A 72,089-nucleotide genomic window follows, 5' to 3' on the forward strand; every position below is an offset into this window, starting at 1 on the left:
ATCATTCACACTATTAATAAGCCATTGTAAATTATTTCTAAGCTCGTTTTTATTGTAATTGTATATGCTTCCTGATAGGGGGCGAAAAACAATAAAAGATGGTTGACTCCTTCGGGAGCCAACCACTTGGCTTTGCAACTGCGGCCATACAAGTAAAAAAAAAGAGAGAATTGGAAATTCTCTCCCTTTATCACCTGGCCCGGCTGAGTAATGGCCTGACTCAAATCACGGCCAAAACAATGGACACCTATGGCAAAATAAAAGCTACCCTGGAGGCAAACAAATTTGCCTTTTTTACTCACCAGCCCAGATGGGAACGAGGTGCTAGATTTGCCATCTTGAATCTACACCACTCCACTGAATGCGAAGCTATCCGTCGTGACCTGAAAAAGCTAGGATTTGAGACAAAATACATCAAAAGACTAACAAACTACAGAACTAAGAGGCCAATGAATGTCTTTTTAATTGAAATTAACAAACATAATGACAATAAACATGATGAAATACTTAAAATTAAGGTCCTAGGCAGCCAGGAGGTACGCGTCGAGAGGCAAAGGGGCCAAAGGGAGATTCCCCAATGCAAAAACTGCCTCCTCTTTGGCCATACAGCCAGGTACTGCTGCCTTCCCCCGCTCTGCTCCGTCTGTGCTGGCCAGCACAAATCCGACAAATGCGCCTCTCCTGATGGCCAATCTCCAAAGTGTGGCAACTGCGGAGATGGCCATAGAGCCACCTATAGGATCTGTGCCTTTTATAAGGCTGAACTGGCAAAATTTGTCGTTGACCAGCGCCCAGAGCGGCAAGAAAGGCAAATGAATCATGAAAAGGAAAGAAAATTTGGGCATGACACAATGAATATGCAATCTAACGCTAACAAAAACTTACCTGAAGTCCACCAGCAACCGTCTGCACCACCTCGCCAGTCGACCTGTCCAGATTTCCGCTCATCTAATGCACCAGTACCTGAAAATAAAACAAATCTTAAAATAAAATGAACTAAAATCTACAAATGCTCACCTGAAAATACACTACAGCAAACAGCAGCTCCTTGTCCAACGTCGTATGCATCGTCTCATCTACGTCGTCCAGCATCTTGTCAAGCTAGTCCGTCTGCAGCTCGTCCATCTGAAAATAAAATAAAATCATTATCTAAATCTCCGAAAAATCACAAAAACTCACCCGTTAATCCATGTCAGCCAGCAGCAGCACCGCCTGCGAGTCCTCGTGCAGCATCTTGGCAATCATCTAGTCCATCTCGTCCTCTGCTAGCGCCTGCACCTGGAAAAAAACACAAATCGTTAGAAAAATCACCTAAAATTCACACAAACTTACCTGCAAATTATAGTCATCAGCAGCAGCAGGTCCTGGTCCTCCTGGTCCTCAAGCAGCGGCTACACCTGAAAGCCAAAAAATATCAACAAAAAATCGCTCTAAAAAAACCATAAACTTATCTGAAAGCCAGCTGCAGTCTTTAGCAGCACCTTTTGCAGCCCCTCCTACACTTTCTGGTGCTAAATCTCGTCTGGCAGCCGCCCCATTGGGTGCAACTAATGCGCCTGCACCTGAAAGAAAGCAAAAATTGTTACAAAAATATACCAAATCAACAAAATGCTCACCTGTAAATTACTCGCATACAGCAGGGGTTTTATACACTAGACGTACCTGAAAACGGCGAAACAACTAAAATTAAAACAACTATAATTATCGACAAAGCTAAAAGTCAGCGGTACTCACCAAATACCAACATGCGGCCAACAAAACTGGCCAAAGCCAAATCACCAGTACCTGAAAACAAACAAAAAATTAAATTAATCAACAAATACTTACCTGCAAGCAAACCCGGTCGGGCAGCAACACCAACAAAAATGCAAAACGGATCGTTTCGCAAAACCTTGCAGCAACAAAATCTGCCAAAGGTCGCCAGCTGTTTTCGACCCAACAGCTTTACTCTGTCGTCGCCAGAATACTCCACCGTTCATGAACTCGCCATGTTCCTGCAAGGCATCTGAAATTAATTTTTAAAATGTTCTATGTTAATTATTACTATTGTCAATTTTATATTTTTTTTACTTACCTATATTTTCCTATTGTTTACAAATAAATGTCGCTCTCTTTCCAGCTCACATGCGGAAACTTCGCCATCAGACCCATATCGATGACTTATCGATAGGTCATCAACATTTCAGAGCATTATCGATATGCCAGCCAATTCTGGCTAAACCAAAGCCAAAGACTCTGAATCTCAGCCTTATAAAGCTAACTTCTGGCCTTGCTCTCAAATGATGCCTTACGACTCTAGCCAATATTGGCTTATTTTACTTAAATATTTGGTCTCTTTATGTTTTTCCCCACTAAAAGCTAATTGCTCTAAAACTTCTAGCCTATAAAGCTAACTCAACTAAAAGCTAACTGCTCTAAAACTTTTAGCCTTTAAAGCCAAGCCTTGCTCGCAATTGATGCGCCAACGGCCAAGCTAAAAAACTAGTGTTACTCAGACCCAAAATATGGGTCTCCCTACTTTTTTCTCCAGTGTGGGGGAAAACCAGTTTTTTCCCCGACATTAATCGCCACGTTTTTGTAGCCACCTTAGCACCAAATTCTTATTCGCCAAGTTTATTTATTATTAAAAAATTGCTACCTACTTGACTACTTATGCTAAAAGTAACATAATCTTAAATCTATCATACTACAAACTATCTTACCTAAATCGCTAAAAACTAAATGTTAATCTAATGTCTTATTGTATATTTTTTATTTAGTATTAATCTAGTTTTAAGATAATTTTAATCCCCAAGGTTTTTTAATTCAAGGTCATGTAAACGCGGCAGAACTCTCCTTGAAGTGATCCAGGCTGACAAGAAACTGGACATCCTGGCGACGGGTGGTAATACTCATTTCCCACACGACCGGCGAAAAAATCCCTCAGCCATTGACTTTGGAGTTTATTCTGGAATAAACCACAACAGATAAACTACTCAAGCTATATGCGAACTATCCTCTGACCACTTACCTGTTTTTGTACACATCACGATGGACCAGCACCCAAACTTACTTCCTGACAATCGAAGACTTTTGCCTGTAGGATCTAACATTAAACTGTTCCAAAACACCCTCAGCGACTCCCTCCACCTAAATATGGAAATCGAATCTGGATTAGACATTGAGGACGCGATTAATATCTTCACAAACAATAGTCACCATGCTGCAGCCCTGGCCACTAAGCCTCTACGAAGGGACCTGCCAAATACGAATCGTACCGAATCGGAGGAGCCATACCTATAAATAAAATGAAGTAAGTAAGTCGTCTCGCCGACTTTGGTATACCATACACCAGTAAAGCAAATATTTCAAGCATTTTCACATGCTTCTTACAAGCATATCTTAGTATCTCGCTCACTCAATCATACGAGCACCCTAGCGCCCCCACCAGCCAACGGCCAACTCCGGCCTTATGGAAAAACGTTTATATGCATAACTCGACTGTTTTTTATCCGATTTTGATCAAATTTGGTATTGATATAGATATTAGTATTAAATTTAAGTGTGCCAAATTGCATGAGGTAAAAAAATACGGGAGATAATCAAGTTTTTCAAATTACGGGGGCGGAAAAGGGCGTGGCAAAATTTTTATACATACAAAATGTGTGCATTTACTAAGCGAATATACATACCAAATATGGTGTCTCTAGCTAGAATAGTTTTTAAGATAAACGCTTTTTTTAAATTACGCGGGCGGAAAGGGGCGTGGCAAAAATTTGAAATAAACTTGATCACTCTACATACTACACGAGTCTACATAAAAAATTTGGTGGCTCTAGCTCTTATAGTCTCCGAGATCTAGGTGTTCATACGGACAGACGGACAGACGGACGGACGGACGGACAGACGGACATGGCTAGATCGACTCGGTTGTTGATCCTGATCAAGAATATATATACTTTGTGGGGTCGGAGATGCTTCCTTCTGCCTGTTACATACATTTTGGCGACTTTAATATACCATTTCACCCTATGGGTGTATGGTATAAAAATGCACAAATTATTAAAACAAAAAAATAAAATAAAATTGATATAATGCCTCTCACGAAACTTTGAACGTAAAAAAACATTAAAATATACTAAACAAAGAAATAAGCCTATCAAAAAACATACACTTAAATAAAAAACTATGTAAAATAGACTCCTCTGATCGGTACAGACCCCACAAGCTGTGGCAATTAACCAACAAACTAAAACGGCAGCCCCTTCCTAACTGGCCTCTTAGGATCCCTAGCGGAGTAGACAAGAAGCATGCATGGACAAGATCACCTGAAGGTAAAATGGAGCTGTTTACTGACCAGTTAGAGAAGCGTTTCTCTCCCAACTTGACAAATAGCTCCCTTGACAGGGCCAAAATCAACGAGGAAACAAATGCCATCCTTGCCCAAAAAATGCTCATGGAGTATGCATGTAAAACCCACCACTCCATCGCTAGCTCCTCCGCCAACTTTGACTCCAGCAACTCACCTTTTGTCAAGCCCATCACTCTCTCTGAACTAAAAAAAGAGATTGATAGCTTAATCAACAAAAAAGCACCAGGATATGATAGGATCAACAATGCCCTAATCAAAGTTCTCCCACTCAAAGCTATCATCTTCTTACTCAAAATATACAACAGCATCCTACGTTTTGGCCACTTCCCCCTAGTGTGGAAAAAAGCCATAGTTGTCATGGTAAAAAAACCAATTTCTGAAGCTAGCTCGTATCGCCCCATAAGCTTGCTTCCTGCTTTCTCAAAAATACTTGAATCCTTGCTTGCCAAGAGGCTCCTTAAATGTAACCGTCTTTCACAATCCATACCTAACCACCAATTTGGATTCCGCAAATTTCATGGGGCCGAGCATCAACTAGCTCGCGTTACACAATTCCTCCAGAGAGCTTTTGAGGACAAACTGTATGGATCGCCTATATTCATCGATATTACAGAAGCGTTTGACAAAGTTTGGCACTGCGGTCTGCGTAACAAGTTGATAAAGCTACTACCTATTACCCTATACAAAGTTCTGGACAGTTACCTTAAGGATCGCACGTTCTCCGTTCGCGGTAACCATGGTATTATGTCCCGTGATGGGAAAATTTTAGCAGGAATCCCTCAGGGTAGTGTTTTGGGACCCCTGCTATACAACATATACTCGTCAGACATGCCAATTCCAAAGTTCATAATTGAGCATGAAACCCTGATCGAATATTACCCGACCTATAAACACGGTGACACTCTGCTCTCTACATATGCTGACGATACTATTTTCATCTCGACCGATAAAAACGCCCTTGTAGCCATGAATAAAACGGAAAATTACCTACACAAGTTCTCTACCTGGTCCAACAAATGGTGTTTCACAGTCAACGTGAGTAAAACAGTTCATGTTCTCTTCTCCAGACGATCTACCTCACCTGCTGTTAAAGCTGCCACTGTTAAGTTTAATAACAAACCTATTAAAAATACGTCCTCGTGCCGATACTTGGGAGTCCTTGTTGATAGCAAACTCCTGTTTAAAACCCATATTGCCAAACTTTGTGCTCAAGCCAAGTCCACCTATACTCGCTACAAATGGCTCGGGGGAGCTAAAAGCCATCTTAGCACCCGCTGCAAGGTCACTATCTACAAGCAAATCTTAGTCTCTATTTGGACATACGCTATTCCCATATGGGGTAGCCTAATATCTAACACCCTATTCAAAAAGCTCACTTGAACTCACAATAAACTGCTCAGAAAGCTAACAAATGCGAACATCTATTGCCCAAACTCTGAAATTCAAGAAAAAAATAACGCCAAACCTCTAGAAACTATATACAATGACGCTTGCCTAAGATTCTTTAACTCCATGTCTGACCATGAGAACAAAGAAATTGAAAAACTTTATCTTTAGCCATTTATCCCTAAACGTTTGCCATGGCCTAGGTACTCAAAGCAAATAGATAAACTTGTCGCCTCACGAACGATAAAAAAAGCCCAAACACCACCACTGATGCCACCTCAGCTCAACCCTAGCGTAACAGTAACTAACATAAAACTTCTCATTGAATCCAAGCTTATGAAGTTCTTCTCCAAGGCGCCAGCTCTTATTGCTGACAACTGTCACCAGACCTACAACAGGATCACTGAAAAGCAAGATGTTCTCAGAGCTAAGGAAGCGTCTATAGCTAAAAAAAAACCCACCGGAAAGCCTGCCCGCCCTTGGGCCAAACGAACAAATTCAATGCACGGAAAATGAACTACTCGCTCTAAACATGGCGAGTCTGGAATCTGAGTTGCTCAAATTAATTGATAACAGCACGAATAGCACTGATGCTCTAAAAAAAAAGGAAAACTGATACTGCACCCATGATGGTCCTAACTAACAATCACTCTAACACCAATACTAATACTTCTGCAAACATTCACTTACCTAATCATAACGAAATATGATTTCAGGCGGCCCCTGCAAAGCCAGAATCCTGCCCACTATTCAGCTGCCGTCCTGGCCTGGCCAGAGGGCCAGTCCTCGACAGCTGTGCCTCCAGTAGACGCGCCTCCTGCACTCTCTGCCTCGTTCTCAGCGTCTGCACCATCTCGTCCATCGTCCTGTCCAGATTTCCGCTGGCCTGATGCACCAATACCTGAAAATAAAACAAATCTAAAAATAAAACCAACTAAAAAGTACAAATACTCACCTGAAAATACACAACAGCAAACAGCAGCTCCTTGTCCAGCGTCGTATGCATCGTCTCATCTGCGTCGTTCAGAATCTCGTCAAGCTAGTCCGTCTGCAGCTCCTGTATCTGAAAATATATTAAAATTATTATCTAAATCAGCAATAAAACACAAAAACTCACCTGAAAATCTACGTCAGACAGCAGCAGCATCGTCTGCGAATCCTCGTCCAGCATCTGGCCAATCATCTGGTCCATCTCGTCCTTCACTAGCGCCTGAAAAAAAACAAATCGTCAGAAAAATCTCTCAATAATCACGTAAACATACCTGCAAATTCTCTTCAGTCACCTGCAGCAACACCAGCTGGTCCTTCTGGCCCTCTACCTAAGGCTGCATCTGAAAAAAAAAAACAAAATATTAACAAAGAATCAAGCTAATTTAACTAAATACATATCTAAAATCCAGCCGCAGCCGCTAGCAGTTCCAACTGGAGCTCCTCCTGCATCTTCTGCTGCACCACGTGGCCCGTCATCTGGTCCTAAACGCCATAAAGCTGCTACTGCACCTGGAAAAAATATAAAAATGCTAAACTATGCTACTAAATCAACAAATTACTCACCTGCCATGCAAATGCCGCCAGTAGCTTCGCGTGCAAATCTTCGTGCTAAATCTGGCCAATATCCTGGTCCATCTCGTCCTTCACTAGCGCCTGCACCTGGAAAAAAACACAAATCGTCAGAAAAATCTCTCAATAATCACGTGAGATTACCTGCAAATCCTCTTCAGTCACCTGCAGCAACACCAGCTGGTCCTTCTGGCCCTCTACCCAAGGCTGCGCCTGAAAATAACAAAAAATCAACAAAGAAACAAGTTAAAATAACTAAATACATATCTAAAATCGAGCCCCAGCCGCTTGCGGATCCAACTGGAGCTCCTCCTGCTTCTTGTGCTGCATCACTTGGCCGGTCACCTGGTCCTAAACGTCATAAAGCTGCACCTGTACCTGAAAAAAATATAAAAATGTTAAAAATACTACTAAACCAACCAATTATTCACCTGCCATACAAATGCCGCCAGCCGCAACACATTCTTCTATTCCAGACGCACCTGAAAACGGAGAAAAAACAAAGTTAAATTTAACTACAAATATTGGAAAAACTAAAAGCCAACAATACTCACCTAAAAACTCAACGCGGCCACCTGCATCCCATGGAGTCTAGGTAAGTACCTCGACCTGAAAATAAATATAAGCATAAACATCAACCTAAAAAATACTTACCTGCAAGCAGCTGTTCCCGTCCTAACAGCTTTACTCTGTCGTCGGTGGAGGTCTCCAGTGATGATTCAGCAGCCATGTTCCTGTAAAATAATAATAATTAATTTATAATTTCCAATATTTGTTAATCTTATTGTCAATTTTTATACTTATGTCACATTTTTCTAATTGTTTGTTTACATTTTGGAAATATATCGCCTTCTCTTTTCAGCCACATGCGCCGCCACCTGTTGCTGTATCGATTTCTTATCGAATAAGTATTGAGCAGCAACAGTGAGCGCACACGCAATAATGAGCACTCACTCCAGTGTTGCCCTAAAAATACCACAAAAAATGCCAGTTTCCCTACATTTCTCGCTCTGGCGCCCTATGCACTTCTCTACTTACCTCTATTAGTGCCCTCTGCACTCGCCTAATTCCCCCTATTAAGACCCCTTGCACCGGAATATTAAATTTAAAATTCTTATTGCTAAAAACTAATACTTACTTATGCTAAATACTTAAAACTACTTACGCCATAATTATCTCTAAAAAACACTAAATTCTAAATGTCATTGTCTATTTTATTATTATACATTCATTGTTAGTATTTAAGCTAGTTTATAAGATATTTTATATTGTCCCTCCCCTGCTGCTGTAACGGCCCTATTTTTTAATTTCTATTGTTTGTCTCTAGAAGATGAAAGGATAGAAAATAAAGCGGCCTTAATCGAAAGACTGAGGCCAGGCGGATCAAACGCTTATCTTAAAAAAAAACGCCTGATGACACAAATTAATAGAAGATAATTATGCCTAAAAATATCCTAAAATTTTCAATCACGTCCATAAAATATTTCTATTGGACATTTGTATCTCACTGTTAATTAACATTTGGACATCTCTCTGCCTCCAGTTACAGTGCAGTCTGGATTCAAGTTATGTTAATGAACTTAGCCGCAAATATAAATCTGTGAGAAATTTCCAAATTACATGATATATATATTCTAGACCACTTTGGACTAGTCTTAATTCATTTTTCACTTTATTATGTCTTCAGCACTTATTGTAAATTGCTGTATTTAATGACCCTTGTTATAGATTCTAAGGTCTTAGAATGAGAACAATAAAGGAGCCAATGGCCAGTCGGCCATTGGTGCTAGTTTGAGAATTCGCCTCAACACAAAGAAAAAAAACAAAGAAAAAAGCTCCGCTATAAATTGTTAAAAAAATATAGTAAAAGTGGGAATTAATTGCCCAAATAAATCTTAAAAATAGTGTTTCAAGGCTCTTCACTAGTGTGCCACGGAAAATTGCCAATTTCCTAGCTAATTATTTAAATAAATGACAATTTAATATTTTTGTGTTGTTATAACCTAAAATGATTTATGTAAGAGGCTGGCAATCGAAACAATTTTTTCACTTGGGTATGTATTAGTGTATATACACTAAGCTGTTCAGCAGTGTTTTTTGTATATACATACCCCTAAGTTCTCTCTCAGCCCTTTTATACATAACACATATACACACACACACAAGGGAAGGCACACCATCACAGGCGGAGTACCCCAAGGATCAGTGATCGGGCCAACATTGTGGAATGTCATGTATGACACTGTCCTGCGATTGGACATGCCAACTGACACTCGCATAGTGGGATTCGCGGACGACATTGCCATCGTCACTGTGGCCAAGGATATCCAGCAAGCGGAAGAAAACACCAATGCAGCAGTGTTCAGGATTCTGGAATGGATGGAGGCAAACTCACTATCCATAGCCGCACACAAAACCGAGGCCGTGCTCATAACAGCAGGAAAAAAGTGGAAACAGCCAGGATCGAAGTCGCCGGATGCTCAATAACATCAAAGCCTGCCATTAAATACCTTGGAGTCATGATGGACCATAGGCTAACATTCAAAGCCCACCTGCAGTATACCGCAGATAAAGCTGCGAAGGCCACGTCAGCTATAACTCGGCTCATGGCTAACGTCGGCGGCCCCAAGCAACGGAGCAGATGGCTCATCTCGACGGTGGTAAGGTCCATCATCCTATATGCCGCCGCCATATGGGCACCAGCGATGTCATCCCCCACCTACAGCCGGGACTGCAGATCGTCGTACCGAACATGCGCGCTCAGGACCATATGCGCGTTTAGGACAGTCTCCGAAGATGCCGCCTTGGTGCTGTCTGATATGGCCCCACTAGACCTCTTGGCTAACGAGGCTAGAAATAGAGATCCGCCGCCAGTTAGAAGACAGACGACTCTGACTAACTGGCAACGCAGATGGCGTGACTCAAACCATGGGAGCTGGACAAGGCGCCTTCTCCCCGACATTCGGCCATGGCTTAATCGCAAACATGGCCAGACTGACTTCTATCTGACACAGTTACTGACGGACATGGATGCTTTAAATCCTACTTGCATAGGTTTAAACATGAGACGGATCCCTTTTGCACACACTGTGCGGGAATATAGAAGACGCAGAACACGTCCTGTTGTCTGTCCTAGATATTCTGCTGAACGGGAAGAGCTAAGCCTAGGCATTGGGAGCCATTTATAGTCAACGACTTTATGGATATCCTACTTAGCTCGCAAAACAATTGGCTAGCTGTTAGCCACATGGCAGCAGTCATCATGCAATCCTTGCGTCGCGCTGAACGTCAGCGTAACCAAAACTTCAGTTCTAGGTAAACTCTAGACGAGGCATACGTGCCATCTCCCCTCGTGAAGTAGTACTTCAGCGTTGGTTCCGCGAGAGGGATACGGAGCATAGCGTAGGTTTTAGTGCGGTGCGGTGACCACTAACCAAGGTCGATACCAAGTCCACACTTCGGCTTTCAATGCTTCCCACTATTATAAAAAAAAAAAAAAGAAAACACAAAAGCGTGACACAAGTTTTCTTCTCACCAGTACTCGCGTAGTTCAAGTCGTTCCGAAATCTCTCTTCAGTCACCTGCAGCAACACCAGCTGGTCCTTCTGGCCCTCTACCCAAGCTGCGCCTGAAAATAACAAAAAATCAACAAAGAAACAAGTTAAAATAACTAAATACATATCTAAAATCGAGCCCAGCCGCTTGCGGATCCAACTGGAGCTCCTCCTGCTTCTTGTGCTGCATCACTTGGCCGGTCACCTGGTCCTAAACGTCATAAAGCTGCACCTGTACCTGAAAAAATATAAAAATGTTAAAAATACTACTAAACCAACCAATTATTCACCTGCCATACAAATGCCGCCAGCCGAAACACATTCTTCTATTCCAGACGCACCTGAAAACGGAGAAAAAACAAAGTTAAATTTAACTACAAATATTGGAAAAACTAAAAGCCAACAATACTCACCTAAAAACTCAACGCGGCCACCTGCATCCCATGGAGTCTAGGTAAGTACCTCGACCTGAAAATAAATATAAGCATAAACATCAACCTAAAAAATACTTACCTGCAAGCAGCTGTTCCCGTCCTAACAGCTTTACTCTGTCGTCGGTGGAGGTCTCCAGTGATGATTCAGCAGCCATGTTCCTGTAAAATAATAATAATTAATTTATAATTTCCAATATTTGTTAATCTTATTGTCAATTTTTATACTTATGTCACATTTTTCTAATTGTTTGTTTACATTTTGGAAATATATCGCCTTCTCTTTCAGCCACATGCGCCGCCACCTGTTGCTGTATCGATTTCTTATCGAATAAGTATTGAGCAGCAACAGTGAGCGCACACGCAATAATGAGCACTCACTCCAGTGTTGCCCTAAAAATACCACAAAAAAATGCCAGTTTCCCTACATTTCTCGCTCTAGCGCCCTATGCACTTCTCTACTTACCTCTATTAGTGCCCTCTGCACTCGCCTAATTCCCCCTATTAAGACCCCTTGCACCGGAATATTAAATTTAAAATTCTTATTGCTAAAAACTAATACTTACTTATGCTAAATACTTAAAACTACTTACGCCATAATTATCTCTAAAAAACACTAAATTCTAAATGTCATTGTCTATTTTATTATTATACATTCATTGTTAGTATTTAAGCTAGTTTATAAGATATTTTATATTGTCCCTCCCCTGCTGCTGTAACGGCCCTATTTTTTAATTTCTATTGTTTGTCTCTAGAAGATGAAAGGATAGAAAATAAAGCGGCCTTAATCGAAAGACTGAGGCCAGGCGGATCAAACGCCTTATCTTAAAAAAAAAACGCCTGATGACACAAATTAATAGAAGATAATTATGCCTAAAAATATCCTAAAATTTTTAATCACGCCCATAAAATATTTCTATTGGACATTTGTATCTCACTGTTAATTAACATTTGGACATCTCTCTGCCTCCAGTTACAGTGCAGTCTGGATTCAAGTTATGTTAATGAACTTAGCCGCAAATATAAATCTGTGAGAAATTTCCAAATTACATGATATATATATTCTAGACCACTTTGGACTAGTCTTAATTCATTTTTCACTTTATTATGTCTTCAGCACTTATTGTAAATTGCTGTATTTAATGACCCTTGTTATAGATTCTAAGGTCTTAGAATGAGAACAATAAAGGAGCCAATGGCCAGTCGGCCATTGGTGCTAGTTGAGAATTCGCCTCAACACAAAGAAAAAAAAACAAAGAAAAAAGCTCCGCTATAAATTGTTAAAAAAATATAGTAAAAGTGGGAATTAATTGCCCAAATAAATCTTAAAAATAGTGTTTCAAGGCTCTTCACTAGTGTGCCACGGAAAATTGCCAATTTCCTAGCTAATTATTTAAATAAATGACAATTTAATATTTTTGTGTTGTTATAACCTAAAATGATTTATGTAAGAGGCTGGCAATCGAAACAATTTTTTCACTTGGGTATGTATTAGTGTATATACACTAAGCTGTTCAGCAGTGTTTTTTGTATATACATACCCCTAAGTTCTCTCTCAGCCCTTTTATACATAACACATATACACACACACACAAGGGAAGGCACACCATCACAGGCGGAGTACCCCAAGGATCAGTGATCGGGCCAACATTGTGGAATGTCATGTATGACACTGTCCTGCGATTGGACATGCCAACTGACACTCGCATAGTGGGATTCGCGGACGACATTGCCATCGTCACTGTGGCCAAGGATATCCAGCAAGCGGAAGAAAACACCAATGCAGCAGTGTTCAGGATTCTGGAATGGATGGAGGCAAACTCACTATCCATAGCCGCACACAAAACCGAGGCCGTGCTCATAAGCAGCAGGAAAAAAGTGGAAACAGCCAGGATCGAAGTCGCCGGATGCTCAATAACATCAAAGCCTGCCATTAAATACCTTGGAGTCATGATGGACCATAGGCTAACATTCAAAGCCCACCTGCAGTATACCGCAGATAAAGCTGCGAAGGCCACGTCAGCTATAACTCGGCTCATGGCTAACGTCGGCGGCCCCAAGCAACGGAGCAGATGGCTCATCTCGACGGTGGTAAGGTCCATCATCCTATATGCCGCCGCCATATGGGCACCAGCGATGTCATCCCCCACCTACAGCCGGGACTGCAGATCGTCGTACCGAACATGCGCGCTCAGGACCATATGCGCGTTTAGGACAGTCTCCGAAGATGCCGCCTTGGTGCTGTCTGATATGGCCCCACTAGACCTCTTGGCTAACGAGGCTAGAAATAGAGATCCGCCGCCAGTTAGAAGACAGACGACTCTGACTAACTGGCAACGCAGATGGCGTGACTCAAACCATGGGAGCTGGACAAGGCGCCTTCTCCCCGACATTCGGCCATGGCTTAATCGCAAAACATGGCCAGACTGACTTCTATCTGACACAGTTACTGACGGGACATGGATGCTTTAAATCCTACTTGCATAGGTTTAAACATGAGACGGATCCCTTTTGCACACACTGTGCGGGGAATATAGAAGACGCAGAACACGTCCTGTTTGTCTGTCCTAGATATTCTGCTGAACGGGAAGAGCTAAGCCTAGGCATTGGGAGGCCATTTATAGTCAACGACTTTATGGATATCCTACTTAGCTCGCAAAACAATTGGCTAGCTGTTAGCCACATGGCAGCAGTCATCATGCAATCCTTGCGTCGCGCTGAACGTCAGCGTAACCAAAACTTCAGTTCTAGGTAAACTCTAGACGAGGCATACGTGCCATCTCCCCCTCGTGAAGTAGTACTTCAGCGTTGGTTCCGCGAGAGGGATACGGAGCATAGGGTAGGTTTTAGTGCGGTGCGGTGACCACTAACCAAGGTCGATACCAAGTCCCACACTTCGGCTTTCAATGCTTTCCCCACTATTTATAAAAAAAAAAAAAAAAAAGAAAACACAAGGGAAGGCGGTGACACACAGTTTTTCTTCTCACCAAGTACGGTCGCGTAGTTCAAGTCGTTCCGAAATCTCGTCAAATAAAGGAGCTTCCTGAGACCTGAGAATATACACAATTGTTAACCAGAGTCGGTTAGGGGTGGTGCTACGTACCCAAACACCTGCGGGCTCAATCGGGAGCCACTACTCCACCTGGCTTACCTTCATATTTCGTAGTTCGATAGCATCAGCTGTTCAGCAATGTTTTTTTAAAATTTTCTAAATTTCGAATCTACTGAATCTATAGATTGATAACGGCCAGCATTGGCCCCTGCCGCTGTGGCAATGCCGGTCAGTCAAATGGAGTACGAAGAGGATGGGCAAAGGGCTTCTGCCCGGCGGGTTTTAATACCGCCAGATCAGCCGAGCCAATGGTCAACTCCAACCGCTTGGTCGCTCGGCCCCAACGAAGATGCCAACCCACAGCAGCCGAATCAGATGAACGCAATATGCGAACCAGTTGATCCCGAAAACGAAGACCTAGGTATTCTACTCCGGTCAATGGTGAAAAAGTCAGGTGAGCTAGCTAAAGCACTGCGAAACGCCAGATATGTAAATAATGACATGAAGGACCAAGCCCAGGAAGTCTTTGCGTTAAACAAGTCTGCGCTCTCAGCATTCGCAATCCTCAAAAAAATGGAGAATACCACGAATGTGCAGACACAGTGGACACCACAAGAAAGCAGCAGGACAAAATTGGCAGACCGAAAAGCTTCTCACAAAGGTACACGGGCAAATAAGACCCAGAACAATGCACAGCAAGGTCACAAAGCCTCAGCTCCCCAAGTTCAACCAGAATGGAAAACTGTGGAGTCTAAAACAAAAAGAAAGGCTCAGTTAAAGCATAGACCAGATGCTATTATTCTGCATAGCACTGAAGGGGTCTCATATAGCGATATGCTCAAAATGGTAACTAGAAGCCAAGATGAAAAAATTAAAGCCGTTGGAGGAAATGTTACCAAGGTGAGGCGCACAGCGAATGGCGACTTACTCCTCGAGCTAAGTAAGGGAAGAGCAGATAACCTTCATAAGCTAAAAGAAGATATTGGCAATGTGCTGGGCGCCAAGTTCGAAACTCGCGCTCTCACAGATAATATAAGGCTGGAAATACTGGACCTAGACAACGAGACAACCGTAGAAGAGATAGTAGCAGCCTTTTCTACCAAGTTGAAAATTGACCGAGCCAGGCGCTGTCAAAAGTCTCCGCCCATCATACCGTGATACCCAGAAAGCGCTCATATATGTTCCGGCAACAACCGCAGAGACAATCCTCAAGGCCAATAAGATTACGGTGGCATAGTCAGTGTGCCGAATCAGAATTAATAATGCCCCAGTTAGATTCTACAAGTGCCTAAAAACTGGCCATGTCGCTGCCAAATGTAATAGCGACGTTGACAGAAGTGGCTGGTGCTTAAAATGCGGAACCAGCGGTCATAAAATTCGGGACTGCTGTAACGAGGCCAAATGTTTTCTATCTGCAGCAGAAGGACTGACTTCACTCTCACATGTAGCTGGCAGCCAGAGATGCCCGTCCGCAAACGGGCGGTCATCCAACGAGACCCGTAAGCACAATAATGATGATTAAGTTTATCCAGCTTAATCTACATCATTGCTGGGCAGCCCATGAGCTGCTATCACAGACAGTGGGTGAGTCTAGAACAGACATAGCCATTATAAGCGAACCTTTTAAGGCCAGAACTGGAAATAACTGGTCCTGCAGTATTTCTGGGAAGGCAGCGATCTGGGCTTGTGGAACGCCATCACTATTGCATCGTTCCGTGCTAAACAAGGAGCACTATGTCAGGGCAAACATAAGCGGTCACTGGGTCTACAGTTGCTACTTGCCACCAAGTCTGAATATCCAAAGCTTCAGTGATGCCTTAGACGATCTCGAGCAGACGCACGTACCCGCAGCCCAGTTATTATAGCTGGGGACTTCAACGCCTGGGCTGTTGAATGGGGTAGCAGTCTAACCAATGTCAAAGGGAGAGCACTTTTAGAGGCATTTGCAACACTTGATATAGCTTTGCTTAACGTAGGATCCCAAAATACCTTCAATAGAGCGGGACTCGGCTCAGTAATAGACCTGACTTTCGTCAGTGAAAGTCTTTATAGGTCAACTAGCTGAGCAATTGCTAATGTATATACTGCAAGCGACCATGAAGCCATACATTTTTCGGTCGGGGAAGCACAACTTGCACCTGCAAGACTTCCTAGCATCGATAAAGGCTACAAGTCCGAAACATTGAACGTGCAGGTATTTTCAGCATTAATTGAGAGGGCCCAATTCTCGCGGAACTCGGCTGGCGTGATGGCCGAACAGCTCTATAGCAACCTGGACGCAGCCTGCAGTGCAAGCATGACGCAAATAAAGAATTATAGAAGACATCATCAACCTGTATTCGAAGTGGATGCGGGATTGCGTCAATCGGCACCGGAATCGACCGAGAATGAGCGATATTTGCAACAATATCAAGAGGAACTGAGACAGCAGTACCTCCAGGAGGAGGAGAAGCGACAACAGCAAATTGAGCAACATCGCCAGCAGCAAAATGAGCAAATGCAACGACAACGCCGTCAATATCAAGACCGAGAGCTGGATCTACTGGAACAGATGCAACAGCGACCAAACAATCCACTGCAGCAACAGATTCCCGAATGGGCCAGACAGGATGATCAGAATTCGTATAATCCATATAATACACGTCAATTGTACAGTAGCCTCATCCCAGTGGAGGATGAAATTCGTGAAAATCGACAGCGTCTGCAGTGGCAGCAACAGCTTTTCGATGACTATGAGCAGCAACCACCGACTGATTATATTGTTGCCAATTCACATATGAATCAGCGTCCCCAGCAGGAGAATCACCGGGAGCGCCAACATCGCGAACGTCTCCATCAGAAACGTATCCATCAGGAACGTCTCCAATGGGAACGCCGTCAAATGCAGGAGCGTCGTGAGCAGGAGCGTCGTGAGCAGGAGCTTCGTGAGCAGGAGCGTCATGAGCGGGAACGTCTCGATTGGCAACGCCGTCGTGAGCAGGAGCGTCGTGAGCAGGAGCGTCGTGAGCAGGAGCGTCGTGAGCAGGAGCGTCGTAAGCAGGAGCGTCGTGAGCAGGAACGCCGTGAGCAGGAGCGCCGTGAGCAGGAGCGTCGTGAGCAGGAGCGCCTTGAGGAGGAGCGCCGTGAGCAGGAGCGTCGGGAGCATATTTATATAAAAAAAAAATTTTAGGTCTACCACCTTTATATAAAAAAGTATAATTCAGTGCATCATTAATACAGTGGAAATTAAAAAAACAAGTAATAGAGGAAAATTAATCAAAAGCATTACTTTTGCCAGATCGCCCATAGGAAGAAAGGAAGTCAAATGGCTTATGTGTTCCCCTTTGACTTCGACACTCAGTAATCCATGAAGTAATTCCAACGACGTGGATAGACAACAAAATGAAATCCGGACTATTTTATATGATGTGTCTGTTGTGGAGGATCTTGTAATTTTGGTATTGTAAAGATTAAGGAAAAATAATTTATTATATTTAGACGGGAAAATAAAATTTTAAAATCTTATGCTGACGTAAAGAAAACAAATAAGGAATATAAATGTTTTCTGACTGAAACGACTTCATCTTAATGATTCCGAAAAGCGCTCAGTTCATAAGATGCAGGAATATTTTAAAGCGTTTTAAATTTTTAAATGCTTTAAAGGAGAAGGAATAAATTAAAGCGTTTTAAATTTTTAAATGCTTTAAAGGAGAAAGATTAAATTAAAGCGTTTTAAATTTTTAAATGCTTTAAAGGAGAAGGACCAGGGAGAAAGAAGTAAAAAGTTGAACTTGTTCCTTTGACTGCTGCGAAGCAAGTGAAGTCGATTGTGAGCTGAGCCGCCTACTTGACCACAATTAATATTATCCAGTTTTGAAAAATCGTAGAAAGTAGTGTTGGAAAACGTGAAACACACTCGGGTCAAATTTATAGTGTTGCATTTGTTAGAGCTTGGAAACTATCGATAGTGGCGTGATTCGATATTTTCAATGTTTTAGGAGCAAAATTTAATTACAATAAGTATCATTTTCAAAAAAAATGAATACAATTTTGCTTAACCTAATATTAATAACCAAAATTATATAGTTTTAGCCTTTCAAGTTATATAAATATTTACCAATTAATTATCAAAAAAAAATTTACCTGTTTTGATTTTGTTTGAATTAAAATTAAATTAACATATATTAGTTTTCAGACTTTTAAATTTATGGAGATCAACTCTTAAAACCAAAATTAAAAGAAAGCAAAGAAAAACATTTAACATAAATTTAACTCCATCCAAGCGTTTCTTTTCAATTGTTGTGTAACTATTACATATGTATGTTATACTATCGATAGTGGCCAAAAACAATCGATGGTGGTAAATATTCGATACCTCGATAGTGCCATCGATAGTTCCCCAGCTTAAGTATTCGTAAAATATCGATAAAAAAAAAAGTCAATCGAACCACGTGAATTTAACAATAAGACATTCTTTCTTTGTTGTAAAATTATTATCTTATTTGGATTAAAATTCATTCACAATAAGCGCAAAGTAAGTTTTTTAAAGTATTTTTGCTGTACGATTTACGATTACATCACTCAATTTTATGGCGTATCACCTGGGTGGTTCCTTTCGACTAACTAATAAACTTACCACCAGGAGGCACAGGACTCGACTCGGCAAAGGAATCTTCATTTGCAACATTTTCATTGGCATCTTTTGTCGGTTTGTTGCCTGCTGCTGTTGCTCCCCAGTAATAAAATGCTAATGAATTAATTTTAGAAGGAACTTTGCAATATTCTCCTTTTGCTAGAACCTCCGCTCCTTTGACTGCATTAAATTTAATGAACTCTCTTATTAAATTGGTTTGAAATTAAGTAAAACTGAATTATGCATTCCCCTTCCATTCTTCCTTCCATCAAAGTCAACAGTAAATATTTAAATTTTCATCACCTTTTTGTCTAAACACTGAAATTGAAATTGTATTTGAAATAGTTGACAAATATTAGACAAATATTTAACTACATTATAGAGTAGTGAGTGAAGGGCAAGAGCAGAGCATCAAATGAAAGGGCACCAACCGATCCACTACCACCGGCCGGAAGTCGGCAAAGCAATTTCCTAGTCCTAGAATTTGATTTTGTTTACCTAAACTCAAAAGATACAATTTTGCAGCTAATGAAATGCACAGATATTTGGTTAAAAGGAGAAGGAACCAGACCACAACAGGTAGAAGTAAGGCAAAAAATCAACTCTCAGACATAACAATATAGCATAGGATATGGCCATATAAAAAACCAAATAAAATCATATTTAGCCTTTAGATTTCTAAAAAATATATATATAATATATATGTATATTGCAATGATAAACTTGTAAAAGGTAGAGCTAAGCTCACATTTCGAAATATCTTGAAAGGTTAAAAAAGCAAAAAATGAGAATGCAGTTTTTTGGAGCAAGCCAATAAAATTACCGGAAAAAACATACAAAATAATATCGAAAATTTGGAATTTAGAATTTGATTTGTAACAAATTTTTGGTTACGTTTCAAATTTTTTTATATTTTGGAGTTAAGAGATAATAAGGAAGAATAACAAGGTAATAAAGATATTTTGCAATTATTTTTAGAGAAAATGGGCGTGGCATCTCGCCACCACAGCCAAAAAACCGTATTTTGCCCAAAAAAGTATGCTAAGTATCTTATTATCTTATTATCTTATCAGCATAAAAGTATTAAGTATCTATTCAACATAATACTTTTCATACAACCGTTTGTGATTTAAATATTTTTTTTAAATTTAGGGCCAAGATTCAAAGAAAAATCTAGAAAATGTTCTTAAAGTTGATCAATATCACTATCAGCATAAGTAATTTAGACACTTTAAGCAAGCAACTGCTTCTGTCGGTCGTTGAATTAGAGAAATGCTTAAAGCTCTAGGCTTAAAGCGAAAATCAAGGGATCTGAACATTCACTTTTATACGGAAAGTGTTTTTAATTTGCGATTCTGTTGTTCTTCTTGGCGTGACGATTCGCCTTATATATATAGTAACTAGGAACTGTGTATAACTCCTTACCACTTTCGGTAGCTAACCTTATTTTCTGATTCGTTCTCCTCTTTGTGTATGCACAATGAGACATTAAAGACGCGCAAACGTTTTTCGTGTTGTTATTGGAGCTTCCCATTTCGGGCATCTGCCATCTAAAAAACTGGAACTTAAAAACATTCGAATTGGTCCTAAATTTATTTAAGATGAAGGTTGCCCTGTAGTCCTTAAGCCCTTTCAGTTGAGATTAATTGCGTGTTGATCCAAATAAAGATGAGTGATGTTCTTCAATTCCAATTGATTTCAAGTTCTTGAGTTCCATTTATCCAATAGGTAGTCATCTGGGCAAAATCCCAAGTTAATCTAAACAGGAGACTCTAAGATTAGAAGCATTTTTGATCTAAAAGATATTATAAACAGATTAACAAGATCACAGTACTATCAGCTTTTTCTTTCATTTACTTATTCATAATATTTAATTATTAATTCCACTTTTTGTTTGGCACATTGGCATAATAGGCTAATATCAGTTAATTAGAGCTGAGAATAGGTTCTTACATTGGTTGCTTATACTACAATTGTTGCCACATATGACAACATCAGAATAGATCATATGCTCTCGACTATAGGTAAGATTTTTAATATTTACAAATTTCGGTTGACCAACACGTTCGATAATGTGCTTCTTGTCTAAAGCATCGCACAATTTGCCACAGGAACATTTTGGTGCTCGGCAATTAGTTGAATGAGTAAGGCTGGCAGGGAATCGATTGGCAGTTCATATTAGGCCACAGCTTGAAGCCAGAGAGGTTCAGGCGAATGAGTTGAAGCTCCGTCCGCATCGGAAGCAAAGGCCAGGCCCTTGAGACCTTGAATGAATTACGCCAAACATCCAAGATTTCAATACGTAAATCATCTATGGCAGCTGGCAGGGATTTTAATTTGTTTTCCGACACGTAAAGCGAGCGTAATCTTCTCAGGCGACGTATGGCAAAGGGTAGATGAGTCAAATTATTGTAATTGAGATTCAAGTTAACCAATTTGTGGCACTTGACCACAGGCAAAGGCAAACATGTCAAATCGTTGGCGCAGGGAGTCTCGTAATTTGCTGCCATTTAGAAATGACCAATCGTCCATTTCACCCAGATTATTGTCATGGAGGACGAGCTTGCTCAAGTGTAATCTCCCCAGTTAAACAGGTAACTGGAAATTTAAATTTAGTTTTGAAGATGCTAAAAGTTGTCTTTTCATTTATTTCCTTACCTTACGCAACTTATTGTTGGATACATCCAGGTGGGTTAGATTCCGTAAGGAGCATATATGATAGCTCAATTTAACCAATTGCGTATTGTCTATTGTTAGGGATTGTAGATATCGAGGAAAGACCTTGATGGGATAGTCACTGTGACGATTTATAGCCATTTTCGTCTGTAACTTTGATTTTTGTGCCATGGCAGTGACTGTATTTAGTCTCAAATTGATGACATCCTTGCCTTCCATACCCAGTTTAAGCGTCTGCAGGAATCCTTCAGCTGAATGGGATCACATTTAATCAACAGATTCAGTGAGGGCTTCTTGAAAGCAATCGTTGCTTTGCCATCCAAAACGTATTTCGTGTGAATATTTTGGATATTGTCGAAACCAAGAAGCCAATTCCTGATTCTACTGAACACAACGTTCATGGTATCAGGAAACCTATAGATAGATCGTACCTGACATCCTAAAAATGCCTACATGGATACTATAATCAATCAACTGAATACCTAACTATGAATGGCCATCAGGAAAACGCAAAAATACCTAAATGAATTCACCAATGGTCAACTAAATGGTGCTTTACGATAAATAATGATAAGACTATTCGTGTCATATACACAAAACGAAACATCTCCCCTGCTCTAAGATCTTACCTAATAAAAATCGATGAAAAACCTATAAAAACGCTAATCAATATAAATATCTAGGAGTCACCACCAAGCTAAAGCTATCTATCATCGCCTAAAATGGCTTGTTGGCGTAAAGAGCTCCCTCAGCACAAGATGTAAAGTCACAATATTTAAGCAAATTATTGTTCCCATTCTAACGATGCTATTCCTGTATGGGGCAGCCCTATTTCGGAAACTCTATGCAAAAAAATCTGTGGAACGCACAACAAACTGCTGAGAAAAATTACTGACTCGGATATATTCAGCACAAATGCCTATATTCGCGACAAACATAATGTTAAATCCATGGAACTCAAATATGACTTGGCTTGCGTAAGATTTGCTATCTCCACTCTAGAACACCCAAATGTAGAAGGAATATCCTGGAAAAACCCTTTACTCCTACAAGGCTCTCCTCGCCTAGATACTCTATTCAACTAGAGAAAATGGTAGCAGCCCGAAATACACCTCATCTCACTCAACAGCCAAACCAGCAGCAATGTGCAGCACCAACACAGAACTTTCTTACCACAAATAGCACCCAGCAACAGCTAACTACAACCACGTTCCTCTAAGTACTGCAAACACACAACACCTGCAGCATTTAGCGTTGCAGCAGCTGCATCAACCAGCTGGCCAGCAGCACCAGACCGCAGCACAGGCCTCTCAGCTACAGGCGTCATCTCCTGCAAACACACGACAACAGCAGACAGCAAATCCAGTTCATCAAATTGCATCAAGTATACATCATCTACAGCAAATAGCGATGCAGCAGCAGCATCAAGTGGTTGGACAGCAGCGTCAGCCTCCAGCACAGGCCTGTCAGTTTCAGGTGTCAACTCCTATCGACACACAGCAGCAGCAATCCACAAATCTAGCTCCTCCTATGTCAGCAAATATACAATATCTACAGATATTGGCGACGCAGCAGCAGCATCAATCAGATGGCCAGCAGCACCAGCCCACAGCACAGGCCTCTCAGCAACAGGCGTCAACCACTGCTGACAGTCAGCAGCAGCAATCTCAGACTCCAGTTCCTCAAACTGCAGAAGTATACAATGTTCACAGCAAATTATGGCGCAGCAGCAGCATAAACTTATTGGTCAGCAGCAGCAGCCCGCAACACAGGCCTCCCAGCTACGGGCCTCATCTTCAGCTGACACTCAACGGCAGAAAACTATTCCAGTTCCTCAAAATGCAGCTAATATACAACATCTTCAGCTATTGGCGGAGCTGAATCAGCATCAACTGGCTGGCCAGCAGCATCAGCCCGCAGCACAAGTCTCTCAGCTACGGGCTTCATCTTTTGCTGACACTCAGCAGCAGCAATCTGACATTCCAGCTCCACCAATGACAGCAAATATTCAATACTCACCGCAAATGGATACGCAGCAGCATCAAATGGTCGTCCAGCAGCACCACCCAGCAGCACAGGCCTTTCAGCTACGGACTTCATCTTCCGTTGACACACAGCAGCAGCAATCTCCAACTACTCATCTAGATCGGCATGCAATGCGGGAGGCGACGGCCCATTTTGATGGCGCCCCATCTCTCATCAGATTCGATTGCCACCTAAGATACAAAAAAATTATTGAGAGAAACGAACTCAAAAAACAAAAGGAGGAAAAATCGAAACTAAACAAACCTGTTGTGCGCATGGAAGGACACGTGATCAACGGCCTGTTTCGAGATTTTAAAAGAGGCACACGAAATCGCGCGTACATAGAAGAGCGATTGAAGGGCCAGCCAATCCAAATCCAGCGACTTGTCCCGCCTCCATTCAAGCCTGATATGCTGATTACTTAATGCTGACCAACTCTCAAAAAATCTTGAGCGAGTTGAAAACGAGCTCCTGAATGAGATTGAAAGTAGCATAGAAGCTGAAACGAAAAATAATGAGAGATTACCACCCATGAAGGTGCAAAAAACTGCTAATTCTTTACTTACTCACTTTCAGCCAGCTGACCTTGACAAAATCTCCATACAGCGGTTAAAGGGACTTGGCCCTCCCGCTTTCAGCCAGCCTGTACCAGGCCTGGCCAGCAGGCAGTCAATATGGACCTATCATCCAAGCAATGCCTGCTCGAGCACTACATTGCGGTCGAAGGGATTTGGCCCTCCCGCTCCTAGTTATTTTCCTCCAAACGAGCCTGTAGATGGAACAGATGCTTCTCCAGTGCCGCGCAGCAATTGCTAGCCTAATGTGCTGCAACTCCACAGGCAAACAAGCTCTCCTGACGGCCCAAAACCTCCAATACTGGGGCTGAAGGGCACGCATACATTGTTCTGGGGTCTCACATAGTCCAATCCGAGAAGAGAGACAGAAATAAGCCGATTAATGCCGAAATGTTTGCCTATGACAAAAAAAACAACACATGTTACTCACTTCTTGCCTATAAGAGGGAATTTTCCTGACAATAAGAGCGCTGCCTCAATGATTTTGCCAACTGCAATGACGCCATGAATCGATATGATTCGAACTGGTAGCCTGCGGGAAACAATTATACTAATCACTATTAATGAATAATATTTGTAAATACTATATTCTTTATAATTATTGCAGCTTGCAACTTGTTCTTGATCCTCTAGTTGTTTTTATGGTCCTTGGTAAAACCCAGTAAGCATTTATTTACTTGCATGTAAAAAATTTCCCATGTAAATTTCCCACAATTTTTTTTTGTCCTACCAGTAACACCCAACAAACATTATGTCTTATATATTAATCATTCACACTATTAATAAGCCATTGTAAATTATTTCTAAGGTAGGGGGCGAAAAACAATAAAAGATGGTTGACTCCTTCGGGAGCCATGGCCAAAACAATGGACACCTATACGGCCAAAACAATGGACACCTATGGCAAAATAAAAGCTACCCTAGAGGCAAACAAATTTGACTTTTTTACTCACAGCCAGATGGGAACGAGGTGCTAGATTTGCCATCTTGAATCTACACCACTCCACTGAATGCGAAGCTATCCGTCGTGACCTGAAAAAGCTAGGATTTGAGACAAAATACATCAAAAGACTAACAAACTACAGAACTAAGAGGCCAATGAATGTCTTTTTAATTGAAATTAACAAACATAATGACAATAAACATGATGAAATACCTAAAATTAAGGTCCTAGGCAGCCAGGAGGTACGCGTCGAGAGGCAAAGGGCCGAAGGGAGATTCCCAATGCAAAAACTGCCTCCTCTTTGGCCATACAGCCAGGTACTGCTGCCTTCCCCCGCTCTGCTCCGTCTGTGCTGGCCAGCACAAATCCGACAAATGCGCCTCTCCTGATGGCCAATCTCCAAAGTGTGGCAACTGCGGAGATGGCCATAGAGCCACCTATAGGGGCTGTGCATTTTATAAGGCTGAACTGTCAAAATTTGTCGTTGACCAGCGCCCAGAGCGGCAAGAAAGGCAAATGAATCATGAAAAGGAAAGAAAATTTGGGCATGATACAATGAATATGCAATCTAACGCTAACAAAAACTTACCTGAAGTCCACCAGCAACCGTCTGCACCACCTCGCCAGTCGCCACTACAGCAAACAGCAGCTCCTTGTCCAACGTCGTATGCATCGTCTCATCTACGTCGTCCAGCATCTTGTCAAGCTAGTCCGTCTGCAGCTCGTCCATCTGAAAATAAAATAAAATCATTATCTAAATCTCCGAAAAATCACAAAAACTCACCTGTTAATCCATGTCAGCCAGCAGCAGCACCGCCTGCGAGTCCTCGTGCAGCATCTTGGCAATCATCTGGTCCATCTCGTCCTCTGCTAGCGCCTGCACCTGGAAAAAAACACAAATCGTTAGAAAATTCACCTAAAATTCACACAAACTTACCTGCAAATTACAGTCATCAGCAGCAGCAGGTCCTGGTCCTCAAGCAGCGGCTACACCTAAAAGCCAAAAAATATCAACAAAAAATCGCTCTAAAAAAACCATAAACTTATCTGAAAGCCAGCTGCAGTCTTTAGCAGCACCTTTTGCAGCCCCTCCTACTCTTTCTGGTGCTAAATCTCGTCTGGCAGCCGCCCCATTGGGTGCAACTAATGCGCCTGCACCTGAAAGAAAGCAAAAATTGTTACAAAAATATACCAAATCAACAAAATACTCACCTGTAAATTACTCGCCTACAGCAGCAACCCCTATTTATACACTAGACGTACCTGAAAACGGCGAAACAACTAAAATTAAAACAACTATAATTATCGACAAAGCTAAAAGTCAGCGGTACTCACCAAATACGAACATGCGGCCAACAAAACTGGCCAAAGCCAAATCACCAGTACCTGAAAACAAACAAAAAATTAAATTAATCAACAAACACTTACCTGCAAGCAAACCCGGTCGGGCAGCAACACCAACAAAAATGCAAAACGGATCGTTTCGAAAAACCTTGCAGCAACAAAATCTGCCAAAGGTCGCCAGCTGTTTTCGACCCAACAGCTTTACTCTGTCGTCGCCAGAATACTCCACCGTTCATGAACTCGCCATGTTCCTGCAAGGCATCTGAAATTAATTTTTAAAATGTTCTATGTTAATTATTACTATTGTCAATTTTATATTTTTTTTACTTACCTATATTTTCCTATTGTTTACAAATAAATGTCGCTCTCTTTCCAGCTCACATGCGGAAACTTCGCCATCAGACCCATATCGATGACTTATCGATAGGTCATCAACATTTCAGAGCATTATCGATATGCCGGCCAATTCTGGCTAAACCAAAGCCAAAGACTCTGAATCTCAGCCTTATAAAGCTAACTTCTGGCCTTGCTCTCAAATGATGCCTTACGACTCTAGCCAATATTGGCTTATTTTACTTAAATATTTGGTCTCTTTATGTTTTTCCCCACTAAAAGCTAATTGCTCTAAAACTTCTAGCCTATAAAGCTAACTCAACTAAAAGCTAACTGCTCTAAAACTTTTAGCCTTTAAAGCCAAGCCTTGCTCGCAATTGATGCGCCAACGGCCAAGCTAAAAAACTAGTGTTACTCAGACCCAAAATATGGGTCTCCCTACTTTTTTCTCCAGTGTGGGGGAAAACCAGTTTTTTCCCCGACATTAATCGCCACGTTTTTGTAGCCACCTTAGCACCAAATTCTTATTCGCCAAGTTTATTTGTTATTAAAAAATTGCTACCTACTTGACTACTTATGCTAAAAGTAACATAATCTTAAATCTATCATACTACAAACTATCTTACCTAAATCGCTAAAAACTAAATGTTAATCTAATGTCTTATTGTATATTTTTTATTTAGTATTAATCTAGTTTTAAGATAATTTTAATCCCCAAGGTTTTTTAATTCAAGGTCATGTAAACGCGGCAGAACTCTCCTTGAAGTGATCCAGGCTGACAAGAAACTGGACATCCTGGCGACGGGTGGTCCTACTCATTTCCCACACGACCGGCGAAAAAATCCCTCAGCCATTGACTTTGGAGTTTATTCTGGAATAAACCACAACAGATAAACTACTCAAGCTATATGCGAACTATCCTCTGACCACTTACCTGTTTTTGTACACATCACGATGGACCAGCACCCAAACTTACTTCCTGACAATCGAAGACTTTTGCCTGTAGGATCTAACATTAAACTGTTCCAAAACACCCTCAGCGACTCCCTCCACCAAATATACTAAACAAAGAAATAAGCCTATCAAAAAATAAACACTTAAATAAAAAACTATGTAAAATAGACTCCTCTGATCGGTACAGACCCCACAAGCTGTGGCAATTAACCAACAAACTAAAACGGCAGCCCCTTCCTAACTGGCCTTTTAGGATACCTAGCGGAGTAGACAAGAAGCATGCATGGACAAGATCACCTGAAGGTAAAATGGAGCTGTTTACTGACCAGTTAGAGAAGCGTTTCTCTCCCAACTTGACAAATAGCTCCCCCCTTGACAGGGCCAAAATCAACGAGGAAACAAATGCCATCCTTGCCCAAAAAATGCTCATGGAGTATGCATGTAAAACCCACCACTCCATCGCTAGCTCCTCCGCCAACTTTGACTCCAGCAACTCACCTTTTGTCAAGCCCATCACTCTCTCTGAACTAAAAAAAGAGATTGATAGCTTAATCAACAAAAAAGCACCAGGATATGATAGGATCAACAATGCCCTAATCAAAGTTCTCCCACTCAAAGCTATCATCTTCTTACTCAAAATATACAACAGCATCCTACGTTTTGGCCACTTCCCCCTAGTGTGGAAAAAAGCCATAGTTGTCATGGTAAAAAAACCAAAAAAAACAATTTCTGATGCTAGCTCGTATCGCCCCATAAGCTTGCTTCCTGCTTTCTCAAAAATACTTGAATCCTTGCTGCAAGAGGCTCCTTAAATTTAACCGTCTTTCACAATCCATACCTAACCACCAATTTGGATTCCGCAAATTTCATGGGGCCGAGCATCAACTAGCTCGCGTTACACAATTCCTCCAGAGAGCTTTTGAGGACAAACTGTATGGATCGCCTATATTCATCGATATTACAGAAGCGTTTGGCAAAGTTTGGCACTGCGGTCTGCGTAACAAGTTGATAAAGCTACTACCTATTACCCTATACAAAGTTCTGGACAGTTACCTCAAGGATCGCACGTTCTCCGTTCGCGGTAACCATGGTATTATGTCCCGTGATGGGAAAATTTTAGCAGGAATCCCTCAGGGTAGTGTTTTGGGACCCCTGCTATACAACATATACTCGTCAGACATGCCAATTCCAAAGTTCATAATTGAGCATGAAACCCTGATCGAATATTACCCGACCTATAAACACGGTGACACTCTGCTCTCTACATAAGCTGACGATACTATTTTCATCTCGACCGATAAAAACGCCCTTGTAGCCATGAATAAAACGGAAAATTACCTACACAAGTTCTCTACCTGGTCCAACAAATGGTGTTTCACAGTCAACGTGAGTAAAACAGTTCATGTTCTCTTCTCCAGACGATCTACCTCACCTGCTGTTAAAGCTGCCACTGTTAAGTTTAATAACAAACCTATTAAAAATACGTCCTCGTGCCGATACTTGGGAGTCCTTGTTGATAGCAAACTCCTGTTTAAAACCCATATTGCCAAACTTTGTGCTCAAGCCAAGTCCACCTATACTCGCTACAAATGGCTCGGGGGAGCTAAAAGCCATCTTAGCACCCGCTGCAAGGTCACTATCTACAAGCAAATCTTAGTCCCTATTTGGACATACGCTATTCCCATATGGGGTAGCCTAATATCTAACACCCTATTCAAAAAGCTCACCGGAACTCACAATAAACTGCTCAGAAAGCTAACAAATGCGAACATCTATTGCCCAAACTCTGAAATTCAAGAAAAACATTACGCCAAACCTCTAGAAACTATATACAATGACGCTTGCCTAAGATTCTTTAACTCCATGTCTGACCATGAGAACAAAGAAATTGAAAAACTTTATCTAAAGCCATTTATCCCTAAACGTTTGCCATGGCCTAGGTACTCAAAGCAAATAGATAAACTTGTCGTCTCACGAACGATAAAAAAAGCCCAAACACCACCACTGATGCCACCTCAGCTCAACCCTAGCGTAACAGTAACTAACATAAAACTTCTCATTGAATCCAAGCTTATGGAGTTCTTCTCCAAGGCGCCAGCTCTTATTGATGACCATACACCAGGTGAAACAAATATTTAAAATTTCGAAAACCAAATGTATGTTTTAACATGCCTCATACCATATGCTATCTCGCTCACTCTACAAACATATGAGCACTCTAGCGCCGCCACTAGCTAACGGCCAATTCTGCCCTTATTCATACGTATATTTTGCATGTTTCTAGTCCGATTTCAATCAAATTTGGTAGCTTGATAGAAATAGATAAGATTTATTAGTCTGTCAAATTTGATCGCGATGGTCAAAAAATTGCAAGAGCCAATCGGTTTTTTCTAAATTATAGAGGCGAAGGTGGGCGTGGCAACATATTAAAATATATATATTCTGCGCGCATACTAAGCCAGTATACATACTAAATTTGGTGACTTTAGCTTTGTTAGTTTTCAAGAAAATCAGTTTTGTTTAATTTGCGGGGGCGGAAATGGGCGTGGCAAAATTATTAAATAGTCAATGTCTGCGCGTCTGTTAGGCTAGCTTACATACCAAATTTAATGTCGGTAGCTGTCATAGTTTTTAAGAAAATCTGTTTTTTGTAAATTGCGGGGGCGGAAGGGGGTGGCAAAAAGGTGGAACAATTATTTTTTGCGCGCTAACTAAACGAGTATACAAACCAAATTTGATGTTTCTATCTGTTATACTTTTTAAGAAAATCTGTTTTTTGTAAATTCCGGGGGCGGAAGGGGGCGTGGCAAAAATTTGAAACAAACTCGATAAGCGTACATACTACACGAGACTGCATACCAAATTTGGTGGCTCTAGCTCTTATAGTCTCCGAGATCTAGGTGTTCATACGGACGGACGGACGGACGGACAGACGGACATGGCTAGATCGACTCGGCTGTTGATCCTGATCAAGAATATATATACTTTGTGGGGTCGGAGTTGCTTCCTTCTGCCTGTTACATACATTTTGGCGACTTTAATATACCATTTCACCCTATGGGTGTATGGTATAAAAAACCCCCCGGAAAGCCTGCCCCCCTTGGGCCAAACGAACAAATTCAATACACGGAAAATGAACTACTCGCTCTAAACATGGCTAGTCTGGAATCTGAGTTGCTTAAATTAATTGATAACAGCACGAATAGCACTGATGCTCTAAAAAAAAAGGAAAACTGATACTGCACCCATGATGGTCCTAACTAACAATCACTCTAACACCAATACTAATACTTCTGCAAACATTCACTTACCTAATCATAACGAAATATGATTTCAGGCGGCCCCTGCAAAGCCAGAATCCTGCCCACTATTCAGCTGTCGTCCTGGCCTGGCCAGAGGGCCAGTCCTCGACAGCTGTGCCTCCAGTAGACGCGCCTCCTGCACTCTCTGCCTCGTTCTCAGCGTCTGCACCATCTCGTCCATCGTCCTGTCCAGATTTCCGCTGGCCTGATGCACCAATACCTGAAAATAAAACAAATCTAAAAATAAAACCAACTAAAAAGTACAAATACTCATCTGAAAATACACAACAGCAAACAGCAGCTCCTTGTCCAGCGTCGTATGCATCGTCTCATCTGCGTCGTCCAGAATCTCGTCAAGCTAGTCCGTCTGCAGCTCCTGTATCTGAAAATATATTAAAATTATTATCTAAATCAGCAATAAAACACAAAAACTCACCTGAAAATCTACGTCAGACAGCAGCAGCATCATCTGCGAATCCTCGTCCAGCATCTGGCCAATCATCTGGTCCATCTCGTCCTTCACTAGCGCCTGCACCTGAAAAAAAACACAAATCGTCAGAAAAATCTCTCAATAATCACGTAAACATACCTGCAAATTCTCTTCAGTCACCTGCAGCAACACCAGCTGGTCCTTCTGGCCCTCTACCTAAGGCTGCATCTGAAAAAAAAACAAAAAATCAACAAAGAATCAAGCTAATTTAACTAAATACATATCTAAAATCCAGCCGCAGCCGCTAGCAGTGCCAACTGGAGCTCCTCCTGCATCTTCTGCTGCACCACCTGACCCGTAGTCTGGTCCTAAACGCCATAAAGCTGCTCCAGTACCTGGAAAAATATAAAATGTTAAAAAATGCTACTAAATCAACAAATTACTCACCTGCCATGCAAATGCCGTCAGTAGCATCGCGTGCAAATCTTCGTGCTAAATCTGGCCAAACTCCTGGTCCATCTCGTCCTTCACTAGCGCCTGCACCTGGAAAAAAACACAAATCGTCAGAAAAATCTCTCAATAATCACGTGAGCTTACCTGCAAATCCTCTTCAGTCACCTGCAGCAACACCAGCTGGTCCTTCTGGCCCTCTACCCAAGGCTGCGCCTGAAAATAACAAAAAATCAACAAAGAAACAAGTTAAAATAACTAAATACATATCTAAAATCGAGCCCCAGTCGCTTGCGGATCCAACTGGAGCTGCTCCTGCTTCTTGTGCTGCATCACTTGGCCCGTCACCTGGTCCTAAACGTCATAAAGCTGCACCTGTACCTGAAAAAAATATAAAAATGTTAAAAATACTACTAAACCAACCAATTATTCACCTGCCATACAAATGCCGCCAGCCGCAACACATTCTTCTATTCCAGACGCACCTGAAAACGGAGAAAAAACAAAGTTAAATTTAACTACAAATATTGGAAAAACTAAAAGCCAACAATACTCACCTAAAAACTCAACGCGGCCACCTGCATCCCATGGAGTCTAGGTAAGTACCTCGACCTGAAAATAAAAATAAGCAAAAACATCAACCTAAAAAATACTTACCTGCAAGCAGCTGTTCCCGTCCTAACAGCTTTACTCTGTCGTCGGTGGAGGTCTCCAGTGATGATTCAGCAGCCATGTTCCTGTAAAATAATAATAATTAATTTATAATTTCCAATATTTGTTAATCTTATTGTCAATTTTTATACTTATGTCACATTTTTCTAATTGTTTGTTTACATTTTGGAAATATATCGCCTTCTCTTTTCAGCCACATGCGCCGCCACCTGTTGCTGTATCGATTTCTTATCGAATAAGTATTGAGCAGCAACAGTGAGCGCACACGCAATAATGAGCACTCACTCCAGTGTTGCCCTAAAAATACCACAAAAAATGCCAGTTTCCCTACATTTCTCGCTCTAGCGCCCTATGCACTTCTCTACTTACCTCTATTAGTGTCCTCTGCACTCGCCTAATTCCCCCTATTAAGACCCCTTGCACCGGAAAATTAAATTTAAAATTCTTATTGCTAAAAACTAATACTTACTTATGCTAAATACTTAAAACTACTTACGCCATAATTATCTCTAAAAAACACTAAATTCTAAATGTCATTGTCTATTTTATTATTATACATTCATTGTTAGTATTTAAGCTAGTTTATAAGTTATTTTATATTGTCCCTCCCCTGCTGCTGTAACGGCCCTATTTTTTAATTTCTTTTGTTTGTCTCTAGAAGATGAAAGGATAGAAAATAAAGCGGCCTTAATCGAAAGACTTAGGCCAGGCGGATCAAACGCCTTATCTTAAAAAAAAAACGCCTGATGACACAAATTAATAGAAGATAATTATGCCTAAAAATATCCTAAAATTTTCAATCACGTCCATAAAATATTTCTATTGGACATTTATATCTCACTGTTAATTAACATTTGGATATCTCTCTGCCTCCAGTTACAGTGCAGTCTGGATTCAAGTTATGTTAATGAACTTAGCCGCAAATATAAATCTGTGAGAAATTTCCAAATTACATGATATTATATATATTCTAGACCACTTTGGACTAGTCTTAATTCATTTTTCACTTTATTATGTCTTCAGCACTTATTGTAAATTGCTGTATTTAATGACCCTTGTTATAGATTCTAAGGTCTTAAAATGAGAACAATAAAGGAGCCAATGGCATGTCGGCCATTGGTGCTAGTTTGAGAATTCGCTATAAATTGTTAAAAAAATATAGTAAAAGTGGGAATTAATTGCCTAAATAAATCTTAAAAATAGTGTTTCAAGGCTCTTCACTAGTGTGCCACGGAAAATTGCCAATTTCCTAGCTAATTATTTAAATAAATGACAATTTAATATTTTTGTTTTGTTATAACCTAAAATGATTTATGTAAGAGGCTGGCAATCGAAAAAATTTTTTCACTTGGGTATGTATTAGTGTATATACATACCCCTAAGTTCTCTCTCAGCCCTTTTATACATAACACATATACACACACACACTATGGAAGGCGGTGACACACAGTTTTTCTTCTCACCAAGTACGGTCGCGTAGTTCAAGTCGTTCCGAAATCTCGTCAAATAAAGGAGCTTCCTGAGACCTGAGAATATACACAATTGTTAACCAGAGTCGGTTAGGGGTGGTGCTACGTACCCAAACACCTGCGGGCTCAATCGGGAGCCACTACTCCACCTGGCTTACCTTCATATTTCGTAGTTCGATAGCATCAGCTGTTCAGCAGTGTTGGTCAACGTATTCGGACACAGCTGATACGGGTAGCAGACCTGTAAGCTTACAGCCCGTAACAGCGTACATAAGCGGTGCATGCTTTCAGGCTGCACCATTTGGCGATCGTTGGAATTTTTAAAATTTTCTAAATTTCGAGTCTACTGAATCTATAGATTGATAACGGCCAGCATTGGCCCCTGCCGCTGTGGCAATGCCGGTCAGTCAAATGGAGTACGAAGAGGATGGGCAAAGGGCTTCTGCCCGGCGGGTTTTAATACCGCCAGATCAGCCGAGCCAATGGTCAACTCCAACCGCTTGGTCGCTCGGCCCCAACGAAGATGCCGACCCACAGCAGCCGAATCAGATGAACGCAATATGCGAACCAGTTGATCCCGAAAACGAAGACCTAGGTATTCTACTCCGGTCAATGGTGAAAAAGTCAGGTGAGCTAGCTAAAGCACTGCGAAACGCCATGTAAATAATGACATGAAGGGCCAAGCCCAGCAAGTCTGCGTTAAACAAGTCTGCACTCTCAGCATTCGCAATCCTCAAAAAAATGGAGAATACCACGTATGTGCAGACACAGTGGACACCACAAGAAAGCAGCAGGACAAAATTGGCAGACCGAAAAGCTTCTCACAAAGGTACACGGGCAAATAAGACCCAGAACAATGCACAGCAAGGTCACAAAGCCTCAGCTCCCCAAGTTCAACCAGAATGGAAAACTGTGGAGTCTAAAACAAAAAGAAAGGCTCAGTTAAAGCATAGACCAGATGCTATTATTCTGCATAGCACTGAAGGGGTCTCATATAGCGATATGCTCAAAATGGTAACTAGAAGCCAAGATGAAAAAATTAAAGCCGTTGGAGGAAATGTTACCAAGGTGAGGCGCACAGCGAATGGCGACTTACTCCTCGAGCTACTTAGGGAAGAGCAGATAACCTTCATAAGCTAAAAGAAAATATTGGCAATGTTCTGGGCGCCAAGTTCGAAACTCGCGCTCTCACAGATAATATAAGGCTGGAAATACTGGACCTAGACAACGAGACAACCGTAGAAGAGATAGTAGCAGCCTTTTCTACCAAGTTGAAAATTGACCTAGAGCCAGGCGCTGTCAAAAGTCTCTGCCCGTCATACCGTGATACCCAGAAAGCGCTCATATATGTTCCGGCAACAACCGCAGAGACAATCCTCAAGGCCAATAAGATTACGGTGGCATAGTCAGTGTGCCGAATCAGAATTAATAATGCCCCAGTTAGATTCTACAAGTGCCTAAAAACTGGCCATGTCGCTGCCAAATGTAATAGCGACGTTGACAGAAGTGGCTGGTGCTTAAAATGCGGAACCAGCGGTCATAAAATTCGGGACTGCTGTAACGAGGCCAAATGTTTTCTATGTGCAGCAGAAGGACTGACTTCACTCTCACATGTAGCTGGCAGCCACAATAATGATGATTAAGTTTATCCAGCTTAATCTAAATCATTGCTGGGCAGCCCATGAGCTGCTATCACAGACAGTGGGTGAGTCTAGAACAGACATAGCCATTATAAGCGAACCTTTTAAGGCCAGAACTGGAAATAACTGGTCCTGCAGTATTTCTGGGAAGGCAGCGATCTGGGCTTGTGGAACGCCATCACTATTGCAGCGTTCCGTGCTAAACAAGGAGCACTATGTCAGGGCAAACATAAGCGGCCACTGGGTCTACAGCTGCTACTTGCCACCAAGTCTGAATATCCAAAGCTTCAGTGATGCCTTAGACAGCCCAGTTATTATAGCTGGGGACTTCAACGCCTGGGCTGTTGAATGGGGTAGCAGTCTAACCAATGCCAAAGGGAGAGCACTTTTAGAGGCATTTGCAACACTTGATATAGCTTTGCTTAACGTAGGATCCCAAAATACCTTCAATAGAGCGGGACTCGGCTCAGTAATAGACCTGACTTTCGTCAGTGAAAGTCTTTATAGGTCAACTAGCTGGGCAATTGCTAATGTATATACTGCAAGCGACCATGAAGCCATACATTTTTCGGTCGGGGAAGCACAACTTGCACCTGCAAGACTTCCTAGCATCGATAAAGGCTACAAGTCCGAAACATTGAACGTGCAGGTATTTTCAGCATTAATTGAGAGGGCCCAATTCTCGCGGAACTGGGCTGGCGTGGTGGCCGAACAGCTCTATAGCAACCTGGACGCAGCCTGCAGTGCAAGCATGACGCAAATAAAGAATTATAGAAGACATCATCAACATGTATTCGAAGTGGATGCGGGATTGCGTCAATCGGCACCGGAATCGACCGAGAATAAGCGATATTTGCAACAATATCAAGAGGAACTGCGACAGCAGTACCTAAAGGAGGAGGAGAAGAGACAACAGCAAATTGAGCAACATCGCCAGCAGCAAAATGAGCAAATGCTACGACAACGCCGTCAATATCAAGACCGAGAGCTGGATCTACTGGAACAGATGCAACAGCGACCAAACAATCCACTGCAGCAACAGATTCCCGAATGGGCCAGACAGGATGATCAGAATTCGTATAATCCATATAATACACGTCAATTGTACAGTTGCCTTTATATAAAAAAGTATAATTCAGTGCATCATTAATACAGTGGAAATTAAAAAAACAAGTAATAGAGGAAAATTAATCAAAAGCATTACTTTTGCCAGATCGCCCATAGGAAGAAAGGAAGTCAAATGGCTTATGTGTTCCCCTTTGACTTCGACACTCAGTAATCCATGAAGTAATTCCAACGCCGTGGATAGACAACAAAATGAAATCCGGACTACTTTATATGATGTGTCTGTTGTGGAGGATCTTGTAATTTTGGTATTGTAAAGATTAAGGAAAAATAATTTTATTATATTTAGACGGGAAAATAAAATTTTAAAATCTTATGCTGACGTAAAGAAAACAAAGAAGGAATATAAATGTTTTCTGACTGAAACGACTTCATCTTAATGATTCCGAAAAGCGCTCAGTTCATAAGATGCAGATCGCCCATAGGAAGAAAGGAAGTCAAATGGCTTATGTGTTCCCCTTTGACTTCGACACTCAGTAATCCATGAAGTAATTCCAACGCCGTGGATAGACAACAAAATGAAATCCGGACTATATATTTTAAAGCGTTTTAAATTTTTAAATGCTTTAAAGGAGAAGGAATAAATTAAAGCGTTTTAAATTTTTAAATTCTTTAAAGGAGAAGGATTAAATTAAAGCGTTTTAAATTTTTAAATGCTTTAAAGGAGAAAGACCAGGGAGAAAGAAGTAAAAAGTTGAACTTGTTCGTTTGACTGCTGCGAAGCAAGTGAAGTCGATTGTGAGCTGAGGTCGAACGAAAACTTTTAGTGCCAGTGCCGCCTACTTGACCACAATTAATATTATCCAGTTTTGGAAAATCGTAGAAAGTAGTGTTGGAAAACGTGAAACACACTCGGGTCAAATTTTTAGTGTTGCATTTGTTAGAGCTTGGAAACTATCGATAGTGGCGTGATTCGATATTTTCAATGTTTTAGGAGCAAAATTTAATTACAATTAGTATCATTTTCAAAAAAAATGAATACAATTTTGCTTAACCTAATATTAATAACCAAAATTATATAGTTTTAGCCTTTCAAGTTATATAAATATTTACCAATTAATTATCAAAAAAAAATTTACCTGTTTTGATTTTGTTTGAATTAAAATTAAATTAACATAGATTAGTTTTCAGACTTTTAAATTTATGGAGATCAACTCTTAAAACCAAAATTAAAAGAAAGCAAAGAAAAACATTTAACATAAATTTAACTCCATCCAAGCGTTTCTTTTCAATTGTTGTGTAACTATTACATATGTATGTTATACTATCGATAGTGGCCAAAAACAATCGATGGTGGTAAATATTCGATACCTCGATAGTGCCATCGATAGTTCCCCAGCTTAAGTATTCGTAAAATATCGATAAAAAAAAAAGTCAATCGAACCACGTGAATTTAACAATAAGACATTCTTTTCTTTGTTGTAAAATTATTATCTTATTTGGATTAAAATTCATTCACAATAAGCGCAAAGTAAGTTTCTTAAAGTATTTTTGCTGTATATATATTTAGTTCCAGTTTTGACTTTACGATTACATCACTCAATTTTATGGCGTATCACCTGGATGATTCCTTTCGACTAACTAATAAACTTACCAGCAGCAGGCACAGGACTCGACTCGGCAAAGGAATCTTCATTTGCAACATTTTCATTGGCATCTTTTGTCGGTTTGTTGCCTGCTGCTGTTGCTCCCCAGTAATAAAATGCTAATGAATTAATTTTAGAAGGAACTTTGCAATATTCTCCTTTTGCGAGAACCTCCGCTCCTTTGACTGCATTAAATTTAATGAATAAGAGTATTAAATTGGTTCGAAATTAAGTAAAACTGAATTATGCATTCCCCTTCCATTCTTCCTTCCATCAAAGTCAACAGTAAATATTTAAATTTTTATCACCTTTTTGTCTAAACACTGAAATTGAAATTGTATTTGAAATAGTTGACAAATATTAGACAAATATTTAACTACATTATAGAGTAGTGAGTGAAGGGCAAGAGCAGAGCATCAAATGAAAGGGCACCAACCGAACCACTACCACCGGGCCGGAAGTCGGCAAAAGCAATTTCCTAGTCCTAGAATTTGATTTTGTTTACCTAAACTCAAAAGATACAATTTTTGCAGCTAATGAAATGCACAGATATTTGGTTAAAAGGAGAAGGAACCAGACCACAACAGGTAGAAGTAAGGCAAATAATCAACTCTCAGACATAACAATATAGCATAGGATATGGCCATATAAAAAACAAAATAAAATCATATTTAGCCTTTAGATTTCTAAAAATATATATATGATATATATGTATATTGCAATGATAAACTTGTAAAAGGTAGAGCTAAGCTCACATTTCGAAATATCTTGAAAGGTTAAAAAAGCAAAAAATGAAAATGCAGTTTTTTGGAGCAAGCCAATAAAATTTTCGGAAAAAACATACAAAATAATATCGAAAATTTGGAATTTAGAATTTGATTTGTAACAAATTTTTGGTTACGTTTCAAATTTTTTTATATTTTGGAGTTAAGAGATAATAAGGAAGAATAACAAATATATTGTTTTATACCTTTATGGGTATATAAAATATATCAGAAAAACCAGAGGGGAATCAATATATCCCTGGCCTTATCGAAGTCTCTATACCCTGTAAGAAATTCTTAGTAGCTTTAAGCTAATAATTATGAGTAAACAACGAGCAAAGTTCTATTAAGTATCAAAAGTCGCAGAATTATAATGGCATTATTCAATTTACTTATGTATAACATCGAGCTTGTTTCTTTATAATTTCAATATACTTTGTTTTACAGGGTAAAAGATGTTGATTGTTGATTTTTAAGCCTTGGAGTGGGAATAAAAAGTGAAATTTTAAGAGCCAAAATATTTGCTTAAAATCTTTATAGTTAAATAGCTAAATATGGGTACGAAAAAATCAGATTTTAATATACGGAAGACACAACTAAAGACTATTTTAAGTGTGCATGCAAATTGCCTATTGAAAATTTATAACAAATAAAATTAATTCACAAATTCAAATAATAGCTTCAAGTTTAAAGGGCCAACAAGATATCCACTGTGTATCAGTCTTAAAATTACTTCCAAATCTTTTAGGTTTTAAAAAATTAATTGTGGAAATACAAGACGTTTCTTTTCAATGCTAAAGTATTGTTTAAATACATATTCTCGCTTATTCGAAACTTTGAGTTATCCTCTAGCGCCAAATGCCTTGATCTGGAGACGCACACCCATTATTATCAAAGTTTTTTAGCTCCAAAATTTCTAGGGAAAAGTATCAGCGTTTTCACCTAAAAGAATGTTTGCTTTATTTCTTCCGTGTCATCCGAGTTTCTCTTCACAATACCTTGAATGACCGAGGTTCTACTGTAGAATTGTATTTTTAAAACATTCCCTGACAAGGGGAAGTTTAGGTACGCGAATCTGCGACTGCAAGTTGTCAGAAGCTCCTTTAGCCCTAATAAGTATGCTATAGTTTACTGAAAACCTTGTTTTTACTTTCAGATTTCCGTATAGTTTTTTCAAAGCGAATTTCGCGTAATATTTCATTTGAAATGTATCAATACTAAAAGGCCAAAAAAGTAAAGACTTCAAATTGTAAAGCATTTGAGAGGGGTTTTTAATATTAAAGCTCCTTTAAATAAAATGTTACACAAAACAAGTGAATCAAATGCTGAAATGAACGCGAAACTTAAGCCGCAGATCTGCATAGTCAGTTATAGACACTTAAATGCCAGTCAAAATTGGATTTGGGCCCAAGTTGAGATAAACATTTTTTATACTTACGAATCTCCGCTCTCCCTTCTCTTCGTTTCCTCTCAGTCAAAACCAAGCCAATTCCCCAGCTGCACATTAAAGTGGTGAATAAAATCACTGTATAGAGAAAGAGGCAGTAGTGGGGAGGTAGTGAGTATGTGTCATGTGTGTGGTGTGTGTGTTGGATGTTAGTGTGTCATTTTTTTATGCTTATTTAAAAAAGTGTCCAGAAGTTTTGTGATTTTGATAAACAGACAGAGAGAAAAAGTGGAAGTAAAAAGCAAAATGATAGCAAAAAAGGAAAATGTGGAAAAGCTCGTGAGCTCAGATAAAGAAAAACTCACAGAGAACAAAAAAAAACACACACATTTATGCAAGTCACATACGCCACACAGCTTTTAATAATAAAAACAACGAGCTGTGCTCTCTTAACATGAAAAAACATAGAAGCAACCCAAAAGGAAACCAAAAGTAAGCCATATATAGGCAAGAAATACAGAATGATAAGGATAAAAACGATTGCGTAGGGACAGAAGGCGGGGGAGGAAGGTGTAGTCAGGAAGGGATGTAGACGTGTGTGTGAATGTCTTTATATGGTCATATGTGTATGTGTGTGTGTAGGGCAAAAGAATTGCCTTAGTTCCCTTTCTTAAATTTTTGAAATTCACTTAAATTGAAAATTTTCGTAATTATTCGTTGTATCAAAACCTTTCAGGCACCCTCCCTTTCAGGTTTTCCCAATGAATCAACCTTTAAACATTATGTTTAATGGAGAGAGTTCTAATTTAGTAGAGATGAAACAATGAACAAGAGTATTTGAGATAGATTAATTGGCAAATAACTAATCAACTTCCAATATACATGGATTGGATTTGTTATATATCAAAAAATCAATTAAGTGTACTAGATTTGTTTACAATTCGGACCTTTTCGCAGATTATTCCGATTTCCTACAATTTCATGTAGGATTTCATTCCTACAAACATGTATACCTCCTTCAAGAATAATGACAATAAATCTTCGTTTCTATTTATTTAAGATGAAGGTTGCCCTGTAGTCCTTAAGCCCTTTCAGTTGAGATTAATTGCGTGTTGATCCAAATAAAGATGAGTGATGTTCTTCAATTCCAATTGATTTCAAGTTCTTGAGTTCCATTTATCCAATAGGTAGTCATCTGGTCAAAATCCCAAGTTAATCTAAACAGGAGACTCTAAGATTAGAAGCATTTTTGAGCTAAAAGATATTATAAACAGATTAACAAGATCACAGTACTATCAGCTTTTTCTTTCATTTACTTATTCATAATATTTAATTATTAATTCCACTTTTTGTTTGGCACATTGGCATAATAGGCTAATATCAGAGCTGAGAATAGGTTCTTACATTGGTTGCATATACTACAATTGTTGCCACATATGACAACATCAGAATAGATCATATGCTCTCGACTATAGGTAATATTTTTAATATTTACAAATTTCGGTTGACCAACACGTTCGATAATGTGCTTCTTGTCTAAAGCATCGCACAATTTGCCACAGGTACATTTTGGTGCCTCGGCAATTAGTTTAATGAGTAAGGCTGGCAGGGAATCGATTGGCAGTTCATATTAGGCCACAGCTTGAAGCCAGAGAGGTTCAGGCGAATGAGTTGAAGCTCCGTCCGCATCGGAAGCAAAGGCCAGGCCATTGAGACCCTTGAATGAATTACGCCAAACATCCAAGATTTCAATACGTAAATCATCTATGGCAGCTGGCAGGGATTTTAATTTGTTTTCCGACACGTAAAGCGAGCGTAATCTTCTCAGGCGACGTATGGCAAAGGGTAGATGAGTCAAATTATTGTAATTGAGATTCAAGTTAACCAATTTGTGGCACTTGACCACAGGCAAAGGCAAACATGTCAAATCGTTGGCCGATAAATCCAATTCGCGCAGGGAGTCTCGTAATTTGCTGCCATTTAGAAATGACCAATCGTCTATTTCACCCAGATTATTGTCATGGAGGACGAGCTTGCTCAAGTGTAATCTCCCCAGTTCAACAGGTAACTGGAAATTTATATTTAGTTTTGAAGATGCTAAAAGTTGTCTTTTCATTTATTTCCTTACCTTACGCAACTTATTGTTGGATACATCCAGGTGGGTTAGATTCCGTAAGGAGCATATATGATAGCTCAATTTAACCAATTGCGTATTGTCTATTGTTAGGGATTGTAGATATCGAGGAAAGACCTTGATGGGATAGTCACTGTGACGATTTATAGCCATTTTCGTCTGTAACTTTGATTTTTGTGCCATGGCAGTGACTGTATTTAGTCTCAAATTGATGACATCCTTGCCTTCCATACCCAGTTTAAGCGTCTGCAGGAATCCCTTCAGCTGAATGGGATCACATTTAGTCAACAGATTCAGTGAGGGCTTCTTGAAAGCAATCGTTGCTTTGCCATCCAAAACGTATTTCGTGTGAATAGTTTGGATATTGTCCTTGACCTTGTAACGTTGCCCTTTTTAATCTTTGGTGTGAACAATATAATTTGTATTCAACTTTTCGCAAAGCAATTCCAAACCATCAATTTGGCTTTCGTAAAAACCACAGCACTGAACACCAACTCGCAAGGGTCACACAGTTAGTACAAAAATCACTCGAACAAAAAGAATACAGCTCTGCTGTATTTGTAGACATTACTGAATTTTATAAAGTGTGGCACTTAGGATTATTGAATAAACTGGCCAAACTCCTGCCTTACTGCTTGTTCAAGATTCTTGAAAGCTATCTGCAGGATAGATCGTTCACAGTCAGGGGCACAGATGACACATATTCCAGAATTGGCAAAATCACTGCAGGAATACCCCAGGGCAGTGTTCTGGGACCCCTTCTCTTCAATGTTTATTCGTCTGACATGCCAATTCCTGATTATATCTTTGAACACGACTTCCTCATGGTATCAGGTGAAACCAAGAAGAACCCTGACATCCTACTGTCAACGTTCGCAGATGATACTATAATCGTATCTACTGATAAAAATGCCTACATGGCCATCAGGAAAACGCAAAAATACCTAAATGAATTCACCAAATGGTCAACTAAATGGTGCTTTACGATAAATAATGATAAGACTATTCGTGTCCTATACACAAAACGAAACATATCCCCTGCTCTAAGATCTTACCTAATAAAAATCGATGAAAAACCTATAAAAAACGCTAATCAATATAAATATCTAGGAGTCACCACCCTCTATCATCGCCTAAAATGGCTTGTTGACGAAAAGAGCTCCCTCAGCACAAGATGTAAAGTCACAATATTTAAGCAAATTATTGTTCCCATTCTAACGTATGCTATTCCTGTATGGGGCAGCCTTATTTCGGAAACTCTATTCAAAAAAATCTGTGGAACGCACAACAAACTGCTGAGAAAAATTACTGACTCGGATATATTCAGCACAAATGCCTATATTCGCGACAAACATAATGTTAAATCCATGGAACTCAAATATGACTTGGCTTGCTATCTCCACTCTAGAACACCCAAATGTAGAAGTAAGGAATATCCTGGAAAAACCCTTTACTCCTACAAGGCTCTCCTGGCCTAGATACTCTATTCAACTATAGAAAATGGTAGCAGTCCGAAATACACCTCATCTCACTCAACAGCCAAACCAGCAGCAATGTGCAGCACCAACACAGAACTTTCTTACCACAAATAGCACCCAGCAACAGCTAACTACAACCACGTTTCCTCTAAGTACTGCAAACACACAACACCTGCAGCATTTAGCGTTGCAGCAGCTGCATCAACCAGCTGGCCAGCAGCACCAGACCGCAGCACAGGCCTCTCAGCTACAGGCGTCATCTCCTGCAAACACACGACAACAGCAGACAGCAACTCCAGTTCATCAAATTGCATCAAGTATACATCATCTACAGCAAATAGCGATGCAGCAGCAGCATCAAGTGGTTGGACAGCAGCGTCAGCCTCCAGCACAGGCCTGTCAGTTTCAGGTGTCAACTCCTATCGACACACAGCAGCAGCAATCCACAAATCTAGCTCCTCCTATGTCAGCAAATATACAATATCTACAGATATTGGCGACGCAGCAGCAGCATCAATCAGATGGCCAGCAGCACCAGCCCACAGCACAGGCCTCTTAGCAACAGGCGTCAACCACTGCTGACAGTCAGCAGCAGCAATCTCAGACTCCAGTTCCTCAAACTGCAACTTCACAGCAAATTATGGTGCAGCAGCAGCATAAACTTATTGGTCAGCAGCACCAGCCCGCAACACAGGCCTCCCAGCTATGGGCCTCATCTTCTGCTGACACTCAACGGCAGAAAACTATTCCAGTTCCTCAAAATGCAGCTAATATACAACATCTTCAGCTATTGGCGGAGCTGAATCAGCATCAACTGGCTGGCCAGCAGCATCAGCCCGCAGCACAAGTCTCTCAGCTACGGGCTTCATCTTTTGCTGACACTCAGCAGCAGCAATCTGACATTCCAGCTCCACCAATGACAGCAAATATTCAATACTCACCGCAAATGGATACGCAGCAGCATCAAATGGTCGTCCAGCAGCACCACCCAGCAGCACAGGCCTCCCAGCTACGGACTTCATCTTCCGTTGACACACAGCAGCAGCAATCTCCAACTACTCATCTAGATCGGCATGCAATGCGGGAGGCGACGGCCCATTTTGATGGCGCCCCATCTCTCATCAGATTCGATTGCCACCTAAGATACCAAAAAATTATTGAGAGAAACGAACTCAAAAAACAAAAGGAGGAAAAATCGAAACTAAACAAACCTGTTGTGCGCATGGAAGGACACGTGATCAACGGCCTGTTTCGAGATTTTAAAAGAGGCACACGAAATCGCGCGTACATAGAAGAGCGATTGAAGGGCCAGCCAATCCAAATCCAGCGACTTGTCCTGCCTCCACTCAAGGTTCACCCTTAATGATGACCAACTCTCAAAAAATCTTGAGCGAGTTGAAAACGAGCTCCTGAATGAGATTGAAAGTAGCATAGAAGCTGAAACGAAAAATAATGAGAGATTACCACCCATGAAGGTGCAAAAAACTGCTAATTCTTTACTTACTGACTTTCAGCCAGCTGACCTTGACAAAATCTCCATACAGCGGTTAAAGGGACTTGGCCCTCCCGCTTCAGCCAGTACCAGGCCTGGCCAGCAGGCAGTCTATATGGACCTATCATCCAAGCAATGCCTGCTCGAGCACTACATTGCGGTCGAAGGGATTTGGCCCTCCCGCTCCTAGTTATTTTCCTCCAAACGAGCCTGTAGATGGAACAGATGCTTCTCCAGTGCCGCGCACCAATTGCTAGCCTACTGTGCTGCCACTCCACAGGCAAACAAGCTCTCCTGACGGCCCAAAACCTCCAATACTGGGGCTGAAGGGCACGCATACATTGTTCTGGGGTCTCACATAGTCCAATCCGAGAAGAGAGACAGAAATAAGCCGAAATGTTTGCCTATGACAAAAAAAACAACACATGTTACTCACTTCTTGTCTATAAGAGGGAATTTTCCTGACAATAAGAGCGCTGCCTCAAAGATTTTGCCAACTGCAATGACGCCATGAATCGATATGATTCGAACTGATAACCTGCAAGAAACAATTATACTAATCACTATTAATGAACAATATTTGTAAATACTATATTCTTTATAATTATTGCAGCTTGCAACTTGTTCTTGATCCTTTATTTGAGCATTTATTTACTTGCCTGTAAAAAATTTCCCATGTCAATTTCCCACAATTTTTTTTTTGTCCTACCAGTAACACCCAACAAACATTATGTCTTATATATTAATCATTCACACTATTAATAAGCCATTGTAAATTATTTCTAAGGTAGGAGGCGAAAAACAATAAAAGATGGTTGACTCCTTCGGGAGCCATGGCCAAAACAATGGACACCTATACGGCCAAAACAATGGACACCTATGGCAAAATAAAAGCTACCCTAGAGGCAAACAAATTTGACTTTTTTACTCACCAGCCCAGATGGGCAGCATCTTGGCAATCATCTGGTCCATCTCGTCCTCTGCTAGCGCCTGCACCTGGAAAAAAACACAAATCGTTAGAAAATTCACCTAAAATTCACACAAACTTACCTGCAAATTACAGTCATCAGCAGCAGCAGGTCCTGGTCCTCAAGCAGCGGCTACACCTAAAAGCCAAAAAATATCAACAAAAAATCGCTCTAAAAAAACCATAAACTTATCTGAAAGCCAGCTGCAGTCTTTAGCAGCACCTTTTGCAGCCCTACTCTTTCTGGTGCTAAATCTCGTCTGGCAGCCGCCCCATTGGGTGCAACTAATGCGCCTGCACCTGAAAGAAAGCAAAAATTGTTACAAAAATATACCAAATCAACAAAATACTCACCTGTAAATTACTCGCCTACAGCAGCAACCCCTATTTATACACTAGACGTACCTGAAAACGGCGAAACAACTAAAATTAAAACAACTATAATTATCGACAAAGCTAAAAGTCAGCGGTACTCACCAAATACGAACATGCGGCCAACAAAACTGGCCAAAGCCAAATCACCAGTACCTGAAAACAAACAAAAAATTAAATTAATCAACAAACACTTACCTGCAAGCAAACCCGGTCGGGCAGCAACACCAACAAAAATGCAAAACGGATCGTTTCGAAAAACCTTGCAGCAACAAAATCTGCCAAAGGTCGCCAGCTGTTTTCGACCCAACAGCTTTACTCTGTCGTCGCCAGAATACTCCACCGTTCATGAACTCGCCATGTTCCTGCAAGGCATCTGAAATTAATTTTTAAAATGTTCTATGTTAATTATTACTATTGTCAATTTTATATTTTTTTTACTTACCTATATTTTCCTATTGTTTACAAATAAATGTCGCTCTCTTTCCAGCTCACATGCGGAAACTTCGCCATCAGACCCATATCGATGACTTATCGATAGGTCATCAACATTTCAGAGCATTATCGATATGCCGGCCAATTCTGGCTAAACCAAAGCCAAAGACTCTGAATCTCAGCCTTATAAAGCTAACTTCTGGCCTTGCTCTCAAATGATGCCTTACGACTCTAGCCAATATTGGCTTATTTTACTTAAATATTTGGTCTCTTTATGTTTTTCCCCACTAAAAGCTAATTGCTCTAAAACTTCTAGCCTATAAAGCTAACTCAACTAAAAGCTAACTGCTCTAAAACTTTTAGCCTTTAAAGCCAAGCCTTGCTCGCAATTGATGCGCCAACGGCCAAGCTAAAAAACTAGTGTTACTCAGACCCAAAATATGGGTCTCCCTACTTTTTTCTCCAGTGTGGGGGAAAACCAGTTTTTTCCCCGACATTAATCGCCACGTTTTTGTAGCCACCTTAGCACAAAATTCTTATTCGCCAAGTTTATTTGTTATTAAAAAATTGCTACCTACTTGACTACTTATGCTAAAAGTAACATAATCTTAAATCTATCATACTACAAACTATCTTACCTAAATCGCTAAAAACTAAATGTTAATCTAATGTCTTATTGTATATTTTTTATTTAGTATTAATCTAGTTTTAAGATAATTTTAATCCCCAAGGTTTTTTAATTCAAGGTCATGTAAACGCGGCAGAACTCTCCTTGAAGTGATCCAGGCTGACAAGAAACTGGACATCCTGGCGACGGGTGGTCCTACTCATTTCCCACACGACCGGCGAAAAAATCCCTCAGCCATTGACTTTGGAGTTTATTCTGGAATAAACCACAACAGATAAACTACTCAAGCTATATGCGAACTATCCTCTGACCACTTACCTGTTTTTGTACACATCACGATGGACCAGCACCCAAACTTACTTCCTGACAATCGAAGACTTTTGCCTGTAGGATCTAACATTAAACTGTTCCAAAACACCCTCAGCGACTCCCTCCACCAAATATACTAAACAAAGAAATAAGCCTATCAAAAAATAAACACTTAAATAAAAAACTATGTAAAATAGACTCCTCTGATCGGTACAGACCCCACAAGCTGTGGCAATTAACCAACAAACTAAAACGGCAGCCCCTTCCTAACTGGCCTTTTAGGATACCTAGCGGAGTAGACAAGAAGCATGCATGGACAAGATCACCTGAAGGTAAAATGGAGCTGTTTACTGACCAGTTAGAGAAGCGTTTCTCTCCCAACTTGACAAATAGCTCCCCCCTTGACAGGGCCAAAATCAACGAGGAAACAAATGCCATCCTTGCCCAAAAAATGCTCATGGAGTATGCATGTAAAACCCACCACTCCATCGCTAGCTCCTCCGCCAACTTTGACTCCAGCAACTCACCTTTTGTCAAGCCCATCACTCTCTCTGAACTAAAAAAAGAGATTGATAGCTTAATCAACAAAAAAGCACCAGGATATGATAGGATCAACAATGCCCTAATCAAAGTTCTCCCACTCAAAGCTATCATCTTCTTACTCAAAATATACAACAGCATCCTACGTTTTGGCCACTTCCCCCTAGTGTGGAAAAAAGCCATAGTTGTCATGGTAAAAAACCAAAAAAAACAATTTCTGATGCTAGCTCGTATCGCCCCATAAGCTTGCTTCCTGCTTTCTCAAAAATACTTGATCCTCCTTAAATTTAACCGTCTTTCACAATCCATACCTAACCACCAATTTGGATTCCGCAAATTTCATGGGGCCGAGCATCAACTAGCTCGCGTTACACAATTCCTCCAGAGAGCTTTTGAGGACAAACTGTATGGATCGCCTATATTCATCGATATTACAGAAGCGTTTGGCAAAGTTTGGCACTGCGGTCTGCGTAACAAGTTGATAAAGCTACTACCTATTACCCTATACAAAGTTCTGGACAGTTACCTCAAGGATCGCACGTTCTCCGTTCGCGGTAACCATGGTATTATGTCCCGTGATGGGAAAATTTTAGCAGGAATCCCTCAGGGTAGTGTTTTGGGACCCCTGCTATACAACATATACTCGTCAGACATGCCAATTCCAAAGTTCATAATTGAGCATGAAACCCTGATCGAATATTACCCGACCTATAAACACGGTGACACTCTGCTCTCTACATAAGCTGACGATACTATTTTCATCTCGACCGATAAAAACGCCCTTGTAGCCATGAATAAAACGGAAAATTACCTACACAAGTTCTCTACCTGGTCCAACAAATGGTGTTTCACAGTCAACGTGAGTAAAACAGTTCATGTTCTCTTCTCCAGACGATCTACCTCACCTGCTGTTAAAGCTGCCACTGTTAAGTTTAATAACAAACCTATTAAAAATACGTCCTCGTGCCGATACTTGGGAGTCCTTGTTGATAGCAAACTCCTGTTTAAAACCCATATTGCCAAACTTTGTGCTCAAGCCAAGTCCACCTATACTCGCTACAAATGGCTCGGGGGAGCTAAAAGCCATCTTAGCACCCGCTGCAAGGTCACTATCTACAAGCAAATCTTAGTCCCTATTTGGACATACGCTATTCCCATATGGGGTAGCCTAATATCTAACACCCTATTCAAAAAGCTCACCGGAACTCACAATAAACTGCTCAGAAAGCTAACAAATGCGAACATCTATTGCCCAAACTCTGAAATTCAAGAAAAACATTACGCCAAACCTCTAGAAACTATATACAATGACGCTTGCCTAAGATTCTTTAACTCCATGTCTGACCATGAGAACAAAGAAATTGAAAAACTTTATCTAAAGCCATTTATCCCTAAACGTTTGCCATGGCCTAGGTACTCAAGCAAATAGATAAACTTGTCGTCTCACGAACGATAAAAAAAGCCCAAACACCACCACTAATGCCACCTCAGCTCAACCCTAGCGTAACAGTAACTAACATAAAACTTCTCATTGAATCCAAGCTTATGGAGTTCTTCTCCAAGGCGCCAGCTCTTATTGATGACCATACACCAGGTGAAACAAATATTTAAAATTTCGAAAACCAAATGTATGTTTTAACATGCCTCATACCATATGCTATCTCGCTCACTCTACAAACATATGAGCACTCTAGCGCCGCCACTAGCTAACGGCCAATTCTGCCCTTATTCATACGTATATTTTGCATGTTTCTAGTCCGATTTCAATCAAATTTGGTAGCTTGATAGAAATAGATAAGATTTATTAGTCTGTCAAATTTGATCGCGATGGTCAAAAAATTGCAAGAGCCAATCGGTTTTTTCTAAATTATAGAGGCGAAGGTGGGCGTGGCAACATATTAAAATATATATATTCTGCGCGCATACTAAGCCAGTATACATACTAAATTTGGTGACTTTAGCTTTGTTAGTTTTCAAGAAAATCAGTTTTGTTTAATTTGCGGGGGCGGAAATGGGCGTGGCAAAATTATTAAATAGTCAATGTCTGCGCGTCTGTTAGGCTAGCTTACATACCAAATTTAATGTCGGTAGCTGTCATAGTTTTTAAGAAAATCTGTTTTTTGTAAATTGCGGGGGCGGAAGGGGGCGTGGCAAAAAGATGGAACAATTATTTTTTGCGCGCTAACTAAACGAGTATACAAACCAAATTTGATGTTTCTATCTGTTATACTTTTTAAGAAAATCTGTTTTTTGTAAATTCCGGGGGCGGAAGGGGGCGTGGCAAAAATTTGAAACAAACTCGATAAGCGTACATACTACACGAGACTGCATACCAAATTGGTGGCTCTAGCTCTTATAGTCTCCGAGATCTAGGTGCTCATACGGACGGACGGACGGACGGACAGACGGACATGGCTAGATCGACTCGGTTGTTGATCCTGATCAAGAATATATATAATTTGTGGGGTCGGAGATGCTTCCTTCTGCCTGTTACATACATTTTGGCGACTTTAATATACCATTTCACCCTATGGGTGTATGGTATAAAAAACCCCCCGGAAAGCCTGCCCCCCCTTGGGCCAAACGAACAAATTCAATACACGGAAAATGAACTACTCGCTCTAAACATGGCTAGTCTGGAATCTGAGTTGCTTAAATTAATTGATAACAGCACGAATAGCACTGATGCTCTAAAAAAAAAGGAAAACTGATACTGCACCCATGATGGTCCTAACTAACAATCACTCTAACACCAATACTAATACTTCTGCAAACATTCACTTACCTAATCATAACGAAATATGATTTCAGGCGGCCCCTGCAAAGCCAGAATCCTGCCCACTATTCAGCTGCCGTCCTGGCCTGGCCAGAGGGCCAGTCCTCGACAGCTGTGCCTCCAGTAGACGCGCCTCCTGCACTCTCTGCCTCGTTCTCAGCGTCTGCACCATCTCGTCCATCGTCCTGTCCAGATTTCCGCTCGCCTGATGCACCAATACCTGAAAATAAAACAAATCTAAAAATAAAACCAACTAAAAAGTACAAATACTCATCTGAAAATACACAACAGCAAACAGCAGCTCCTTGTCCAGCGTCGTATGCATCGTCTCATCTGCGTCGTCCAGAATCTCGTCAAGCTAGTCCGTCTGCAGCTCCTGTATCTGAAAATATATTAAAATTATTATCTAAATCAGCAATAAAACACAAAAACTCACCTGAAAATCTACGTCAGACAGCAGCAGCATCATCTGCGAATCCTCGTCCAGCATCTGGCCAATCATCTGGTCCATCTCGTCCTTCACTAGCGCCTGCACCTGAAAAAAAACACAAATCGTCAGAAAAATCTCTCAATAATCACGTAAACATACCTGCAAATTCTCTTCAGTCACCTGCAGCAACACCAGCTGGTCCTTCTGGCCCTCTACCTAAGGCTGCATCTGAAAAAAAACAAAAAATCAACAAAGAATCAAGCTAATTTAACTAAATACATATCTAAAATCCAGCCGCAGCCGCTAGCAGTTCCAACTGGAGCTCCTCCTGCATCTTCTGCTGCACCACCTGACCCGTAGTCTGGTCCTAAACGCCATAAAGCTGCTCCAGTACCTGGAAAAATATAAAAATGTTAAAAAATGCTACTAAATCAACAAATTACTCACCTGCCATGCAAATGCCGTCAGTAGCATCGCGTGCAAATCTTCGTGCTAAATCTGGCCAAACTCCTGGTCCATCTCGTCCTTCACTAGCGCCTGCACCTGGAAAAAAACACAAATCGTCAGAAAAATCTCTCAATAATCACGTGAGCTTACCTGCAAATCCTCTTCAGTCACCTGCAGCAACACCAGCTGGTCCTTCTGGCCCTCTACCCAAGGCTGCGCCTGAAAATAACAAAAAATCAACAAAAAACAAGTTAAAATAACTAAATACATATCTAAAATCGAGCCCCAGTCGCTTGCGGATCCAACTGGAGCTGCTCCTGCTTCTTGTGCTGCATCACTTGGCCCGTCACCTGGTCCTAAACGTCATAAAGCTGCACCTGTACCTGAAAAAAATATAAAAATGTTAAAAATACTACTAAACCAACCAATTATTCACCTGCCATACAAATGCCGCCAGCCGCAACACATTCTTCTATTCCAGACGCACCTGAAAACGGAGAAAAAACAAAGTTAAATTTAACTACAAATATTGGAAAAACTAAAAGCCAACAATACTCACCTAAAAACTCAACGCGGCCACCTGCATCCCATGGAGTCTAGGTAAGTACCTCGACCTGAAAATAAAAATAAGCAAAAACATCAACCTAAAAAATACTTACCTGCAAGCAGCTGTTCCCGTCCTAACAGCTTTACTCTGTCGTCGGTGGAGGTCTCCAGTGATGATTCAGCAGCCATGTTCCTGTAAAATAATAATAATTAATTTATAATTTCCAATATTGGTTAATCTTATTGTCAATTTTTATACTTATGTCACATTTTTCTAATTGTTTGTTTACATTTTGGAAATACATATATCGCCTTCTCTTTTCAGCCACATGCGCCGCCACCTGTTGCTGTATCGATTTCTTATCGAATAAGTATTGAGCAGCAACAGTGAGCGCACACGCAATAATGAGCACTCACTCCAGTGTTGCCCTAAAAATACCACAAAAAATGCCAGTTTCCCTACATTTCTCGCTCTAGCGCCCTATGCACTTCTCTACTTACCTCTATTAGTGTCCTCTGCACTCGCCTAATTCCCCCTATTAAGACCCCTTGCACCGGAAAATTAAATTTAAAATTCTTATTGCTAAAAACTAATACTTACTTATGCTAAATACTTAAAACTACTTACGCCATAATTATCTCTAAAAAACACTAAATTCTAAATGTCATTGTCTATTTTATTATTATACATTCATTGTTAGTATTTAAGCTAGTTTATAAGTTATTTTATATTGTCCCTCCCCTGCTGCTGTAACGGCCCTATTTTTTAATTTCTTTTGTTTGTCTCTAGAAGATGAAAGGATAGAAAATAAAGCGGCCTTAATCGAAAGACTTAGGCCAGGCGGATCAAACGCCTTATCTTAAAAAAAAAACGCCTGATGACACAAATTAATAGAAGATAATTATGCCTAAAAATATCCTAAAATTTTCAATCACGTCCATAAAATATTTCTATTGGACATTTATATCTCACTGTTAATTAACATTTGGACATCTCTCTGCCTCCAGTTACAGTGCAGTCTGGATTCAAGTTATGTTAATGAACTTAGCCGCAAATATAAATCTGTGAGAAATTTCCAAATTACATGATATTATATATATTCTAGACCACTTTGGACTAGTCTTAATTCATTTTTCACTTTATTATGCCTTCAGCACTTATTGTAAATTGCTGTATTTAATGACCCTTGTTATAGATTCTAAGGTCTTAGAATGAGAACAATAAAGGAGCCAATGGCATGTCGGCCATTGGTGCTAGTTTGAGAATTCGCCTCAACACAAAAAAAAAAAAACAAAGAAAAAAGCTCCGCTATAAATTGTTAAAAAAATAAAGTAAAAGTGGGAATTAATTGCCCAAATAAATCTTAAAAATAGTGTTTCAAGGCTCTTCACTAGTGTGCCACGGAAAATTGCCAATTTCCTAGCTAATTATTTAAATAAATGACAATTTAATATTTTTGTTTTGTTATAACCTAAAATGATTTATGTAAGAGGCTGGCAATCGAAAAAATTTTTTCACTTGGGTATGTATTAGTGTATATACATACCCCTAAGTTCTCTCTCAGCCCTTTATACATAACACATATACACACACACACTATGGAAGGCGGTGACACACAGTTTTTCTTCTCACCAAGTACGGTCGCGTAGTTCAAGTCGTTCCGAAATCTCGTCAAATAAAGGAGCTTCCTGAGACCTGAGAATATACACAATTGTTAACCAGAGTCGGTTAGGGGTGGTGCTACGTACCCAAACACCTGCGGGCTCAATCGGGAGCCACTACTCCACCTGGCTTACCTTCATATTTCGTAGTTCGATAGCATCAGCTGTTCAGCAGTGTTGGTCAACGTATTCGGACACAGCTGATACGGGTAGCAGACCTGTAAGCTTACAGCCCGTAACAGCGTACATAAGCGGTGCATGCTTTCAGGCTGCACCATTTGGCGATCGTTGGAATTTTTAAAATTTTCTAAATTTCGAATCTACTGAATCTATAGATTGATAACGGCCAGCATTGGCCCCTGCCGCTGTGGCAATGCCGGTCAGTCAATGGAGTACGAAGAGGATGGGCAAAGGGCTTCTGCCCGGCGGGTTTTAATACCGCCAGATCAGCCGAGCCAATGGTCAACTCCAACCGCTTGGTCGCTCGGCCCCAACGAAGATGCCGACCCACAGCAGCCGAATCAGATGAACGCAATATGCGAACCAGTTGATCCCGAAAACGAAGACCTAGGTATTCTACTCCGGTCAATGGTGAAAAAGTCAGGTGAGCTAGCTAAAGCACTGCGAAACGCCATGTAAATAATGACATGAAGGACCAAGCCCAGCAAGTCTGCGTTAAACAAGTCTGCACTCTCAGCATTCGCAATCCTCAAAAAAATGGAGAATACCACGAATGTGCAGACACAGTGGACACCACAAGAAAGCAGCAGGACAAAATTGGCAGACCGAAAAGCTTCTCACAAAGGTACACGGGCAAATAAGACCCAGAACAATGCACAGCAAGGTCACAAAGCCTCAGCTCCCCAAGTTCAACCAGAATGGAAAACTGTGGAGTCTAAAACAAAAAGAAAGGCTCAGTTAAAGCATAGACCAGATGCTATTATTCTGCATAGCACTGAAGGGGTCTCATATAGCGATATGCTCAAAATGGTAACTAGAAGCCAAGATGAAAAAATTAAAGCCGTTGGAGGAAATGTTACCAAGGTGAGGCGCACAGCGAATGGCGACTTACTCCTCGAGCTAAGTAAGGGAAGAGCAGATAACCTTCATAAGCTAAAAGAAGATATTGGCAATGTTCTGGGCGCCAAGTTCGAAACTCGCGCTCTCACAGATAATATAAGGCTGGAAATACTGGACCTAGACAACGAGACAACCGTAGAAGAGATAGTAGCAGCCTTTTCTACCAAGTTGAAAATTGACCTAGAGCCAGGCGCTGTCAAAAGTCTCTGCCCATCATACCGTGATACCCAGAAAGCGCTCATATATGTTCCGGCAACAACCGCAGAGACAATCCTCAAGGCCAATAAGATTACGGTGGCATAGTCAGTGTGCCGAATCAGAATTAATAATGCCCCAGTTAGATTCTACAAGTGCCTAAAAACTGGCCATGTCGCTGCCAAATGTAATAGCGACGTTGACAGAAGTGGCTGGTGCTTAAAATGCGGAACCAGCGGTCATAAAATTCGGGACTGCTGTAACGAGGCCAAATGTTTTCTATGTGCAGCAGAAGGACTGACTTCACTCTCACATGTAGCTGGCAGCCACAATAATGATGATTAAGTTTATCCAGCTTAATCTAAATCATTGCTGGGCAGCCCATGAGCTGCTATCACAGACAGTGGGTGAGTCTAGAACAGACATAGCCATTATAAGCGAACCTTTTAAGGCCAGAACTGGAAATAACTGGTCCTGCAGTATTTCTGGGAAGGCAGCGATCTGGGCTTGTGGAACGCCATCACTATTGCAGCGTTCCGTGCTAAACAAGGAGCACTATGTCAGGGCAAACATAAGCGGCCACTGGGTCTACAGCTGCTACTTGCCACCAAGTCTGAATATCCAAAGCTTCAGTGATGCCTTAGACGATCTCGAGCAGACGCACGTACCCGCAGCCCAGTTATTATAGCTGGGGACTTCAACGCCTGGGCTGTTGAATGGGGTAGCAGTCTAACCAATGCCAAAGGGAGAGCACTTTTAGAGGCATTTGCAACACTTGATATAGCTTTGCTTAACGTAGGATCCCAAAATACCTTCAATAGAGCGGGACTCGGCTCAGTAATAGACCTGACTTTCGTCAGTGAAAGTCTTTATAGGTCAACTAGCTGGGCAATTGCTAATGTATATACTGCAAGCGACCATGAAGCCATACATTTTTCGGTCGGGGAAGCACAACTTGCACCTGCAAGACTTCCTAGCATCGATAAAGGCTACAAGTCCGAAACATTGAACGTGCAGGTATTTTCAGCATTAATTGAGAGGGCCCAATTCTCGCGGAACTGGGCTGGCGTGGTGGCCGAACAGCTCTATAGCAACCTGGACGCAGCCTGCAGTGCAAGCATGACGCAAATAAAGAATTATAGAAGACATCATCAACATGTATTCGAAGTGGATGCGGGATTGCGTCAATCGGCACCGGAATCGACCGAGAATAAGCGATATTTGCAACAATATCAAGAGGAACTGCGACAGCAGTACCTCCAGGAGGAGGAGAAGCGACAACAGCAAATTGAGCAACATCGCCAGCAGCAAAATGAGCAAATGCTACGACAACGCCGTCAATATCAAGACCGAGAGCTGGATCTACTGGAACAGATGCAACAGCGACCAAACAATCCACTGCAGCAACAGATTCCCGAATGGGCCAGACAGGATGATCAGAATTCGTATAATCCATATAATACACGTCAATTGTACAGTTGCCTTTATATAAAAAAGTATAATTCAGTGCATCATTAATACAGTGGAAATTAAAAAAACAAGTAATAGAGGAAAATTAATCAAAAGCATTACTTTTGCCAGATCGCCCATAGGAAGAAAGGAAGTCAAATGGCTTATGTGTTCCCCTTTGACTTCGACACTCAGTAATCCATGAAGTAATTCCAACGCCGTGGATAGACAACAAAATGAAATCCGGACTACTTTATATGATGTGTCTGTTGTGGAGGATCTTGTAATTTTGGTATTGTAAAGATTAAGGAAAAATAATTTTATTATATTTAGACGGGAAAATAAAATTTTAAAATCTTATGCTGACGTAAAGAAAACAAAGAAGGAATATAAATGTTTTCTGACTGAAACGACTTCATCTTAATGATTCCGAAAAGCGCTCAGTTCATAAGATGCAGGAATATTTTAAAGCGTTTTAAATTTTTAAATGCTTTAAAGGAGAAGGAATAAATTAAAGCGTTTTAAATTTTTAAATTCTTTAAAGGAGAAGGATTAAATTAAAGCGTTTTAAATTTTTAAATGCTTTAAAGGAGAAAGACCAGGGAGAAAGAAGTAAAAAGTTGAACTTGTTCGTTTGACTGCTGCGAAGCAAGTGAAGTCGATTGTGAGCTGAGGTCGAACGAAAACTTTTAGTGCCAGTGCCGCCTACTTGACCACAATTAATATTATCCAGTTTTGGAAAATCGTAGAAAGTAGTGTTGGAAAACGTGAAACACACTCGGGTCAAATTTTTAGTGTTGCATTTGTTAGAGCTTGGAAACTATCGATAGTGGCGTGATTCGATATTTTCAATGTTTTAGGAGCAAAATTTAATTACAATAAGTATCATTTTCAAAAAAAATGAATACAATTTTGCTTAACCTAATATTAATAACCAAAATTATATAGTTTTAGCCTTTCAAGTTATATAAATATTTACCAATTAATTATCAAAAAAAAATTTACCTGTTTTGATTTTGTTTGAATTAAAATTAAATTAACATATATTAGTTTTCAGACTTTTAAATTTATGGAGATCAACTCTTAAAACCAAAATTAAAAGAAAGCAAAGAAAAACATTTAACATAAATTTAACTCCATCCAAGCGTTTCTTTTCAATTGTTGTGTAACTATTACATATGTATGTTATACTATCGATAGTGGCCAAAAACAATCGATGGTGGTAAATATTCGATACCTCGATAGTGCCATCGATAGTTCCCCAGCTTAAGTATTCGTAAAATATCGATAAAAAAAAAGTCAATCGAACCACGTGAATTTAACAATAAGACATTCTTTTCTTTGTTGTAAAATTATTATCTTATTTGGATTAAAATTCATTCACAATAAGCGCAAAGTAAGTTTCTTAAAGTATTTTTGCTGTATATATATTTAGTTCCAGTTTTGACTTTACGATTACATCACTCAATTTTATGGCGTATCACCTGGATGATTCCTTTCGACTAACTAATAAACTTACCAGCAGCAGGCACAGGACTCGACTCGGCAAAGGAATCTTCATTTGCAACATTTTCATTGGCATCTTTTGTCGGTTTGTTGCCTGCTGCTGTTGCTCCCCAGTAATAAAATGCTAATGAATTAATTTTAGAAGGAACTTTGCAATATTCTCCTTTTGCGAGAACCTCCGCTCCTTTGACTGCATTAAATTTAATGAATAAGAGTATTAAATTGGTTCGAAATTAAGTAAAACTGAATTATGCATTCCCCTTCCATTCTTCCTTCCATCAAAGTCAACAGTAAATATTTAAATTTTTATCACCTTTTTGTCTAAACACTGAAATTGAAATTGTATTTGAAATAGTTGACAAATATTAGACAAATATTTAACTACATTATAGAGTAGTGAGTGAAGGGCAAGAGCAGAGCATCAAATGAAAGGGCACCAACCGAACCACTACCACCGGGCCGGAAGTCGGCAAAAGCAATTTCCTAGTCCTAGAATTTGATTTTGTTTACCTAAACTCAAAAGATACAATTTTTGCAGCTAATGAAATGCACAGATATTTGGTTAAAAGGAGAAGGAACCAGACCACAACAGGTAGAAGTAAGGCAAATAATCAACTCTCAGACATAACAATATAGCATAGGATATGGCCATATAAAAAACAAAATAAAATCATATTTAGCCTTTAGATTTCTAAAAAATATATATATGATATATATGTATACTGCAATGATAAACTTGTAAAAGGTAGAGCTAAGCTCACATTTCGAAATATCTTGAAAGGTTAAAAAAGCAAAAAATGAAAATGCAGTTTTTTGGAGCAAGCCAATAAAATTTTCGGAAAAAACATACAAAATAATATCGAAAATTTGGAATTTAGAATTTGATTTGTAACAAATTTTTGGTTACGTTTCAAATTTTTTTATATTTTGGAGTTAAGAGATAATAAGGAAGAATAACAAATATATTGTTTTATACCTTTATGGGTATATAAAATATATCAGAAAAACCAGAGGGGAATCAATATATCCCTGGCCTTATCGAAGTCTCTATACCCTGTAAGAAATTCTTAGTAGCTTTAAGCTAATAATTATGAGTAAACAACGAGCAAAGTTCTATTAAGTATCAAAAGTCGCAGAATTATAATGGCATTATTCAATTTACTTATGTATAACATCGAGCTTGTTTCTTTATAATTTCAATATACTTTGTTTTACAGGGTAAAAGATGTTGATTGTTGATTTTTAAGCCTTGGAGTGGGAATAAAAAGTGAAATTTTAAGAGCCAAAATATTTGCTTAAAATCTTTATAGTTAAATAGCTAAATATGGGTACGAAAAAATCAGATTTTAATATACGGAAGACACAACTAAAGACTATTTTAAGTGTGCATGCAAATTGCCTATTGAAAATTTATAACAAATAAAATTAATTCACAAATTCAAATAATAGCTTCAAGTTTAAAGGGCCAACAAGATATCCACTGTGTATCAGTCTTAAAATTACTTCCAAATCTTTTAGGTTTTAAAAAATTAATTGTGGAAATACAAGACGTTTCTTTTCAATGCTAAAGTATTGTTTAAATACATATTCTCGCTTATTCGAAACTTTGAGTTATCCTCTAGCGCCAAATGCCTTGATCTGGAGACGCACACCCATTATTATCAAAGTTTTTTAGCTCCAAAATTTCTAGGGAAAAGTATCAGCGTTTTCACCTAAAAGAATGTTTGCTTTATTTCTTCCGTGTCATCCGAGTTTCTCTTCACAATACCTTGAATGACCGAGGTTCTACTGTAGAATTGTATTTTTAAAACATTCCCTGACAAGGGGAAGTTTAGGTACGCGAATCTGCGACTGCAAGTTGTCAGAAGCTCCTTTAGCCCTAATAAGTATGCTATAGTTTACTGAAAACCTTGTTTTTACTTTCAGATTTCCGTATAGTTTTTTCAAAGCGAATTTCGCGTAATATTTCATTTGAAATGTATCAATACTAAAAGGCCAAAAAAGTAAAGACTTCAAATTGTAAAGCATTTGAGAGGGGTTTTTAATATTAAAGCTCCTTTAAATAAAATGTTACACAAAACAAGTGAATCAAATGCTGAAATGAACGCGAAACTTAAGCCGCAGATCTGCATAGTCAGTTATAGACACTTAAATGCCAGTCAAAATTGGATTTGGGCCCAAGTTGAGATAAACATTTTTTATACTTACGAATCTCCGCTCTCCCTTCTCTTCGTTTCCTCTCAGTCAAAACAAGCCAATTCCCCAGCTGCACATTAAAGTGGTGAATAAAATCACTGTATAGAGAAAGAGGCAGTAGTGGGGAGGTAGTGAGTATGTGTCATGTGTGTGGTGTGTGTGTTGGATGTTAGTGTGTCATTTTTTTATGCTTATTTAAAAAAGTGTCCAGAAGTTTTGTGATTTTGATAAACAGACAGAGAGAAAAAGTGGAAGTAAAAAGCAAAATGATAGCAAAAAAGGAAAATGTGGAAAAGCTCGTGAGCTCAGATAAAGAAAAACTCACAGAGAACAAAAAAAAACACACACATTTATGCAAGTCACATACGCCACACAGCTTTTAATAATAAAAACAACGAGCTGTGCTCTCTTAACATGAAAAAACATAGAAGCAACCCAAAAGGAAACCAAAAGTAAGCCATATATAGGCAAGAAATACAGAATGATAAGGATAAAAACGATTGCGTAGGGACAGAAGGCGGGGGAGGAAGGTGTAGTCAGGAAGGGATGTAGACGTGTGTGTGAATGTCTTTATATGGTCATATGTGTATGTGTGTGTGTAGGGCAAAAGAATTGCCTTAGTTCCCTTTCTTAAATTTTTGAAATTCACTTAAATTGAAAATTTTCGTAATTATTCGTTGTATCAAAACCTTTCAGGCACCCTCCCTTTCAGGTTTTCCCAATGAATCAACCTTTAAACATTATGTTTAATGGAGAGAGTTCTAATTTAGTAGAGATGAAACAATGAACAAGAGTATTTGAGATAGATTAATTGGCAAATAACTAATCAACTTCCAATATACATGGATTGGATTTGTTATATATCAAAAAATCAATTAAGTGTACTAGATTTGTTTACAATTCGGACCTTTTCGCAGATTATTCCGATTTCCTACAATTTCATGTAGGATTTCATTCCTACAAACATGTATACCTCCTTCAAGAATAATGACAATAAATCTTCGTTTCTATTTATTTAAGATGAAGGTTGCCCTGTAGTCCTTAAGCCCTTTCAGTTGAGATTAATTGCGTGTTGATCCAAATAAAGATGAGTGATGTTCTTCAATTCCAATTGATTTCAAGTTCTTGAGTTCCATTTATCCAATAGGTAGTCATCTGGTCAAAATCCCAAGTTAATCTAAACAGGAGACTCTAAGATTAGAAGCATTTTTGAGCTAAAAGATATTATAAACAGATTAACAAGATCACAGTACTATCAGCTTTTTCTTTCATTTACTTATTCATAATATTTAATTATTAATTCCACTTTTTGTTTGGCACATTGGCATAATAGGCTAATATCAGAGCTGAGAATAGGTTCTTACATTGGTTGCATATACTACAATTGTTGCCACATATGACAACATCAGAATAGATCATATGCTCTCGACTATAGGTAATATTTTTAATATTTACAAATTTCGGTTGACCAACACGTTCGATAATGTGCTTCTTGTCTAAAGCATCGCACAATTTGCCACAGGTACATTTTGGTGCCTCGGCAATTAGTTTAATGAGTAAGGCTGGCAGGGAATCGATTGGCAGTTCATATTAGGCCACAGCTTGAAGCCAGAGAGGTTCAGGCGAATGAGTTGAAGCTCCGTCCGCATCGGAAGCAAAGGCCAGGCCCTTGAGACCCTTGAATGAATTACGCCAAACATCCAAGATTTCAATACGTAAATCATCTATGGCAGCTGGCAGGGATTTTAATTTGTTTTCCGACACGTAAAGCGAGCGTAATCTTCTCAGGCGACGTATGGCAAAGGGTAGATGAGTCAAATTATTGTAATTGAGATTCAAGTTAACCAATTTGTGGCACTTGACCACAGGCAAAGGCAAACATGTCAAATCGTTGGCCGATAAATCCAATTCGCGCAGGGAGTCTCGTAATTTGCTGCCATTTAGAAATGACCAATCGTCTATTTCACCCAGATTATTGTCATGGAGGACGAGCTTGCTCAAGTGTAATCTCCCCAGTTCAACAGGTAACTGGAAATTTAAATTTAGTTTTGAAGATGCTAAAAGTTGTCTTTTCATTTATTTCCTTACCTTACGCAACTTATTGTTGGATACATCCAGGTGGGTTAGATTCCGTAAGGAGCATATATGATAGCTCAATTTAACCAATTGCGTATTGTCTATTGTTAGGGATTGTAGATATCGAGGAAAGACCTTGATGGGATAGTCACTGTGACGATTTATAGCCATTTTCGTCTGTAACTTTGATTTTTGTGCCATGGCAGTGACTGTATTTAGTCTCAAATTGATGACATCCTTGCCTTCCATACCCAGTTTAAGCGTCTGCAGGAATCCCTTCAGCTGAATGGGATCACATTTAGTCAACAGATTCAGTGAGGGCTTCTTGAAAGCAATCGTTGCTTTGCCATCCAAAACGTATTTCGTGTGAATAGTTTGGATATTGTCCTTGACCTTGTAACGTTGCCCTTTTTAATCTTTGGTGTGAACAATATAATTTGTATTCAACTTTTCGCAAAGCAATTCCAAACCATCAATTTGGCTTTCGTAAAAACCACAGCACTGAACACCAACTCGCAAGGGTCACACAGTTAGTACAAAAATCACTCGAACAAAAAGAATACAGCTCTGCTGTATTTGTAGACATTACTGAATTTGATAAAGTGTGGCACTTAGGATTATTGAATAAACTGGCCAAACTCCTGCCTTACTGCTTGTTCAAGATTCTTGAAAGCTATCTGCAGGATAGATCGTTCACAGTCAGGGGCACAGATGACACATATTCCAGAATTGGCAAAATCACTGCAGGAATACCCCAGGGCAGTGTTCTGGGACCCCTTCTCTTCAATGTTTATTCGTCTGACATGCCAATTCCTGATTATATCTTTGAACACGACTTCCTCATGGTATCAGGTGAAACCAAGAAGAACCCTGACATCCTACTGTCAACGTTCGCAGATGATACTATAATCGTATCTACTGATAAAAATGCCTACATGGCCATCAGGAAAACGCAAAAATACCTAAATGAATTCACCAAATGGTCAACTAAATGGTGCTTTACGATAAATAATGATAAGACTATTCGTGTCCTATACACAAAACGAAACATATCCCCTGCTCTAAGATCTTACCTAATAAAAATCGATGAAAAACCTATAAAAAACGCTAATCAATATAAATATCTAGGAGTCACCACCCTCTATCATCGCCTAAAATGGCTTGTTGACGAAAAGAGCTCCCTCAGCACAAGATGTAAAGTCACAATATTTAAGCAAATTATTGTTCCCATTCTAACGTATGCTATTCCTGTATGGGGCAGCCTTATTTCGGAAACTCTATTCAAAAAAATCTGTGGAACGCACAACAAACTGCTGAGAAAAATTACTGACTCGGATATATTCAGCACAAATGCCTATATTCGCGACAAACATAATGTTAAATCCATGGAACTCAAATATGACTTGGCTTGCTATCTCCACTCTAGAACACCCAAATGTAGAAGTAAGGAATATCCTGGAAAAACCCTTTACTCCTACAAGGCTCTCCTGGCCTAGATACTCTATTCAACTAGAGAAAATGGTAGCAGTCCGAAATACACCTCATCTCACTCAACAGCCAAACCAGCAGCAATGTGCAGCACCAACACAGAACTTTCTTACCACAAATAGCACCCAGCAACAGCTAACTACAACCACGTTTCCTCTAAGTACTGCAAACACACAACACCTGCAGCATTTAGCGTTGCAGCAGCTGCATCAACCAGCTGGCCAGCAGCACCAGACCGCAGCACAGGCCTCTCAGCTACAGGCGTCATCTCCTGCAAACACACGACAACAGCAGACAGCAACTCCAGTTCATCAAATTGCATCAAGTATACATCATCTACAGCAAATAGCGATGCAGCAGCAGCATCAAGTGGTTGGACAGCAGCGTCAGCCTCCAGCACAGGCCTGTCAGTTTCAGGTGTCAACTCCTATCGACACACAGCAGCAGCAATCCACAAATCTAGCTCCTCCTATGTCAGCAAATATACAATATCTACAGATATTGGCGACGCAGCAGCAGCATCAATCAGATGGCCAGCAGCACCAGCCCACAGCACAGGCCTCTTAGCAACAGGCGTCAACCACTGCTGACAGTCAGCAGCAGCAATCTCAGACTCCAGTTCCTCAAACTGCAACTTCACAGCAAATTATGGTGCAGCAGCAGCATAAACTTATTGGTCAGCAGCACCAGCCCGCAACACAGGCCTCCCAGCTACGGGCCTCATCTTCTGCTGACACTCAACGGCAGAAAACTATTCCAGTTCCTCAAAATGCAGCTAATATACAACATCTTCAGCTATTGGCGGAGCTGAATCAGCATCAACTGGCTGGCCAGCAGCATCAGCCCGCAGCACAAGTCTCTCAGCTACGGGCTTCATCTTTTGCTGACACTCAGCAGCAGCAATCTGACATTCCAGCTCCACCAATGACAGCAAATATTCAATACTCACCGCAAATGGATACGCAGCAGCATCAAATGGTCGTCCAGCAGCACCACCCAGCAGCACAGGCCTCCCAGCTACGGACTTCATCTTCCGTTGACACACAGCAGCAGCAATCTCCAACTACTCATCTAGATCGGCATGCAATGCGGGAGGCGACGGCCCATTTTGATGGCGCCCCATCTCTCATCAGATTCGATTGCCACCTAAGATACCAAAAAATTATTGAGAGAAACGAACTCAAAAAACAAAAGGAGGAAAAATCGAAACTAAACAAACCTGTTGTGCGCATGGAAGGACACGTGATCAACGGCCTGTTTCGAGATTTTAAAAGAGGCACACGAAATCGCGCGTACATAGAAGAGCGATTGAAGGGCCAGCCAATCCAAATCCAGCGACTTGTCCTGCCTCCACTCAAGGTTCACCCTTAATGATGACCAACTCTCAAAAAATCTTGAGCGAGTTGAAAACGAGCTCCTGAATGAGATTGAAAGTAGCATAGAAGCTGAAACGAAAAATAATGAGAGATTACCACCCATGAAGGTGCAAAAAACTGCTAATTCTTTACTTACTGACTTTCAGCCAGCTGACCTTGACAAAATCTCCATACAGCGGTTAAAGGGACTTGGCCCTCCCGCTTTCAGCCAGCCTGTACCAGGCCTGGCCAGCAGGCAGTCTATATGGACCTATCATCCAAGCAATGCCTGCTCGAGCACTACATTGCGGTCGAAGGGATTTGGCCCTCCCGCTCCTAGTTATTTTCCTCCAAACGAGCCTGTAGATGGAACAGATGCTTCTCCAGTGCCGCGCACCAATTGCTAGCCTACTGTGCTGCCACTCCACAGGCAAACAAGCTCTCCTGACGGCCAAAACCTCCAATACTGGGGCTGAAGGGCACGCATACATTGTTCTGGGGTCTCACATAGTCCAATCCGAGAAGAGAGACAGAAATAAGCCGAAATGTTTGCCTATGACAAAAAAAACAACACATGTTACTCACTTCTTGCCTATAAGAGGGAATTTTCCTGACAATAAGAGCGCTGCCTCAAAGATTTTGCCAACTGCAATGACGCCATGAATCGATATGATTCGAACTGATAACCTGCAAGAAACAATTATATTATTTGAGCATTTATTTACTTGCCTGTAAAAAATTTCCCATGTCAATTTCCCACAATTTTTTTTTTGTCCTACCAGTAACACCCAACAAACATTATGTCTTATATATTAATCATTCACACTATTAATAAGCCATTGTAAATTATTTCTAAGCTCGTTTTTATTGTAATTGTATATGCTTCCTGATAGGGGGCGAAATACAATAAATGATGGTTGACTCCTTCGGGAGCCAACCACTTGGCTTTGCAACTGCGGCCATACAAGTAAAAAAAAGAGAGAATTGGAAATTCTCTCCCTTTATCACCTGGTCCGGCTGAGTAACGGCCTGACTCAAATCACGGCCAAAACAATGGACACCTATGGCAAAATAAAAGCTACCCTGGAGGCAAACAAATTTGCCTTTTTTACTCACCAGCCCAGATGGGAACGAGGTGCTAGATTTGCCATCTTGAATCTACACCCCTCCACTGAATGCGAAGCTATCCGTCGTGACCTGAAAAAGCTAGGATTTGAGACAAAATACATCAAAAGACTAACAAACTACAGAACTAAGAGGCCAATGAATGTCTTTTTAATTGAAATTAACAAACATAATGACAAACATGATGAAATACTTAAAATTAAGGTCCTAGGCAGCCAGGAGGAACGCGTCGAGAGGCAAAGGGGCCGAAGGGAGATTCCCCAATGCAAAAACTGCCTCCTCTTTGGCCATACAGCCAGGTACTGCTGCCTTCCCCCGCTCTGCTCCGTCTGTGGCCAAATCCGACAAATGCGCCTCTCCTGATGGCCAATCTCCAAAGAGTGGCAACTGGGGAGATGGCCATAGAGCCACCTATAGGGGCTGTGCATTTTATAAGGCTGAACTGTCAAAATTTGTCGTTGACCAGCGCCCAGAGCGGCAAGAAAGGCAAATGAATCATGAAAAGGAAAGAAAATTTGGGCATGAGACAATGAATATGCAATCTAACGCTAACACTCCAGTGTTGCCCTAAAAATACCACAAAAAAATGCCAGTTTCCCTACATTTCTCGCTCTAGCGCCCTATGCACTTCTCTACTTACCTCTATTAGTGTCCTCTGCACTCGCCTAATTCCCCCTATTAAGACCCCTTGCACCGGAAAATTAAATTTAAAATTCTTATTGCTAAAAACTAATACTTACTTATGCTAAATACTTAAAACTACTTACGCCATAATTATCTCTAAAAAACACTAAATTCTAAATGTTATTGTCTATTTTATTATTATACATTCATTGTTAGTATTTAAGCTAGTTTATAAGTTATTTTATATTGTCCCTCCCCTGCTGCTGTAACGGCCCTATTTTTTAATTTCTATTGTTTGTCTCTAGAAGATGAAAGGATAGAAAATAAAGCGGCCTTAATCGAAAGACTGAGGCCAGGCGGATCAAACGCCTTATCTTAAAAAAAAAAACGCCTGATGACACAAATTAATAGAAGATAATTATGCCTAAAAATATCCTAAAATTTTTAATCACGCCCATAAAATATTTCTATTGGACATTTGTATCTCACTGTTAATTAACATTTGGACATCTCTCTGCCTCCAGTTACAGTGCAGTCTGGATTCAAGTTATGTTAATGAACTTAGCCGCAAATATAAATCTGTGAGAAATTTCCAAATTACATGATATTATATATATTCTAGACCACTTTGGACTAGTCTTAATTCATTTTTCACTTTATTATGCCTTCAGCACTTATTGTAAATTGCTGTATTTAATGACCCTTGTTATAGATTCTAAGGTCTTAGAATGAGAACAATAAAGGAGCCAATGGCCAGTCGGCCATTGGTGCTAGTTTGAGCATTCGCCTCAACACAAAGAAAAAAACAAAGAAAAAAGCTCCGCTATAAATTGTTAAAAAAATATAGTAAAAGTGGGAATTAATTGCCTAAATAAATCTTTAAAATAGTGTTTCAAGGCTCTTCACTAGTGTGCCACGGAAAATTGCCAATTTCCTAGCTAATTATTTAAATAAATGACAATGTAATATTTTTGTGTTGTTATAACCTAAAATGATTTATGTAAGAGGCTGGCAATCGAAAAAATTTTTTTACTTGGGTATGTATTAGTGTATATCAGAGCCCGGCACTCATATCCCCCGGGGGACGAACACGTTCGGCACCTCGTATGCGTGTAACCGAACGGCTGCCGAAGTCCTCACACAGAGGATGAGGGTTGATTTAGTTTCCCTCAGCATTTCGACGCAAGCAGATCTATGTCGCTTTGTTGAGAAAACACACATGAAAAAATTGATCGCTGCTTTGTTTTCTCTATCTTTTTCTTGCATAAGATTATTTGCTGCACTCGTTTTCTTGATTCGAGGCAGAATTTGATGAAGTTTAATTTTGCGCAGTGTAAAGCAACACACGCATACAAGCAAGTGCACACATACAACTAAACTTTTTTAGCGCTCTCTTTGTGCCGGGCCCTGATCTACATCAGGGGTAGGCACAAAGAGAGCCAGCTCAAACTGTCAATGTATGCGTGCGCTTGCTTGTGTACGTAAGCTGCTTTACACTGCGCGAATCGTATGTGAAGAAACGAATAAAAAAATTAAACTGCAAGTGAAAAAGAATAATTCCGACCTAATTGTTGTTCAGAAACTCAACTATTTCCTTTACTTCTATATTGTTTGGATAACTTTTTATACGAAGGAGATCTTCTAAATAGCTATCAGTAAGACTATTTCGAATTGAATCTTTAATTAATTTCATTGTCGAAAATGTGGATTCGCTTATATTGTAATATACTTTTTACCCTATTGGGACAAAATATAAATAATGGCAAAATATTTTTAAAGTTGCCATGTAAGAAAGTGAAGCATCAATTTTCTGCGTGTAGCTGCGTAACAAAGCGACATAGTACTGCTTTCATCAAAAGTCTGTGCGACACTAGCTGTTTTTTATGCACTCAACTTGTACTTCGTGCTCACATCGGTATGCACACAGACGGCCACACGAGCAATTGCCGAGCAAAAGTGCCCGCACGGGCTATGGGCGCCCACCTCTGATATACATACCCCTAAGTTCTCTCTCAGCCCTTTTATACATAACACATATACCGGGGCCCGGCACAAAGAGAGCGCTAAAAAAGTTTAGTTGTATGTGTGCACTTGCTTGTATGCGTATGTTGCTTTACACTGCGCAAAATTAAACTTCATCAAATTCTGCCTCGAATCAAGAAAACGAGTGCAGCAAATAATCTTATGCAAGAAAAAGATAGAGAAAACAAAGCAGCGATCAATTTTTTCATGTGTGTTTTCTCAACAAAGCGACATAGATCTGCTTCCGTCGAAATGCTGAGGGAAACTAAATCAACCCTCATCCTCTGTGTGAGGACTTCGGCAGCCGTTCGGTTACACGCATACGAGGTGCCGAACGTGTTCGTCCCCCGGGTGATATGAGTGCCGGGCTCTGACATATACACACACACACAATGCAAGGCGGTGACACACAGTTTTCTTCTCACCAAGTACGGTCGCGTAGTTCAAGTCGTTCCGAAATCTCGTCAAATAAAGGAGCTTCCTGAGACCTGAGAATATACACAATTGTTAACCAGAGTCGGTTAGGGGTGGTGCTACGTACCCAAACACCTGCGGGCTCAATCGGGAGCCACTACTCCACCTGGCTTACCTTCATATTTCGTAGTTCGATAGCATCAGCTGTTCAGCAGTGTTGGTCAACGTATTCGGACACAGCTGATACGGGTAGCAGACCTGTAAGCTTACAGCCCGTAACAGCGTACATAAGCGGTGCATGCTTTCAGGCTGCACCATTTGGCGATCGTTGGAATTTTTAAAATTTTCTAAATTTCGAATCTACTGAATCTATAGATTGATAACGGCCAGCATTGGCCCCTCCCGCTGTGGCAATGCCGGTCAGTCAAATGGAGTACGAAGAGGATGGGCAAAGGGCTTCTGCCCGGCGGGTTTTAATACCGCCAGATCAGCCGAGCCAATGGTCAACTCCAACCGCTTGGTCGCTCGGCCCCAACGAAGATGCCGACCCACAGCAGCCGAATCAGATGAACGCAATATGCGAACCAGTTGATCCCGAAAACGAAGACCTAGGTATTCTACTCCGGTCAATGGTGAAAAAGTCAGGTGAGCTAGCTAAAGCACTGCGAAACGCCATGTAAATAATGACATGAAGGACCAAGCCCAGCAAGTCTGCGTTAAACAAGTCTGCACTCTCAGCATTCGCAATCCTCAAAAAAATGGAGAATACCACGAATGTGCAGACACAGTGGACACCACAAGAAAGCAGCAGGACAAAATTGGCAGACCGAAAAGCTTCTCACAAAGGTACACGGGCAAATAAGACCCAGAACAATGCACAGCAAGGTCACAAAGCCTCAGCTCCCCAAGTTCAACCAGAATGGAAAACTGTGGAGTCTAAAACAAAAAGAAAGGCTCAGTTAAAGCATAGACCAGATGCTATTATTCTGCATAGCACTGAAGGGGTCTCATATAGCGATATGCTCAAAATGGTAACTAGAAGCCAAGATGAAAAAATTAAAGCCGTTGGAGGAAATGTTACCAAGGTGAGGCGCACAGCGAATGGCGACTTACTCCTCGAGCTAAGTAAGGGAAGAGCAGATAACCTTCATAAGCTAAAAGAAGATATTGGCAATGTGCTGGGCGCCAAGTTCGAAACTCGCGCTCTCACAGATAATATAAGGCTGGAAATACTGGACCTAGACAACGAGACAACCGTAGAAGAGATAGTAGCAGCCTTTTCTACCAAGTTGAAAATTGACCTAGAGCCAGGCGCTGTCAAAAGTCTCTGCCCATCATACCGTGATACCCAGAAAGCGCTCATATATGTTCCGGCAACAACCGCAGAGACAATCCTCAAGGCCAATAAGATTACGGTGGCATAGTCAGTGTGCCGAATCAGAATTAATAATGCCCCAGTTAGATTCTACAAGTGCCTAAAAACTGGCCATGTCGCTGCCAAATGTAATAGCGACGTTGACAGAAGTGGCTGGTGCTTAAAATGCGGAACCAGCGGTCATAAAATTCGGGACTGCTGTAACGAGGCCAAATGTTTTCTATGTGCAGCAGAAGGACTGACTTCACTCTCACATGTAGCTGGCAGCCACAATAATGATGATTAAGTTTATCCAGCTTAATCTAAATCATTGCTGGGCAGCCCATGAGCTGCTATCACAGACAGTG

General features: G+C 40.4%; 4 protein-coding genes and 4 long non-coding RNA genes across 8 annotated transcripts; 1 reads left to right on the forward strand and 7 right to left on the reverse strand.

Moving 5' to 3' along the window:
• Positions 1-7,721: 7,721 nt before the first annotated feature.
• On the reverse strand, positions 7,722-8,197 carry LOC124461264. The gene is made up of 3 exons (XR_006954993.1): positions 8,129-8,197; positions 7,852-8,031; positions 7,722-7,779 (listed from the first exon to the last, which is right to left on the reverse strand). It is a non-coding gene; the product is annotated as an uncharacterized LOC124461264 (long non-coding RNA).
• A 13,018-nt stretch (positions 8,198-21,215) lies between these two features.
• LOC124461265 (leucine-rich repeat protein 1-like) lies at positions 21,216-21,862 on the reverse strand. Its single transcript, XM_047012809.1, has 2 exons — positions 21,605-21,862; positions 21,216-21,544 (listed from the first exon to the last, which is right to left on the reverse strand). Exons 1-2 carry the CDS (start codon positions 21,839-21,841, stop codon positions 21,533-21,535), a joined length of 249 nt encoding a protein of 82 aa, XP_046868765.1. The 5' UTR covers positions 21,842-21,862; the 3' UTR covers positions 21,216-21,532.
• A 3,522-nt stretch (positions 21,863-25,384) lies between these two features.
• On the reverse strand, positions 25,385-26,073 carry LOC111519733. Its single transcript, XM_047012807.1, has 3 exons — positions 25,950-26,073; positions 25,755-25,895; positions 25,385-25,633 (listed from the first exon to the last, which is right to left on the reverse strand). Exons 2-3 carry the CDS (start codon positions 25,860-25,862, stop codon positions 25,385-25,387), a joined length of 357 nt encoding a protein of 118 aa, XP_046868763.1. The 5' UTR covers positions 25,863-25,895; positions 25,950-26,073.
• A 6,332-nt stretch (positions 26,074-32,405) lies between these two features.
• LOC124461268 lies at positions 32,406-32,871 on the reverse strand. Its single transcript, XR_006954995.1, has 3 exons — positions 32,813-32,871; positions 32,536-32,715; positions 32,406-32,463 (listed from the first exon to the last, which is right to left on the reverse strand). It is a non-coding gene; the product is annotated as an uncharacterized LOC124461268 (long non-coding RNA).
• Positions 32,872-41,921: 9,050 nt separating this feature from the next.
• Positions 41,922-43,147, reverse strand: LOC124461266 (leucine-rich repeat protein 1-like). The gene is made up of 2 exons (XM_047012810.1): positions 42,750-43,147; positions 41,922-42,689 (listed from the first exon to the last, which is right to left on the reverse strand). The coding sequence occupies exons 1-2, from the start codon at positions 42,984-42,986 to the stop codon at positions 42,252-42,254; spliced, it is 675 nt and encodes a 224-aa protein (XP_046868766.1). The 5' UTR covers positions 42,987-43,147; the 3' UTR covers positions 41,922-42,251.
• A 3,646-nt stretch (positions 43,148-46,793) lies between these two features.
• LOC111519186 lies at positions 46,794-47,675 on the reverse strand. Its single transcript, XR_006954994.1, has 4 exons — positions 47,510-47,675; positions 47,170-47,440; positions 47,047-47,097; positions 46,794-46,992 (listed from the first exon to the last, which is right to left on the reverse strand). It is a non-coding gene; the product is annotated as an uncharacterized LOC111519186 (long non-coding RNA).
• A 5,489-nt stretch (positions 47,676-53,164) lies between these two features.
• Positions 53,165-53,453, forward strand: LOC124461269. The gene is made up of 2 exons (XR_006954996.1): positions 53,165-53,229; positions 53,299-53,453. It is a non-coding gene; the product is annotated as an uncharacterized LOC124461269 (long non-coding RNA).
• A 9,072-nt stretch (positions 53,454-62,525) lies between these two features.
• Positions 62,526-63,746, reverse strand: LOC124461267 (leucine-rich repeat protein 1-like). The gene is made up of 2 exons (XM_047012811.1): positions 63,352-63,746; positions 62,526-63,291 (listed from the first exon to the last, which is right to left on the reverse strand). Exons 1-2 carry the CDS (start codon positions 63,586-63,588, stop codon positions 62,854-62,856), a joined length of 675 nt encoding a protein of 224 aa, XP_046868767.1. The 5' UTR covers positions 63,589-63,746; the 3' UTR covers positions 62,526-62,853.
• Between the last annotated feature and the right edge of the window lie 8,343 nt (positions 63,747-72,089).

This window comes from Drosophila willistoni, unplaced genomic scaffold (genome assembly GCF_018902025.1).
Source record: "Drosophila willistoni isolate 14030-0811.24 unplaced genomic scaffold, UCI_dwil_1.1 Seg29.1, whole genome shotgun sequence".
Lineage (NCBI taxonomy): Eukaryota > Metazoa > Arthropoda > Insecta > Diptera > Drosophilidae > Drosophila > Drosophila willistoni.

What these genes read in the sequence shown, in the direction of transcription:
- LOC124461265 (XM_047012809.1), bottom strand. Translation starts at nt 21,841, where the DNA reads ATGGAAGGCAAGGATGTCATCAATTTGAGACTAAATACAGTCACTGCC.
- LOC111519733 (XM_047012807.1), bottom strand. Translation starts at nt 25,862, where the DNA reads ATGCTGGACGACGTAGATGAGACGATGCATACGACGTTGGACAAGGAG. An exon ending in CGGTTGCTGGTGGACTTCAG is followed by an intron (nt 25,634 to 25,754) that starts GTAAGTTTTTGT and finishes AAATTTTGACAG; the next exon opens with TTCAGCCTTATAAAATGCAC.
- LOC124461266 (XM_047012810.1), bottom strand. Translation starts at nt 42,986, where the DNA reads ATGGAAGGCAAGGATGTCATCAATTTGAGACTAAATACAGTCACTGCC. An exon ending in CCAACAATAAGTTGCGTAAG is followed by an intron (nt 42,690 to 42,749) that starts GTAAGGAAATAA and finishes ATAAATTTCCAG; the next exon opens with TTACCTGTTGAACTGGGGAG.
- LOC124461267 (XM_047012811.1), bottom strand. Translation starts at nt 63,588, where the DNA reads ATGGAAGGCAAGGATGTCATCAATTTGAGACTAAATACAGTCACTGCC. An exon ending in CCAACAATAAGTTGCGTAAG is followed by an intron (nt 63,292 to 63,351) that starts GTAAGGAAATAA and finishes TTAAATTTCCAG; the next exon opens with TTACCTGTTGAACTGGGGAG.